Source organism: Saimiri boliviensis, chromosome 5 (genome assembly GCF_048565385.1).
Source record: "Saimiri boliviensis isolate mSaiBol1 chromosome 5, mSaiBol1.pri, whole genome shotgun sequence".
Lineage (NCBI taxonomy): Eukaryota > Metazoa > Chordata > Mammalia > Primates > Cebidae > Saimiri > Saimiri boliviensis.
The window spans coordinates 105629546-105701634 of NC_133453.1; the positions used below are offsets into that span (position 1 = coordinate 105629546).

General features: G+C 41.9%; 1 protein-coding gene, 2 non-coding genes and 1 pseudogene across 3 annotated transcripts; 3 read left to right on the forward strand and 1 right to left on the reverse strand.

The window, feature by feature from the left end:
* Window positions 1-20647: 20647 nt before the first annotated feature.
* LOC141584719 (U4 spliceosomal RNA) lies at window positions 20648-20787 on the forward strand. Its single transcript, XR_012517924.1, has one exon. It is a non-coding gene; the product is annotated as a U4 spliceosomal RNA (small nuclear RNA).
* Window positions 20788-23027: 2240 nt separating this feature from the next.
* Window positions 23028-40046, forward strand: LOC141584703 (mitogen-activated protein kinase kinase kinase 19-like). The gene is made up of 5 exons (XM_074400183.1): window positions 23028-23055; window positions 24064-24134; window positions 24501-24650; window positions 27066-27763; window positions 39618-40046. The coding sequence occupies exons 1-5, from the start codon at window positions 23028-23030 to the stop codon at window positions 39682-39684; spliced, it is 1014 nt and encodes a 337-aa protein (XP_074256284.1). The 3' UTR covers window positions 39685-40046.
* LOC120364398 (U6 spliceosomal RNA) lies at window positions 35743-35849 on the forward strand. The gene has a single exon (XR_005579660.2). It is a non-coding gene; the product is annotated as a U6 spliceosomal RNA (small nuclear RNA).
* A 10971-nt stretch (window positions 40047-51017) lies between the features above and the next one.
* Window positions 51018-52670, reverse strand: LOC141584704 (cyclin-T2-like; annotated as a pseudogene).
* Between the last annotated feature and the right edge of the window lie 19419 nt (window positions 52671-72089).

Here is a 72089-nt window from a genome sequence, read left to right on the forward strand (position 1 = left end):
AAAGCTGTAAGGAACATGGAAGAGCCACTGGCCAGGTGGGCTGGGTGGTGGCAGGTGTGGGGGCTGGGGTCCCAGCTGTTGCCACTCCCTTTCCCAGGATGTACACAGGGTCTTATCTACCTATCCTGTTATCTCCTAGGTCAGTTCGTCGACACCGTCTGGGTGAAAAAAGGAGACCAGACCTTGTTTTCTTCCATGTTCAAAGCCAGTATCACCATCCACAACATTGCTGTCAGTACGTGCCTGACCCACCAGTAGCCTGGAAATATTTAGACCTCGTTTATTAACCATACACCTGCCAGACCCAACCCAGCCAAAACACGAAATCGACCGAACGCAGTGACCAACACCTGTAATCCCATCACTTTGGGAGGCTGAGGCGGGTGGATCTTCTGAGGTCAGGAGTTTGAGACCAGCCTGGCCAACATGGTGAAACCCCATCTCTACTAAAAATATAAAAATGAGCCAGGTGTGGTGGTGCACACTTGTAATCCCAGCTACTTGGGAGGCTGGGGTGGGAGAATCATTTGAACACAGGAGGTGGAGGTTGCAGTGAGCTGAGATTGAACCACTGCACTCTAGCCTGGGCAGAGCATGAGACTCCATCTCAAAAAAAAAAACAGTAACGAGGCTGGGCGTGGTGGCTCACGCCTGTAATCCCAGCACTTTGGGAGGCCAAGGCAGGTGGATCATGAGGTTAAGAGATTGAGACCATCCTGGTCAACATGGTGAAACCCCGTCTCTACGAAAAAATACAAAAAACTACCTGGGCATGGTGGCACATGCCTGTAATCCCAGCTACTCGGGACGCTGAGGCAGGAGAATTGCCTGAACCCAGGAGGCAGAGGTTGCGGTGAGCCAAGATCGCGCCATTGCACTACAGCCTGGGTAACGAGAGCGAAACTCCGTCTCAAAAACAACAACAACAACAACAACAACAACAGTAACAACAACAAAAACACAAACTCAAACTCCAGCCCTTTTTTTTTTTAAGAGATAGATAGGGACTTCCTGTGTTGTTCAGGCTACAGTGCACTGGTATAATCATAGCCCACTGCAGCCTCTTACTCCCAGGCTCAAGCAGTCCTCCCACCTCAGCCTCCTGAGTAGCTGGGATTACAGGTGAATGCTACCATGCCCAACTAATATTTGTGTGTGTGTGGAGATGGGGTCTCACCATGTTGGCCAGGCTGGCCTCGAACTCTGAGCTTCAAGTGATCCTCCCATCTCAGCCTTCCAAAGTGCTGGGATTACAGGTATGAGCCTCTGCTCCTGGCCAAAACCTAATTACACATTCGTGAATGACAGAGAGCATGAGCTTCTGTGTCCTTTAACAATGAAATGCAAAACCCATCGGTATGCTGCATCCAGACCCATCTCACATGCAAGGATACACAAAGACTCAAAATAACGGGATGGAGAAAGATTTACCAACCAACTTGAGAGCAAAAATAAATTAATTAATAAAAAGCAGGAGTTGCAATTCTCGCCTCTGATAAAATAGACTTTAAAGCAACAAAGATCAAAAGAGGCAAAGAAGGACATTACATAATGGTCAAAGGATCAATGCAACGAGAAGAGCTAACGATCCTAAATATATACGCACCCAATACAGGAACACCCAGATTACGTAAGACTTATAAAGAGACTTAGACTCCCACACAATAATAGGGGGAGACTTCAACATCAATATTAGACAGATCAACGAGACAGAAAATTAACAAGGATATCCAGGACTTGAACTCAGATCCGGAACAAGTAAACTTAATAAACATTTATAGAACTCTCCATTTTAAATACACAAAATATACACTCTTATCAGTACCACATCATACCTACTTACAGGTTTAAATGAAATGTTGGTTGGCTGCCTGTTTGTTATTTTTTTCCTCATTTTTTTCCTGTCTCCATTATTAAGCACAATTACTGGCATAAAAGAGGTTTTCAATACCCGTTTTTAGACTGCATTCTAGCCTGGGCAATAAAGCAACACTCCCGTTCTCTCTCCCTCTTCCTCTTTCTTCCTCTCCTTCATTCTTTTTTTATTATTCTTTTTTCTTTCTTTCTTTCCTTTTTTTTTCCTTAAAAACAACAACAACAACAACAACAATAATGAAATGGATTATTCCTTGGATATAACTGTGCTGGGGATGCTGTAACAAAGTGCCACAAACTAAGTGGCTTAGAATAAGACAAATTTGTTGTCTCAGGCCAGATGCCGTGGCTCATGTCTGTAATCCCTGTACTTTGGGAGCATGAGTGAGAGGATAACTTCAGGTCAGGAGTTCAATACCAGCCAGGCCAACAGGATGAAACCCCACCTCTACTAAAAACAATAAGCCAGGAGTGGCGGCTCACACCTATAATCCTAGCACTTTGGGAGGCTGAGGTAGGCAGATCAAGAGGTCAGGAGTTTGAGACCAGCATAGCCAACATGGTGAAACCCATCTCTACTAAAAATATAAAAATTAGCTGGCTGTGGTGGCGCACGCCTGTAATCCTAGCTACTCAGGAGGCTGAGACAGGAGAACTGCTTGAACCCAGAGGTGGAAGTTGCAGTGAGCTGAGATTGCACCACTGCACTCCAGACTGGAGGAAAGAGCAAGAATCCATTTCAGAAAAAAAAAAAAAAAAAAAAAGCCAGGTATGGTTGCATGTACCTGTGTTTCCAAGCTACTCAGGAGGCTGAGGTGGGAGGATTGCTTAAGTCAGGGAGGATGAGGCTGCAGTGAGCTGAGATCACACCACTGCACTCCAGCCTGGGTGACAGAACATGACCCTGTCTCAAGGAAAAAATATTTTATTCTTTCTTTTTCTTTCACAGGCAACAAATTTTCCTATTAGTAAGGACACCAGTCATATCCCCACCTTCATGACCCATTTTAACTTGATGACCTCTGTAATGACCCAGTCTCCAAATAAGGTCATGCCTGTAATCCCAGCACTTTGGAAGGCTGAAGTGGGAGGATTACTTGAGGCCAGAGTTCGAGACCAGCCTGGGCAACATAGTGAGACTTCACCTCTACAAAAACAATTAAAAAAAAAAAATTAGCTGGGTGTAGGAATATGCACCTGTAGTCCCAGCTCCTTGGGAGGCAGGAGCACAGAGCCAGTCCAGGAGGTTGAGGCTGCAGTCATCTGTGATTGTGTCACTGTACACCAGCTTGGGCAGCAGCAAGACCTAGTCTGTCTCAAGAAAGAAAAAAAAAAAGTTTGCTGATCCAATTTGGGGTAATTTTAAAAAACTTTAACTCTGTATTTTTTCATATTGCTTAGCTTTTCTACATGAACTCTGTGATTATAACCAGAAAATAGCAGTCACATTACTTTTTTTTGTTTGTTTTTTGAGATGGAGTTCTGATCTTGTTGCCCAAGCTGGACTGCAGTGGCATGATCTCTGCTCACTGCAACCTCTGCCTCCTGGGTTAAGCGATTCTCCTGCCTCAGCCTCCTGAGTAACTGGGACTCCAGGCACATGCCAGCCCACCTGCCTCATTTTTGTAGTTTTAGTAGAGAGGCTGATTCACCATGTTGGTCAGGCTGGTCTCGAACTCCTGGCTTCAAGTGATCTTCCTGCCTCAGCCTCTCAAAGTGCTGGAAATTCAGGCATGAGCCACTACACCTGGCCACTACACTTATCTTTTTGTCCACAGAAATGACCAGCATTTCAATTTTTGTTTTGTCTTGTTTTTCTTAGATGAAAAAAAAACTGGCAGTTATAATTGGGGAGGACAATTTGCATTATGGGAATCTGGGCATCGTGCCAAGTTCCATAATCCAAGTTGGTAAAAAGAAACTGGGGTTATGGGCTGGTGGGGTGGCACACGCCTATAATCCCAGCACTTTGGGAGGCCGAGGTGGATGGATTACGTGAGGTCAGGAGTTTGAGATCAGCCTGGCCAACATGGTGAAACCCCATCTCTGCTAAAAATACAAAAATTAGCTGGGCCTAGTTGTGGGTACCTGTAATCCCAGTTACTCATGAGACTGAGCAGGAGAATCGCTTGAGCCTGGGAGTGGGAGTGAGACTCTGTTTCAAAAAAAAAAGAAAAAAAAGAAAAAAGAAAGAAAAAGAAAAAATGGGGTTATGAATCAGTTGGTAAGGAATAATGGTCTTGTTCACAAACTTGTGATCCTTTTTTTGCAGGCTACAAATCAACCCAGTTAGTAAAATAGTAGCAACAGCAGCCAAAAGGGAAGAGTATTTAAAATGCAGGAGGTGCTCGTCCAGGCACGTTCATGGGTTACATTATTTAGCCTTGAGCATCATCTTATGAGTACATCCTCATATGGTTCCTATTTGACAGATGGAAAAACTGAGGCACGGAGACCTATGTCATCTGTCCGGACTCAAAGTGGTACTAAGTGGTAGTGCAGGTGTCACCTGACATTATCTTGTGCACTATGCCTATCTAATTATTGTTTTTGAGACAGAGTTTCCTTCTTCTTGTCCATGCAGGAGTGCAATCTTGGCTCACTGCAACCTCGGCTTCCCAGATTCAAGCGATTCTCCTGCCTCAGCCTCCCAAGTAGTTGGGATTACAGGCATGTGCCACCATGCTTGGCTAATTTTATATTTTTATTAGAGATGGGGTTTCTGCATGTTGGTCAGGCTGGTCTTGAACTCCTGACCTCAGGTGATCCACCTTCCTCGGCCTCCCAAAGTGCTGGGTTTACAGGCGTGAGCCACCACATCTGGCATTTTTTTTTTTTTTTTTGAGATGGAGTCTCGCTCTGTCGTCCAGACTGGAGTGCCATGGGATGATCTCTGCTCACTACAACCTCCACCTCCCCGGTTCAAGCAATTCTCCTGCCTCAGCTTCCTGAGTAGCTGCGATTGTAGACACGTGCCACCATGCTAGGCTAATTTTGTAGTTTTAGTGGACTCAGAGTTTCACCATGGTGGCCGAGATGGTCTTGAACTCCTGACCTCAGGTGATCCACCTGCCTCAGGCTCCCAAAGTGCTGGGATTACAGGCATGAGCCACCTCACCTGGCCACTATGCCTATCTAATTGTATTTCTAAAAGGAGAGGGGGAAAAATTGTATTTCCATCCTCACAGTAACTCCATGAAGGAGATAATATCATCCACCTTTAACAAATGAGAAAACAAAAGCTCCAGTTTTTTTTTTTTTTTTTTTTTTTCCTGAGACAGTGTCTCACTTTAAAGCCCAAGCTTGAGGGCAGTGGCGTGATCTTGGCTCACTGCAGTCTTGACCTCTGGTACTCAAGTGATCCTCCCACTTTAGCCTCCTGAATAGCTGGGACCACAGGGTGACACCACCACACCTGGATAATTTTTTGATTTTTTTTTTTTTGTAGAGATGGAGTCTTGCTATGTTGCCCAGGCTGCTCTCAAACTCCTGGGCTCAAGCAATCCTCCCACCTCGACCTCCAAAAGTGCTGGGTCTACTTCAGCGTTTTTCCAGCTAGACTACAGCCACTGTAATACCTGGAAGCTGTCTGACAGTGAACTAAGATGGATTATTTGGGTGTGGAGCACAAACAGAGGAACCATCTCTTAGAAACCTTAACCCTGACATTCTGTTGCGGCCAGGATGTTTTCTAGGAAGAGATTCCATAGCTTCCATCCACGACCAGTGAATAGGAATTAGGTACAAGGCGTAGTGGCTCATGCCTGCAATCCCAGCACTGTCAGAGGCCAAGGTGGGCAGATCACTAGGTCAGTTCAAGACCAGCCTGGCCAATATGGTGAAACCCCATCTCTGGGCCGGGTGTGGTGGCTCAAGCCTGTAATCCCAGCCCTTCGGGAGGCCGAGGCGGGCGGATCACAAAGTCAAGAGATCGAGACCATCCTGGTCAACATGGTAAAACCCCGTCTCTACTAAAAATACAAAAAATTAGCTGGGCATGGTGGCGCTGCCTGTAATCCCAGCTAATTGGGAGGCTGAGGCAGGACAATTGCCTGAACCCAGGAGGCGGAGGTTGTGGTGAGCTGAGATCATGCCATTGCACTCCAGCCTGGGTAACAAGAGAGAAACTCTGTCTCAAAGAAAAAAAAGAAAAAAAGAAACCCCATCTCTACTAAAAATGCAAAAATTAGCTGGTTGTGGTGGCAGGTGCTTGTAATCCCAGATACTTGGGAGGCTGAGGCAGAAGAATTGCTTGAGCCCAGTAGGCGGAGGTTGCAATGAGCCCAGATTGAGCCACTGCACTCCAGCCTGGACATCAGAGAAAGACTCTGTCTAAAAACAACAACAACAACAAAAAAGAAACCCATTAGCTGACTGTGGTGGTGCATACCTGTAGTTCCACCTACTTGACAGGCTGAGGCAGGAAGATCACTTGAGCCCCAGAGGCTGAGGTTTCAATGAGCTATGGTTGCAGCACTGTGCTCCAGCGTGGGTGACAGCATGAAGCTCTGTCTCTTAAAATAATCATAATTTTTAAAACTAACAAAAATGTTAATAAAAGAATTATTTTGGCCAGGCACAGTGGCTCCTTCCTGCAAATCCCAGCACTTTGGTTCCAGGAGATTATCACCAGCCTGGGCAACACAGTAAGACCCCATCTCTACTAAAAATGTGAAAATTAGCTGGGCATGGTGGTGTGCACCTGTAATCCCAGCTACTTGTGAGGCAGGAGAATGGCTTGAAGCTGGGAGGCAGAGGTTGCAGTGTGCTGAGATTGTACCACTACACTCCAGCCTGGGCCACAGAGACTCCATCTCAAAAACAGAAAATAATAATTACCAAAGGATGAATGAAGCTGAAGAGTAGTTAGATTACAAGTTGTTGTCCTTTTGACTGTGTTTCCTCCTTCCCCCAGCCCTCTCTCCTTCCCTTAATCTCTTCCTGCCCGACCCCACCCCCAAGTTGAAGTCTTGCTCTGTCACCCAGGCTGGAGTGCAGTGGCGCAATCTTGGCTCACTGCAACCTTCACCTCCCAGGTTCTCCTGCCTCAGCCTCCTGAGTAGCTGGGATTACAGGCACCCACCACTACATGCAACTAACTTTTCTATTTTTAATAGAGATGGGGTTTTACCATGTTGACCAGGCTGGTCTCAAACTCCTGACCTCATAATTTCACCCGCCTTGGCCTCCCAAAGTGTTGAGATTACAGGCGTGAGGCAGGCTCCTGGCCCTTTCTCTTTCTTTCTTTCTTCTCTCTACCTTCTTTAAGTCTGCATCATGAAACAAAATTTAAATCTCCAGAAAAAAAAAATACAATTAGAATGACTGGATCTCAGAAATCAGTTAGTTTGCAGACCAACCCATGTGGTGGGAGGTGGCCCTGATGCTCAGGAGCCCAGGGATTGTGGAAATACCCATTGCAGGGGGCAGCCTTTCAGCTTTTGATTCCAGAAGTGCCTTGTGAATATCCAGGCACTTCTCATGTATCCCGAATTCCACATTGGGAGGTGCAATGTATGTGATCCTAACTGTTTACACCAATGTTCAATGCACACTTTTCTAAAAAGACAAATTCAAGCTGGGCATGGTACCACCCTCAGGAGGCTAAGGCTTCTCTCTCAGGAGGCTAAGGCTGGAGGGTTGCTTGAGGCCAAGAGTTCAAGACTAGCCTGGCAACATAGAACCATTTCTAAAATTAAAAAAAAAAAAATGTTGACTGCCTGGCTGTGGTGGCTCATGCCTGCAATCCCAGTGCTTTGTGAGGCTGAGGTGGGCAAATCCCCTGAGGCGAGGAATTCAAGTCTAGCCTGGTCAACAGGGTGAAACCCCGTCTCTACTAAAAAAAATATAAAAATTATCCAGGCATGTTGGTGGGTGCCTGTAATTCCAGCTACTCAAGAGGCTGAGGCAGCAGAGTCACTTGAACTCAGGAGGTAGAGATTGCAGCGAGCTGAGATCACACCACTACACATTAGCCTGGGTGACCAAACAACAGTTAGTCTAAAAAAAAAAAAAAAAAACAATGCTAGCATTGGCCAGGTGTGGTGCCATGGCTCACAACTGTAATCCCAGCACTTGCGGAGGCTGTGGCAGGCAGATTACTAGAGGTCAGGAGTTTCAGACCAGCCTAACCAACATGGTGAAAGCCCATTTCTACTAAAAATATGAAAATTAGCTGGGTATGGTGGCAGGCGTCTATAATTTCACCTACTTGGAGTGCTGAGGCAAGAGAATTGCATTAACCTGGGAGGCGGAGATTGCAACTAGCTGAGATCACGCCAAGGCACTCCAGCCTGGGTGACAGAGTGAGACTTCATCTTAAAAAAGAAAAAAAAAAAGTTGCGTGTGGTGGTGTGTGGTCTCAGCTACTCAGGAGGCTGAAGTGTGCAGATCGCTTGAGCCCAGGAGTTTGAGGCTTTAGGGAGCTACGGTGGAGTCACTGCACTCTAGCCTGGGTGACAAAATGAGACCCCTATTTCTAAAAAACGAATTTAAAAAATTAACAAAGTAAGAAAGACAATAGGATAGTATCCATCACCAATAAGAGATCAACCACATCACCCACTGAATCTTGCCAACACGATCAAACTCTAATCTGATGGGGTAAGTATTAATCCAGCTGCAAATATGCCACAAATACAAAAGACAGAGAATGGGTTCACCTGCACCAGGGAAATCCAGACTTTAAGAAATGCTACAGGCCCAACAGTGTGGAGTCTTCCAAAATCCATAGAAAGGAAAAGGGATAGGCCAGGAAAGGAGGCTCACGCCTGTAATCCCAACACATTGGGAGGCTAAGGTGGGTGGATCACGAGGTCAGAAGTTTGAGATCAGCCTGACCAACATGGAGAAATCCTATCTCTACCAAAAATACAAAAATCAGCCAGGTGTGGTAGCACGTGCCTGTAATTCTAGCTACTCAGGAGGCTGAAACAAGAGAATCACTTGAACCTGGGAGACGGAGGTTGCAGTGGGCTGAGATTGTGACATTGCACTCCAGCCTGGGTGACAGAGCAAGACTGTCTCTAAATAAATAAATAAAATAATAAGGAAAAGGGATAGAGGAGAAACTTGTAGATTGTGTCTTTTTAAAAATTTTAGTTTTTGGCCGGGCACGGTTGTTCACACCTGTGATCCCAATCTTTGCACATTGGGAGACTGACGTGGGCAGATCACCTGAAGTCAGGAGTTTGAGACCAGCCTGGCCAACATGGCAAAACCCCGGCTCTACTAAAATTACAAAAATTAGCTCGGCATGGTCCCATGTGCCTGTAATCCCAGCTACTTGGGAGGATGAGGCAGAAGAATGGCTTGAACCCAGGAGGCGAAAGTTGCAGTGAGCCGAGATTGCACCACTGCATTGCAGCCTGAGTGGAGTAAAAAAAAAAAAAGTTTTTGTAGAGACAAGAGTCTCCTGTGTTGTACAGGTTGGTCTCAAACCTCTGAATTTAAATGATCCTCTCACATCAGGATTACAGGGATTACAGGTGTGAGCACTCACCCAGCCAACAAACTTGGAGATTGAAAGAGGCTTAAAAGACAAAACAATGCTGGGTAACAGTTATAGGTTAGAGATGCATACTAGGGCAGCTCTACTCTAAAGAAACAGAAAGAGGCCAGGTGTGGTGGCTCACACCTGTAACACCCAACACTTTGGGAGGCTGAGAAGGGAGATCGCTTGTGCCCAGAAGTTTGGGACCAGCCAGGCAACATAGTAAGACCCTGTCTCTGGGGGAAAAAAAGAAAAAAAAAAGGTTTTTTTTTTTTTTTTAATTAGTTTTTTTTTTTTTTTTTTTTTTTTTTTTTTTTTTTTTTTTTTTTTTTTGAGACGGAGTTTCGCTCTTGTTACCCAGGCTGGAGTGCAATGGCACAATCTCGGCTCACCGCAACCTCCGCCTCCTGTGTTCAGGCAATTCTCCTGCCTCAGCCTCCTGAGTAGCTGGGATTACAGGCACGCGCCACCATGCCCAGCTAATTTTTTGTATTTTTAGTAGAGACGGGGTTTCACCATGTTGACCAGGTTGGTCTCGATCTCTCGACCTTGTGATCCACCCGCCTCGGCCTCCCAAAGTGCTGGGATTACAGGCTTGAGCCACCGCGCCCGGCCTTTAATTAGTTTCTAATGGTGATGCAAGCCTATTGGCCTGCTTACTCAGCAGGCTGAGGGGAGAAGATCACTTGAGCTCAAGAAGTCAAGGCTACAGTGAGCCGTGATTGCACCACTGCTCTCCAGCCTGGGTGACCGAGCAAGAACCTGCCTCAAAAAAAGAGAAAGGAACAGAAAGAAGCAACTACTGTGAATGTCAGGGTTGGGGAATACTTCTGGAGAGAAGAGAGGGGCTGGCATTGTGCCCGTCTCCAGCCCCTTCTGGAAGTACAGAGTCTAGTGGGGAAGACAGCAGCACAAGTGGAGATTCAGGCCGCAGCACCAGGAAGTTCCCTTCCACCTTCCCACCTCCTTGCCCTCTCCTTTGGGAAACATGATTTTATTTCTTCTTTGCCTTTCTAACTAGATCGAGTTTCTGATGGGATAATTCATATACAGGATGTATAGCATCAACATGAACAGCCAGCTGGAATTGACGGCTTTGTTGATACCCCAGCCAGGCACATCCTTGATTCCTCTGCTAAGTACATCTGGATGTTTCTGCTGTCCAGGATTCTCAGCCACATGCTTGGTGTCCACTCCCAGATCCTGGAAATCCCCTGGCATCCCCCCCCAAAAGGAGAGACGCTCACTCACAATTCTGCGTAGAAATTGTCTCTATGTGTCTTTTTCTTTCTTTTTTTTTTTTTTTTTTTTTGAGACAGTCACTCTGTCGATCAGACAGTAGTTCAATGGTGTGATCTCGGCTCACTGCAACCTCCGCCTCCCAGGTGCAAGCAGTTCTCTTGCCTCAGCCTCCCAAATAGCTGGAGTTACAGGCACCTGCAACCATGCCTGGCTAATTTTGTATTTTTAGTGGAGACAGGGTTACGCCATATTGGTCAGGCTAGTCTTGAACTCCTGGTCTCAAGTGATCCGCTCACCTAGGCCTCCTAAATTGCTGGGATTACCGGTGTGAGCCACTGCACCTGCCATTTCTGTGTCATCCCCCTAGGCCAGCCTCTGCATGTTTGGGCTTGATGAGGCTGTGACTGTCCAGCTGGCTGCCTGTCATCTTTAGTGCTGTCTCTGTGCCTCCTCCATCCTTCTCAGCTGCCCATACATTCATTTTCTTTTCTTTTTTTTTTTTTTTCTTTGAGATGGAATTTTGCTCTGTCACCCAGGCGGGAGTGCAGTGGCATGATTTTGGATCATTGCAACCTCTGCCTCCCATGTTCAAGCAATTTTCCTGCCTCAGCCTCCCAACTAGCTGGGATTACAGACATGTGACACCCCACCTGGCTAATTTTTGTATTTTTAGTAAGATAGGGTTTCACCATGTTGGTCAGGCTGGTTCGAAGTCCTGATCTCAAGTGATCCACCCCCTGCTTCGACCTCCCAAAGTGCTGAGATTACAGGTATAAACCATAGTGCCCGGCCTCAGTTTTTAAACTCAGCTTGAGTGGGCTTTTCTTGCTAGCAGCTAAGAGCTCTGACCCCTATGACCTTCCTCCATGCAGTAGGAAGTGTTTGGACATTTCCGGATCTAAAATCCAAGTGTCTAAGCCTAGCATTAGTCGCAAGTACAGATGGTCACACAATTTTTTGACTTTACAATGGCACAAAAATGATCACATTCAGTAGAAACAGTGCTTCCAGTACTAATACAACCTTTCCATTTTTACTGTTGGTATAATATTCAATAAATTGCATGATGGCCAGTTGCAGTGGCTCGTGCCTTTAATCCCAGTACTTCAGGAGGCTCAGGTGGGAGGATCACTTGAACCCAAGAGTTAGAGACCAGCCTGGGAAACATAGTGAGACCCTGTCTCTATGAAGATAAAAATTAGCCACATGCAGTCCTGTGCACCTGTAATCCCATCTACTTGGGAGGCTGAGGCAGGAGGGATCACTTAAGCCCAGGAGGCTGAAGCTGCAGTGAACTATAATCATGCCACTGCACTCCAGCCTGGGTAACAGAGCAGGACCTCATCTCTTAAAAAATAAAAAATTGGCCGGGTGCAGTGGCTCAAGCCTGTAATCCCAGCACTTTGGGAGGCCAAGGCGGGTGGATCACGATGTCAAGAGATTGAGACCATCCTGGTCAACATGGTGAAACCCCATCTCTACTAAAAATACAAAAAATTAGCTGGGCGTGGTGGCGTGTGCCTGTAATCCCAGCTACTCAGGAGGCTGAGGCAGGAGAATTGCCTGAACCCAGGAGGCAGAGGTTGCGGTGAGCCGAGATCGCGCCATTGCACTCCAGCCTGCGCAAAAAGAGCAAAACTCCGTCTCAAAAAATAATAATAATAATAATAATAAAATAAATAAAAAATAAAAAAATAAAAAATTTTGGCCAGATGTAGTGGCTTACACCTGTAATCCCAGAACTTTGGGAGGCTGAGATGGGTATATCATGGCAAAGTCAAGAGTTCAAGACCAGCATGACCAACATGGTGAAACCCTGTCTCTACTAAAAATACAAAATTTAGCCAGTGCTCATGCCTGTAATCCCAGCTACTCGGGAGGCTGAGGCAGGAGAATCACTTGAACCTGATAGGCAGAGGTTGCAGTGAGCCAAGATAGCCCCACCGCACTCCAGCCTGGATGACACTGTGAGACTGTCTCAAAAAATAATAAATGCATTTTCAACTTAGTATATTTCAACTTTTCTTTTTTTTTTTTTTTTTTTTTTTTGAGAGACAGGATCACGCTGTGTTGCTCAGACTGGTCTTGAACTTCTGGGATCAAGCAATCTTCCCAACTTGACCTCCCAAAGTATTGGGATTATGGACCTGAGATACTCCACTTGGCTGCTATTACCAATTTATGATAGATTTTTGGGGATATGACCCCGTCATGAGTCAAGGAGCATCTGTAATCATGCTGAAAATGGGGGTGGCTTGTGTGAGGAAAGGAGGAACAAAAAACAAAAGAGAAATAGGCCAGGCACACTGACTCACTACTAAAAATACAAAAAAAAAATTAGCCAGGTACACCTCTAATCCCAGCTACTTGGGAGGCTGAGGCAAGAGAATCGCCTGAATCTGGGAGACAGAGATTGCAGTGAGCCGAGATCACGTCACTGTGCTCCAGCCTGGGCAACAGGGCAAGACTGCCTCAAAAGGAAAAAAAAAGAACAAAAATGGTGTAAGTTAGAAATTTTATTGAACTGTAAGTGAACTAAACACTCCAAATTAAAGTGAGATAGTGAGATTGAATTTTAAGAAACACAAACAAAAACATGACCCATCTATCGAATGTGTAGAAGAGGCACCCTTTAAATACAAAAACACAGCTAAGATGAAAACAACAGGATGAAAAAAGCTATCTATGTAAACATTAGTTATAAGAAAGCTCTATGAACATTAGATAAATAGATAAGTAATATGCGGGCTTCCTACTTCTTTCACGGAACAATTAAAAACAGAATATGAGGCTGGTGCAGTGGCTCAGGCCTGTAATCCCAGCACTTTGGGAGGCTAAGGTGGGCAGATCACCTGAGGTCAGGAGTTCAAGACCAGTTCTTTTTTAATTCCCAAGTGTGACAATTGGGTTCCACACTCAAACCTGCATGTGAACCTTTCTACAACATCAGCACATTACCAGTCTGACATTTAAAAATAAAGGTCAATTTCAACTGTCCTATCAATTTTACAAGATGCCAAATCTTTTTCCTTAAACCTTTTTACGTCAGTACATTACCTGTCTGATGTTTAAAAGTAAATTCAAACTGTCCTATTAATTTGACAAGTCTTCAAATTATGCTTCTAAAACACTGAAAAATTCAACTACTGGCCTGCCTCACTATGAGATTTCTATTTGATATAATATCAACTTATCAATTTACATGAATGTTGTTGATTTTGAGATTGCATGCCCTGTCACTATAATAGTACACTTTTTGATAAGGATAAGGTCAATATTGAAAGTATTTACTTTTAATGATTAAATTGGAATCTCTAATATCTTACTTTTGGGATACTTACTTTTGGGATAATATCTTACTTTTGGGATGTAAGTGTATTAGTCACTTACATAATACACTATCTAAATGCACCAATTTAAACGTTTCTAATTCCTTTATTTTCTTTTTTAGAATTTCAAAGCTTTCAGACACTGCTACCAAAAAAATCACAATAGATTTTTAACCTGGTTGTTACACATTATAAATGATCTTATAGTAAATCATTAATCACTGGGATGTACATTTTATAAGGACAGAGATATTTATCCAGTTTGTTCATTGTACCCCCCAGCACCTACTCCCGGCATATTATCAGCTTAAAATAATATGTGTTGTCAAACACCTGCAAGCTCCTGTTTTATCTTATGGAGATCAGCATATTACTTCCACATTTAGAGCATACTGCTGATACGTGTAATCTCTTCTTGCTATTGCTTGATGCCATGAAAATATTAAGGATGATCTGAACAGCAATTCTAAATCAAAAGTTCTTGACTTTCAAGTTATGCAGCGATGTGTGGCAAATGGGTGGCAAGAGATCAACATAGATTTTCACATCAGGTGTGATCAACATAGATTCTCTTACGTTGTGCTGAGGAGGCAAGACTCAATATGGAGTCTGGATACAGAGACCGCTCCAGGGCTAGGGAGAAAGCCACCGATAGAAGACCGTCTGTCTGTGCATGAGAGTATCAACTTTTATACTGATGCCAAGGTGAATGTTAAATAGCGCGACAGGGCTGATAATGAACGTTGCCATAATAAAGTAGTTAGAAGCAACCATTGTGAATCATAAAAAAGCAGCTCAGTTTTTGGTGTGCTGCAAGGAATTTATACTAATGAAAATTAAAATAGTCAAGTTCATGAACAATCATTCATGAATAATCAAGATTATTCCTAAGACATTACTCTTGCCCTTACATTTCTAAGGAAAAGGCAGCAGAGATACAACCAGTTTGCTGGGAACTACACATAACACAGTGAACACGAGTGGGAATGTGTGTCACATGAATGCCACCTATCACGTTGAAGTAGGCTGACACCGCAGATCTGAAGCAAGCAGCTCTCTATCACCTAATAAATCCTAAATACATATCCCTGTTCCATCTTCAACCAGGTAACCTCTGTCATTTATAACCTGTTTCTTTTTTTTTTTTTTTTTTGAGACGGAGTTTCGCTCTTGTCACCCAGGCTGGAGTGCAATGGCGCGATCTCAGCTCACCGCAACCTCCGCCTCCTGGGTTCAGGCAATTCTCTTGCCTCAGCCTCCTGAGTAGCTGGGATTACAGGCACGCGCCACCACGCCCAGCTAATTTTTTGTATTTTTGGTAGACGGGGTTTCACCTTGTTGACCAGGATGGTTTCGATCTCTTGACCTCGTGATCCACCTGCCTCGGCCTCCCAAAGTGCTGGGATTTTGAGGGATTCTAAGAGTATCAGGGTGGCAGCTGCTGCTGTGCTGTCCTGAGGGCCTGCCCAGGGCTGTGAGGTTAAGTTGTTTGGATGAAAAGGCTGCAGGCCATGGGCCTGGCTCCTATGTGAGAATCCTAACCACACAGCCCTGGACTTCAGAAGTATAGAATGAAAAAGTGTTGAGACACGTTGGGGAGAGCTAGGGAGGGAGCTGCTTTTAGAGCTGTTTTTTAAGGAGCAAAAGGAGGAGTGAGGAAAGGATTTAGGATTAATAGGGTTGGATAAGTTTTCTTTAGTGAGTTTTTACAACAGCTTAGTTAGAATAGCCAAACCTGGTATCCTGAGGTGAAGTAGCAACCACATCCAGGAAGGAGATGAGCTGTTGTTTGATGGAGGGGGTTGGGGTTTGGGAAATTTCCTGGATGTGGTTGGCAGGGGGAGAGTGTGTATGCTGGCGAAAGATTATGAAAGATGGGAAGAAATTTGGGCTTCGGAAGGGGATACATGATGCCCCTTTGAGTACAGACGCTGAAGAAGCAGGAGGGTGAATTAAAAGGCCATGTTTCAATAGACGGGTGATAACAAGCTTTACTTTTAAAGGCTGCTGTGGGATGGGGTACAGGGCTGGGCAGGGTTAGGGTGGTTAGGTTCTAAGGGGATGAGGAGGGGTGAGTGACTTGTAGCAACGGATGGGAAGGTGGTGTTTTATACCCTAGGCTTAAGGTTGGGGGACATAGGGGAGCTGCTGAGGGAGGTGCGGGTTTGGGGAGCAGGGCAGCAATGAGGCATGGCCATAGCCCAGGAACAGTCAAGGAGGCAGACAATTTCCCTAGGATATCCCGGCCTAACAGGGCAACCGGACAGGTGGGGATGATCAGGAAACAACGTGGAAGGGAGCGCTGGCCTGATTGACACCAGGCGTGGGGAGTTATGAGAGGCCTGGAGGCCTGGCCGTCAATTCCCACAACAGCATGGCGGCCAAGGAGCCAGGTCCTTGAAAAGAAGGCAGCGTAGGGTGGGTGCCTCTGTGCTGATTAAGAAGGGGGTGGACTTGCCCTCCACGTAAGAGTTACCCTAAGTGTGGCATCTGTGAAGGTCCAGGGGGCTTCTGAGATGGTCGGGCAGCATCCGTCTTTAGCCGCCAAGCCGAGGGTTGGAGCTTCAGGAGCCCTGGGAGCAGCGACCTGGGTCGGACAGTTGACTTTCTGTGGGGGCCCCGCACAGACGGGGCAAGGCTCAGGAGCAGTCCCAGGCTGAGGGCATTCCTTGGCCCAGTGGCCAGGTTTCCGACACGTGAAGCAAGGTCCGGGGGGTCGGCTGGACGCGCTGCAGTCTGGGTGCTCTGAAGTCTCTGTGGGCCGGTGGCGTGGCTGAGGTTTGTCTTACGGAGGAGGCAGTGTCTGCAGTTCTGAGATGTGCAGCCGGGCAGATTTGTCCCTGTTATTGAACACCTTGAAGGTAGGGTTGCCTAATTCCCTGGGTGGGGTTTGAGGGCCAGATTTTAATTTTGTACCTTTTTGTAATGTTGGGGTTGACTGGGTGATAAAATGCATATTAAGCATTTTTTAGGGGTGAGAGTGGAAGTAAGGGTGACGTTTAATTCACTCCGGGTGAGATTACTGGACTGGGTGAAGAGTATTGGAGGATCTGATGAAAAGGAGCCTAACCGGTGGTCGATTTGGGAAAGGTCAGATAAAGGGAAGGAACGTCACCCTAACTGTGCCTTTGGCTCCAGCCACCTCTGGAAGGGGGATTGTCAGGCAGGGGTGCAGGAGGCAGCCACAGGATTAACTGTAAGTCGGGCCGCATACGAGGTGGGGAGGTGACAGGAGGGGCATGAGGAGGGGGGTTGTGGGCAGAGGAAGAGGAGGAAGGATCTGGGGTGGGTTTAGGTCCTGGATGAGGGCCTGGTTCACAGGTGGGAAGGAGAAAGGTCAGAAGGTTGATGAGCAGGGAGGAGTCTGGCTAACCCGCAGAGGAAGGAGAGGCAGACGGAAGCAAAGAGGAGTAGAGATTATGGAGGGATTGATGTGTAAAAAAAAATGCCTGGACGTAGGGAATTTCAGACCATTTGCCCATGTTGTGACAAAAATTGTCTTAATTTCATAAAATAGAGGTGAAAGGTGCCAATTTTTGGCCAATTGGAACCATTGTTTAACTTGTATTGTGACCATGCAGTGGCCCAGTAAAGAGAACGCAGTGTTTACAGAGACGTTTGGGTTTTAGGTTAGGGGACAGTTGGAGAGGTTTGAGGTTCTTTAGAACACAGGCCAGCGGGGAGGAGGGAGGGATAGAGGATGGGCGATTGCCCAGGGTTCTGGAAAGACAGCAGAGACAAGGAGAATAGGCACGCAACCCAGCCGCTCAACAGGCATCCCTCAGTGAGCCTGGGTTGAACCTCGTCGTTGGTGAGCAGTCAAAGAGAGTGTCCTGTATGTTGACCTGCCACCAATATCGGCCCTGAGCCTGGTGGGCAAGTGACTAGGGTGAACGTCTCCACGATAGCCCAACCCCTGGGAACCTGGGTCCCAGGATCCATGACCTACATAGGGTTTTTCGGGTCCCGAATCTCACGGAAGAACCTGGTTTACCTGATTTTCCTTGTGTTTGTGGTGGAAAAATGATGACACTGGAAGGGGGAGGAAGTGGAAAGGAAAAGATAAAAGAATGGGAAAGCAAAAAAGAGAGACTGCTTACCAAAACAGCCGGTGGTGTGTGTGTGGGCTGGTCTAATGACCCGGGTCGGTAGGTCGATCTCTTCATGGAGGGAGCACAAGAGCAGGGATGGGGGTTTGGTCTCCTGTAGGAGTTCCCCCATCCCGGGTTTTGGTACCAAAATGTTGAAAATTCACGCTTTGAATGAAGATACCCCCCAAACAGACTTTGGTTGGGCAACGTGGCTGTTTATTCACCTGGGTGCAGGTTGGCTAAGGCCGAAAAGGGCGTTAGCAAAGGGTAGTGGGATGGGAATTGGTTTTACAGGTTTGGGGTGGGCAGTGGAAAGTCACAGGTAAGATCAGTTACAGTGGTGGTTAGGGGCAAGGAGGGTACATGACCCCCAGTTCAGTTATAGTGGCGGCTGGGGTGAGGTAGAAGAGCAGTTAAGATGACAGGATGGGTGAGGGCTATTCACATTCAGAAGAAGAGTTGAGATGGCAGGGTTGGGTGAGGGGCTTGTCCAGGGAAGCTCTGCTGGGTGCTCAGGGACAATGGTGAATTTAGGGAGTCAGGTGGGGGTCGGTGGGTGGGAGACAATCAGGAGGCAAGCAGGAGTTCAGACTTTCAGGTTCCAGGTTTGCATATGGAGACCTGACACCGGGTTCAAGCAATTTCCTGCCTCAGTCTCCCCAATAGCTGGGATTATAGGTGCCCGCCACCATGCCTGGCTAATTTTTGTGTTTTCAATAGAGACGGGGTTTCTCCATCTTGGCCAGGCTGGTCTGGAACTCCTGACCTCATGATCCACTGCCTTGGTCTCCCAAAGTGCTGGGATTACAGGCGTGAGCCACCGTGCCTGACCGCCTCATAGTCTTTGTCTGAAATACAGGGGCAGAAGTATTCTTCCCAGGGTGGTCCAGGGTCCAGTGAGACGAGTTATCTGGTCTCTCAGCAGAGTGACTTGGACAAGGGAGAGGCTCCACAGCTGTCCTCTTTCCACAGTTTCTCAGAGCGATTCTGAGTGAGACTGGAAAGTAGCCCAGGTGGGAGAGTGGCTGTGTGCAGGGAGGAGGTGACCTGGTGAGAGACCCAAGCATCTAAGATCACCGCCCCCTCGACTTCCACACTGCATTTCAATAGAAGTAAAGGCTGGCCGACCGGGCACCACCTTACAGATCGCAGGCATGGCATGGGGCAATCTTTCCGGAAGGTGTTGTTTTAACTTACACGAGTTCAAGCCCCCACCCCACACCTACTCCATGGACCAAGACCCTTTCCCATGTAATTTCTAGAACTGTAACCCCAAGACCCTTTCACGTGTCGTATCTGGAGTTGTCAGCCTATGTAAAGCCGGGCTTCTGATTGTTAGAGGAGCCTGGCCATCAGGCAGTTACGCCGCCTTGCTCCAGCGCGCCCTCTGCTGGCGGCCGGGGCACTGCAGGGCCCTCGCGCTCACAGCGCTGGCCGAGGCCGTGCGCCCTCTTGTGGCCGTGCGCCCTCTTGTGGCCGTGCGCCCTCTTGTGGCCGTCCTTCTGCACCACTTGAAGTCGGAGCGCAGAGTGTTCAGCGTCATCGTTCTGGAAATGGAAACTGACACGAAGCCCTCTAGCCCATGTGTTTATAAAAAGGAAGAAGGGACAATTAATTGAAAACCATAGGAATGAAATAAACATGGATGCACGTTTTACAACTGATGGAAAAATTCACTCAACATCGTCTTTTCACTTAAAATGCAAAACTGCCAGAGGCATCTTAACCACAGTGACTTTATTTTAAATAAAAGCTTTAGAAAAAGCTAAATCTGGGCAGGGTGCAGGGCTCACGAGTGTCATCCCAGCACTCTGGAAAGCCAAGGCGAGAGGATCACTTGAGATCAGGAGTTCAAGACCAGTCTGGGAAAATAGCAAGATCCCCATGTCTACAGAAAATATAAAAATTAGCTGGCGTGGTGGCTCGTGCCTGTGGTCCCAGCTACCCAGGAGGCTGAGGTTGGAGGATCGCTTGAGCCTAGGACTTTGAGGCTGCAGTGAGCCAGCCATGATTGCACCACTGCACTCAATCATGGGAGACAGAGTCAGACCCTGTCTCTCTCTCTCTCTCTCTCTCTCTCTCTCTCTCTCTCTCCCTCTCTCCCTCTCCCTCCTCTCTCTCTCTCTCTCACACACACACACACACACACACACGTTAAATTTGTTGGATTATATATTTAGGGATTGAGCACCTTTGGTTATAAAATATTTATGGTTGCAGGAACAAGTTAATAACTAAATAAAGACCCCAAACTTATAAATATATACCAATACTTTAAGCAAAAAACATTCTTAATTTAAAAATAAGTTTTACTTTAAAGATAACAGTACACTCATAAATTATTGTTAAAATCAGTAGTGACATAGAAAACTAACAATACTAATAGCCTGACACAAACTGATCACAATCCTTTATAAGAGACAACACTGTTCTTAATAACCCATATAAACAAATGTTAAGTAATGCTATTTGTACGTTAATGTGCTGGCATCACAGGTGTGATTACTTAATCCCAGCACACTGGGAGGACAAGGAGGGCAGATCACTTGAGGCCAGGAGTTGGACAGCAGCATGGCCAACATGGTGAAACCCAGTCTCTACTAAAAATACAAAAATATAGCTTTGCACAGTGGCAGTATCGTAGCCAATGAGGTTTATCCAGGGCGCGATTATTGCTAATTGAAAATTTTCCTAATATCCCACCATGATGACTGGAAATATAGTCAGCATTGGCAATTTTTGGCAGTCTCTATGGGGATGGAATAAAATAAATAACAAAAATAAATTAAAATGGAATGGAAATACAAAAAAAAAATTAGCCGGGTGTGGTGGTGCACACCTGTAATCCCAGCTACTTGGGAGGTTGAGGCAGAAGAGTTCTTAAACCCAAGAAGCAGAGGTTGTAGGGAGCTGAGGTCGTGTCACTGTGACTAGAGTAAAACTCCATCTCAAGAAAAAATGTTTTTCTTTGAAACAGGTGCTTTCCTCCTCTTGCTTTCTGAGGACTCCCTGCTCTGTCACTTAGTAGTGGCTAATAAACTCTTAATGTCACTAGACTCTGTGAGTCACCATAAATTCCATTTCATGTGAGATTCAAAATCCTGTTGTTGGGGTCTGGAACAAGACCCCTTTGCTGGTGACAAAACTATACTAATTTTTGTGTTTTCTTTCTTTTTTTTTTTTTTTTTTTTTTTTGATACAGAGTCTTGTTCTGTTGCCCAGGCTGGAGGGAAGTGGTGTGATCTCGAATCACTGCCTCCTGTGACTCCCAGATTCAAGTGATTCTCCTGCCTCAGCCTCCCAAGTAGCTGGGATTACAAGCACCTGCCACCATGCCTTGCTGATTTTTGAATTTCTAGTACAGATGGTGTTTTCCAATGTTGGCCAGAACAGTCTCGAACTCTTGACCTCAGGTGATCCACATGCCTCAGCTGCCTGAAGTACTGGGCTTACAGGTGTGAGCTACCTTGCTTGGCCGGCTTGTATCCTTGGTGATCGCTTGGATATGGAGGGTGGAGGAGGAGGGGTGTCACGCAGATATCGCTCTTGGATTACCACCTGGGATTTTAGGCTCAAGGCTCTATTATTGGTTCGAACCCTGAGAGCGCCAGCAAACAGCTCAAGGTGATGTGGGGCAACATGCTGTTTTCATGAGCGCCTGGCTGCAGACAGGCTGAGGCCTAAAACGGTGTCAGCCCCAGGTGAGGGTGAGGCTGGGGTTTCCTAGTCTCCTGTAAATGGGACATGTTCCAGTCTGATGTAACTGCTCCATGGTACCTAGACGGCCTCTCTCCTGATCTTCAGGGGGTCCTTGCCTTCCAGCCTGCCCTTTTCTGGCTTCTGCTCACTTGCTGACCCATGCTGCTGGTGCACGTGGTCTTGTACCTTGGGACCAAGCCTGAGGAAGGAGGAGTTACCACCAAGTTGTCAGGCCCTGGGGAGAATCTTTCATTAGGGAGAGTAGGCTGGCTGATTCTTCTTTGATAGGCACAATTTGGTTTTGCAGGTGCAGTGGGGTGCCTCAAGCTGAAAGCCTGACTCCTTGTATGGGCCAGATCCCACGTGGCCGTTCCTGTGACTGCCAGGCCACTTTAAGGCTGAGAGACAGTTTTATCTGGCCTCTGTCCTGCACATGTTTATGATGCCTTCTCTGTGTTGGCAGATCTGGGGGTCCACCAGATAGGATCCCGAGAAGAGATCTCAAAGGTCGTTAGTCCACTGTGTTTATCACATCACTTCCACAATCAAAGATGAATAAAATATAGAGGCGTATTTACTGATAAGGCTGATGGTGCACCTGTGCTAGGCAGTGTTTTAGTTCCTTGAGACACCAAGGAGTTGAGACAATCCTTTGCCTTAGAGTTTTGCCTCTGTAAGTCCTGCTATCGAGAGTTGTGTGTGTTAAAATTTCTGATTTATCAGGCGGGATCTGGGCTGTCTGTAAGCTTAGGTGAGGGGAGGCTGGTGTCCAGCAAGTATCCAGTACCCCCTCAACATCCCAGTTCTTCTCCACCAATCTTCCAATTCTAGGACTGATGCGGAGGCCCTCAGAGCGACTTAAGAGGGGAAGTAGTCAGTGTGCTCTGTGGCTAGCTTGTATGGGAGCGTACATTGTAAATCCTCTGCTGACAAAACGTTGGAAACAAGTAGTGTTTCAGCTTGAGTTTCTCGTAAATAGCTTGCAGTCGTATAAACCAGAGCATGTATATCACAGGGCAACATGAGGTTCCTTCTACCACCCTTTCTCCCAGTGGCCTAAGTGGGCATCTACACAGAATAATGTGTGCAGCCTCACTGTGTGAAAGTCCAGTGCTTTGTGCTTTGAGCATCATCAGGGAAGGGCCCCTGACTTGGAAGGTTGCCGAGCTGCCGCGGAGGGAAGGAGGGGGCATGCAGTGCTGCTGCATCTGCGTCTTGCTCTGTGACAGGAGGCATGAGATAGCCTTGGTTTCATGAAGACCTTGGGTGTCCCAGCTCACTTCAGCCCTGAGCAGCCTGATGCAGGCGCTGGGCCCTGGTTCTGGAGGTGAGAATATAGCGCGGGCTTCCACTGCATGGCTGGCACAGTGGGCATTCAGGTGCCTATTTGGGGACTGCTTTGGAGTCCTGTGCCAGATGCAGTGGTGCACAGCTGGGAGCCAAGGGTCCCTGCTTCTGCTGGAGAATCTGGGCAGATGTAAAGGGTTAAGGTTAAGTTTAGGGTTGGAGTTGGGGTTTGGGGGTTTGGGTCAAGGGTCAAGGGTCAGGGCTAAAGAGTAGGTCTTCAGGTTTCATTGTTTAATCACAAGGTTGGAATTCAGGTCCTCTGACTTTCAGGCTAAGATATTTTCATTATGCTGACCAGCTTTTGGAATTTAGCTAGCTTGACGTTGTAATGAAATAACTTTGATTAAATCAATGCAACAAAACCACTCAAATAAGTCAGTATTTTATTCAATGATGACATTTTCTTTCTTTCTTTCTTTTTTTGAGACAGTTTTGCTCTTGTTACCCAGGCTGGAGTACAATGGCGCGATCTCAGCTCACCCAGCCTCCACCACATTTTCTTTCTTTCTTTCTTTCTTTTTTTTTTTTTTTTTTTTTTTTTTGAGACAGTTTTGCTCTTGTTACCCAGGCTGGAGTGCAATGGTGCGATCTCAGCTCACCGCAGCCTCCACCTCCTGGGTTCAGGCAATTCTCCTGCCTCAGCCTCCTGAGTAGCTGGGATTACAGGCACATGCCACCATGCCCAGCTAATTTTTTGTATTTTTAGTAGAGAGGGGTTTCACCATGTTGACCAGGATGGTCTCAATCTCTTGACCTCGTGATCCACCCGCCTTGGCCTCCCAAAGTGCTGGGATTACAGGCATGAGCCACTGCGCCCAGCCACAATGATGACATTTTCAATCAACAGCGTATCATTTCCAACTATCAGCAGAAAGATAATTATAGGCAAGACATTGCTCTAGGTATGTGGGATGGAAAGAAATGAACATAGCTCCCAAAGTAGCTCACCATTTTGTTCATATGAAGACATGAAGTGTGCATTTCCCAGAGTCCCTACACCTGAGCATTTGCTCTCAGATTGTTCACTACTTTAATGGGAATTTTAAGGAGAGAGTTGAGGTGAGGGGGCTGAGATGACATACACTAACACATTCCATCATGATAGGGAGCTTGTGAAAGGTCATTCTCAAAAGACAGTGGTCAGTAGCTGCAGGCCCATGTGGGCCTAGAGATGAACAGGCCTAAGACTTCTTCCTATAAAATATGCAGAGCAAGATGTGATATTAAAATGTGTATAATTAACAAGGCTGAAGTACACAGCTAAAATACATTATGTGGTCATTTGGGGGAGCCGTGTGTCTCTAGAAGTTACCTATTAGAGTGGGCACAGCCAGGAACATTTGAGAAGACTCTACACTCACCCCTTTCTCTCCATCCCAATGACTTGGTTTAATGGTCACTTTTCCTTCTGTCTTATTCTTCCAGAGGCATAGTAATGGGTTCAGGATGCATGACACAGAGGAGAAATTTCTCAACTCAAATGAAAAGAAGACATTTTCTGAAAACAGTTTCAAGTCTGAAGAACCTATCCTATGGACCAAGGGTGAGATTCTTGGAAAGGGAGCCTACGGCACAGTAAGTAAAACTGGAAACTTGAAGCCAGCATTCCCCACCCCTCCACAGTCCCTCCCTCTGCCCCTCTGGCTCCCCTAATCAACCTCCCTGCTTCCTCTGGCAGGCACTCTTTTAATTAGAACTTGTTGGAAGTAACAGAAAATCCAGCCATTGATGGAAAAGACAGTTATTGCTTTATGTGACTGAAAGTTCTGGAATAGGTCTGGCTCTGGGCCTGGGTGGCTTCAGGGGTCAGACGATGTCATCAGGATCTGGCCTGTCTCCCTGTGTGTGGCTGTTTCTCAGGCACCATATAGTGATACAGTGACCATTGCATTCCTAGCCTCTCCTTCTCCCAGGTTCAAGTCCAATGGGAAAGAAATATCTTCCTTCAACAGCTCAATATGTTACTGGAAGTTGGGAGAATCATTGCTGGATGGCAAAAACAAAAGATGTCCCTTACATTTTGTGAATTGCATAAGATATCTTGCAGGTGGGGGACGAAGAGAGGTGGGTACAAACATACAGTCAGATAGAAGAAATAAGTTCTAGTGTTTGATAACACAGTAGGGTGACTATCATTAACAACAATATATTGTGAATTTCCAATTAGCTAGAAGATTAGAAATGCTCCCAACACACAAAAAATGACAAATATCTGAGGTGATGGATGTCCTGAACATACTGTCTTGATCATTACACATTCTATGCGTGTATTAATATATCATATAAGGCTGGGCGCGGTGGCTCAAGCCTGTAATCCCAGCACTTTGGGAGGCCGAGGCGGGTGGATCACGAGGTCAAGAGATCGAGACCATCCTGGTCAACATGGTGAAACCCCGTCTCTACTAAAAGTACAAAAAATTAGCTGGGCATGGTGGCACATGCCTGTAATCCCAGCTACTCAGGAGGCTGAGGCAGGAGAATTGACTGAACCCAGGAGGCGGAGGTTGCGGCGAGCCGAGATCGCGCCATTGCACTCCAGCCTGGGTAACAAAAGTGAAACTCCATCTCAAAAAAAAAAAAAGTCATATATACCTCATAAATATGTACACACATTATATATCTAAGTCCTAGCAATTGAGATAGTTATTTACATAGATGAGTAAAGAAAAGGCTGGTTCCCAAATAAGACTTGTGCTGTCTCCAGCTGGGGACATTTCAGGAATCAATGAGAAGATGAGAAGACACAAAACCACTGAGATTACATCATAAGGGTGATTTCCAGGGCCTGTCTCCTTCTTGCTCCAGAGAGCTTGGGAGCTAAACTACCTCTATTTTACATATTTTGTGAGGGGCCTTTCCAAACCACCATCTCATGTGGTCATCATAGAAATCTGTGAGGCAGGCTGGGCACAGTGGCTCACACCTGTAATCCCAGCACTTTGGGAGGCCAAGGCATCTGGATCACTTGAGGTCAGGAGTTCAAGACCAGCCTAGCCACATGGTGAAACCCCGTCTCTACTAAAAATACAAAAATTAGCCAGGTGTGGTGGCACACGCCTGTAATCCCAGCTACTGAAGAGTCTGAGGCATGAGAATTGCTTGAACTTGGGAGGCAGAAGTTGCAGTCAGCTCAGATCACACCACTGCACTCCAGCCTGTCTCAAAAAAAAAATAAAATAAATAGATAAATAAAATCTATGAGGCAGCCTGGGCAACGTAGCAAGACCTTACTAAAAATTTAAAAATTAACCTACTCTGGTGGCACATGCCTGTAGTCCCAGCTACTCGGGATGCTGACGCAGGAGAATTGGCTGATTCCAGGAGTTTGAGGCTGCAGTGATATATGATTGGGGCCACTGCACTGCAGCATGGGTGACAGAGAGAGACCTTGTCTCCAAAAAAAAGTAAAAGACAAAGAAAAAAAGGCCAGACACGGTGGCACTACAAAAAGTATACAGACACACACAGAATTAACCAAGTGTGGTAGCACACACCTATGATCCTAGCTATTCAGGAGGCTGAGGCAGGAGGATTGCTTGAGCCAGGAGATTGAAGCTGCAGCGAGCTGTGATTATGCCAGTGCATGCCAGCCTGAGCAACAGAGTAAGACCCTGTCTGAAAAGAAAAAAAAAAAAAGAAATCTGTGAGTCAAGTATTGTTACCTCAGCTTTACAGAAGAGAAAAACTGAAGTCAAAAGATTACTCATTTATCCCAAATTATGCAGCTGGGGAAAGATGAAGACAGGATTCTAGCCAATCCAAGCCACTTGATTTTAAGTCAATGTGACATCCATTTACCATATTTCTCATACCCATCTTGGCTCCACTGAAACATTGAATTTGCTTAAATACTTTGCATTTAGGAAGGGAGGTAACAACTTAGGGAGAGACAAGGGTTTTGGAGGAGAAGGGAAAGTCAAGTGTCACCTGAGACATTTTGTGAATAAGTTATGTCATTAATTTAATAACAAGATATTGGTTTGCTTCTAGGTATACTGTGGTCTCACTAGCCAAGGACAGCTAATAGCCGTAAAACAGGTGGTTTTGGATACCTCTGATAAATTAGCTACTGAAAAGGAATACCGGAAACTACAGGAAGAACTAGATTTGCTCAAAGCACTGAAACATGTCAACATTGTGGCCTATTTGGGGACATGCTTGCAAGAGAATACTGTGAGCATTTTCATGGAGTTTGTTCCTGGTGGCTCAATCTCTAGTATTATAAACCGTTTTGGGCCATTGCCTGAGATGGTGTTCTGTAAATATACAAAACAAATTCTGCAAGGTGTTGCTTATCTCCATGAGAACTGTGTGGTACATCGTGATATCAAAGGAAGTAATGTTATGCTCATGCCAACTGGAATAATAAAGCTGATTGAGTTTGGCTGTGCCAAGCGTTTGGCCTGGGCAGGTGTAAATGGCACCCACAGTGACATGCTGAAGTCCATGCATGGGACTCCATATTGGCTGGCCCCAGAAGTCATTAATGAATCTGGCTATGGAAGGAAATCAGATATCTGGAGCATTGGTTGTACTGTGTTTGAGATGGCTACAGGGAAGCCTCCACTGGCTTCCATGGAAAGGATGGCCACCATGTTTTACATTGGAGCGCACCGAGGGCTGATGCCTTCTTTACCAGACCACTTTTCAGAAAACGCAGCAGACTTTGTGCGCATGTGTCTGACCAGGTAAGAAACTAAAAACAAGATGAGGAGGATAAATTCCCAGAGATTCCAAGTGGCTGACATTTCACCTGAAAGTTATGGCCCATTAAAAGCTCTGTTTTGGGGAGAAATCAAGTAGAGAGTGATTTTGTACTGAAAGTCATCATAATTAGTCACATTGGGTAATTGTGTTCATTGTTGTATCAGGGTATAGGAGGCAATGCTTCAAGTAGAAAGTGCCTCCATTAAATGTCTTCTCAAGTTCTATCAATACTTGCCCAAAGCAATGGGTTTGCAAAGTTTGTTAAAGATGTACTTATTTACCAATAAGACATCTTCCTAGGAACTGGCTAGGGTGAAATGATATCTCCTTGAATTTAAAGTGTGGGGAAACATTTTGAACCAATGTCTAATTGGAGATTTCAAGCATCAAGTGGGGGAGTGTTTGGTGAATCAAAAAGCCTTAGAAAATTGCCTGTATTCCCCTTCCTTCTTTTCTCTCATATCTATGAAATTAAATTCTGGGCAAAATGTTAGAACTGTAACTGTAATGTAATGTAATGGAGGTTAATGCTGTGCTTTTCAAATTTTTAGCCAGGTACTCTCTGCTCATATGAAATCGTAAATCAAAGAATAAAATAAAAGCAGAGAGATGGCTCTAGTTAAAGTGTGTACCCATGGGTGGGTTAAGCAGTAGGGCTGCGGGTGCTGGAGCCCACTCTAGGCTACCGCACCAGCAGTCCCAGACCTACCTACCTGGCGAGACCCAACATTTAGTTGGAGGACAAGAAAGGCCTGAGACTCAAAGTCAATTTCCTGTCTTTCAAGGAAGCGTGCCTTCTTATCCCTAGATAAAAAGTTCCAGTGTCCCATCTTTCAAGAAGCACATATGTCAACCCCCACCTCCCAGGGGGTTCATTTTGCCTTTCTGAATGAATCTTAGAATCTGCAGGTCACCCTCTCTGTCAATGAAGGTGCCCCTCTTTCAGGGTCTGTCTGCTTCTCCCAGCACATGTGTATCAGCCTGTCCTGGCTGATTTCAGGATCACATGGGCCAGGGCAGGAATGCCAGTCCAGGGCTACAGTTCTGGGCATTGCTACATGCAGAGACACCTTAGGTTTCCCAGCGTGGATTTTGTGGACAGCTTCCCTAGTCACTGAGCTGCCCATCCTCTCCAAAAAAAAAAAAAAAACAAACTGACAAAAAGGGCATAAATGTGTTGGAATATCTTATAGATCAGTACTACTTTTAGAGATTGGTGTTAACTCTTAAAACTATTGTAGTTGCTTTGTTCTGAATTTAATAATCACCAGTATTATTGACTCACAGCTAGAAATCGTTATTCTGATTTTCTTTCAAGTTGTGATTAAATACACACACACACACACATACACACACACATACACACACACACCCCCTACATGATTAAAGAGAAAGGGTGGAATCTTTTATGGCTCTCCTTTTGAACCATTGCTCCATAAATTAAGCAATATACAATTCACATCACTAACAATAAGTTAACAGGGTTAATGTGAAGGTTAAGTGAAACAGTGCACATAAATTGCTTAGCAGAGTGTAGGGCACAAAATTAGAAGTTTACAGTTAATAATCATTAGGAAGAATACTAACATACTTACCTAATTAGAGTCATATATGAGTATATAATTACCTCCTAAATTCTATGGTGAAGACCCTGAGGACCCTAGCATTTCACCTGGTATCAATACTCCTTGGAGATATGGATAGCCAGAAAATAAAGGGCGAGGCACTCTTAAAGATTCAGAAATAGAGGTAATCAGGCACAGACTAGGAAAAGTCCAAATAAAACAGGAATGAACTTGGATAAGCTGAGTCAAATAAGCATGAAGGGGGTACTCCTGTGGACAGGCTAAGTTCTGGGAAGTCAGGCCAAGGAGTTTAGCTTCGTTGCAATAGGCAGCAAGGAGGAGGGGGCTGCAAAAGATTTTTGGGTAGAGAAGGCCATAAAGAAAGGGTCTTTGGGAAGGCAGGTCAGATGGCAACGTATCGATGGGCCTGGAATGGATGCTGCTTGAGACTAGAAAGTTCTGCAGAAATCTGGAGCTTGGATGCTGATGGTGGTAGAAGCAGTGAGATTGTAAAGGATTCCAGAAAATTTCAGAGAAAGGTGAGTCAAGACTTGGTAATGGAGTAGGATGATAGGATTTCACAGTTTTGAGTCTGGATAATGGGAAAAATCACAGTTATGAGAGAAGAACAGGGGAGGTAGCTAAACCCTCCCCATCCCATGTAAGGAGACATTTGAAACTGTGGAATTGGAGCTCAGAAAAGCAATTAAGATTAGAAGTACACATTTAAAAAATATTATAACAGTCAGGTGTGGTGGCTTATGCCTGTAATCCCAGCACTTGTAAGGCTGAAGTGGATGGATTGCTTGAGTCCTGGAGTTCAAGATGGAGACCAACCTGGACCATATGGCAAAACCCCATCTCTACAAAAAATACAAAAATTACCCAGGCATGGTGGTGCATGCCTGTAGTCCCAGCTACTCAGGAGGCTGGAGTGAGAGGATGAGAGGACTGCTTGACCCCGGAAGTTGAGGCTGCAGTGGGCCAAGATGGCGCCATTGTACTCCAGCCTGAGGGACACAGCGAGACCCTGTCTCCAAAACAATGGTCATTATAAGGTTGATAGCTAGAGTCATAAAAAATTATAGGGCTAAGGAAAATATTTTTGAAAATGCTCACAATGGAAGCTAACAGAAATGTACCTGGTGTAGTGGCTCATGCCTGTAATCCCAGCACTTTTGGAGGCCGAGGTAGGTGGATCACCTGAGGTCAGGAGTTCGAGACTAGCCTGACCAACATGGAGAAACCCCGTCTCTACTAAAAATACAAAAAATAGCCAGGTATGGTGGCACATGCCTGTAATCTCAGCTACTTGGAAGGCTGAGGCAGGAAAATCGCTTGAACCTGGGAGGCAGAGGTTGCAGTGAGCTGAGATTGTGCCATTGCACTCCAGCCTGGGCAACAAGAGTGAAACTCTGTCTCAAAAAAAAAAAAAAAAAAGAGAAAAGAAAGAAAGAAAGAAAAGGAAGCTAACAGAAATGCATGGCATCAAGTCTAGCTCATAACTGGAGAAGGGAAGGGAAAAACGGAGGTAGAGAGGGAGGGAGGGCGGGGAGTTGCCCCAAGGTGTAAGAAGAAACAAGGGGACAGAGTTTCCCATAAATCTAAGCAGACGGAGTTTCAGGTAGGAGGGAGTAGTGAATATTTCAAGTGCTACAGAAGTGACAAAAAGGATGAGCTCATTAAATTTGGTTAATTTCAAGAGAGGACAATTTCTATAGAGGAATGGGCCAAATGGTTAAGAATACTGGGAGAAAGTCACTGAGCTTAGTCCTGTTAGCGACATTTGGCAGCAATTTTTAAAATGGGATGGGCCAGGCACAGTGTCCCGCTCTTGTAATCCCAGCACTTTGGGAAGCTGAGGCAGGATAACATTGAGCTCAGTAGTTTAAGATCAGCCTGGGCAACAAACATTTTGTAGAGACTTTGTCCCTACAAAAATTTTAAAAATTAGCAAGGCGTGGTGGTGTACACCTGTAGTCCCAGCTACTAAGAAGGCTGAGGGGGAGGATTACTGAAGCCTGGGAGGTTGAGACCACAGTGAGCCGTGACCATGCCACTGCACTCTAGCCTGGGCAACAGAATGAGATCCTGTCTCAAAAAAAAAAAAAAAAAAAAAAAGTCGGGGGGTGCGACAGTGGTAGCTAGAAATGATATCCAGTTCAAGGACAGAATTTTTTTTTTAAGGGAGAGATTTATGCATATTTTGAAAGCAGGAGAAAGGGCCTCCAGATGGTGAAATAATCTTTTTTTTTTTTTTTTTTTTTTTTTTTTTTTTTTTGAGATAGAGTCTTGCTCTGTCACCCAGGCTGGAGTACAGTGGCACGATCTCACCTCACTGCAACCTCTGCCTCTCGGATTCAAGCAATTCTCCTGCCTCAGCCTCCAGAGCAGCTGGAACTACAGGCACCTGCCACTGCTCCCAGCTGAATTTTTTGTATTTTTCAGTAGAGACAGGGTTTCACCATGTTGGCCAGGCTGGTCTCCAACTCTGGACTTAGTGATTCGCCCACCTCGGCGTCCCAAAGTGCTGGGATTACAGGTGTGAGTCACCGCACCCTGTGGATTTTTGTTTTCGTTTTTACTTTTGAAATGACACAAAATATATTTTATGACACAAAATATAATATTTTTACACAAACTGAAATACTTTTAAAAGTATTTATTTTCCACTTTCACCTGGAAAATGATCTGGTGGCCCTCTTGCTTTCAAAATTATCAAAAAAGGAGGGGCTTCAAGATGGCTGACCAGAGGCATCTGGGACTTGCTTCCTCCACAAAGAACTAAAATGGCAAGTAGATAACCACATTTCAAATACAGCATCTAAGAGAGAACACTAGATATCAACAGAGAAGTGACAGGAAACACCTGAGACATGGAAGAAAAGGGAAGCAAGACAGCCAGTTTGTTTGAGATTGGCTGAGAGGCCAGAGAGGCTCCCCAGTGTGGGGAAACGGTGAGAGATCCCCAGTGGTCCACATTCTCACAGTGAACTCCTGCAGTCCTAGCCACGGGAGAATGCTTTAGTCCTTGCAGACACTGAGACTAGAATGTGGATTTCCTGGAAACCATGTGGCCATGCATTGCTCCAGAGAGGGAGCTCAAACCAGGTCCCACACACCCCTGAGTCATAAGCAGCTAACGCCTGGCACCATTTTGAGAGTCCAGCCCACACCAGACTCCAACCTGCCCTGGGGCTCAACAGCCACTGCAACTCCACATCCCTGGAACCTGGCCCACCTGGCATGCCAGTCTCCAGCAAAACCTCACCACATATTCCACTAACAATCATAGACTAGGCCACTGAGGAAATTACAGACAGCACTGGCATTGCTTACAGTTGAAGAAATCATACCAAGACCACTCTACTGCCTACACCCAGAATCAAAGCCAAAGCATCCTATCCAATCAACACCATAGATACATCTTCAAGAAAAAGTCTTCCCCTATGAAAGCCAATCCAAAAAATTAAAAGAAGTGACTGTTACACCACATGTGCAAATTCATTCAAGAGCTTCAACAATAGACTACATCAAGCAGGAGAAAGAATCTCAGAACTTGAATACAGATCTTTTGAAATAACCCATTCAGACGAAAATAAAGAAAAAAAAAGTGAACCAAGCCTACATGACATGTGGAAAACTATAAGTGGACCAAATACACAATTTTGGTTGTTCCAGAAGGTGAAGAGAAGACCAACAGTATAGAAGGTCTACTTAAAGAAATAATAGGCTGGGTGCAGTGGCTCACGCTTGTAATCCCAGCACTTTGGAAGGCCAAGGTGGGTGAATCACATGAGGTCGGGAGTTCGAGACTAGCCTGGCCAAGATAGTGAAATTCCATCTCTACTTAAAAAAATATATATATATATAAAATAAAAATTTAATAATAAAATAAAGAAATAATTGCTGAAACCTTCCCAGGCCTAGCAAGAGATTTAGACATTTAGATACAGGAAGCTAAGAGATCCACAAATAGATAAAACCTAGAAGGTCTTCTCTATGTACATTACAGTCAAACTGTCAAAAGTCAAAGACAAAGAGAAAATTCTAAAAACAACAAAAGAAAAGCATCTAACAACGTGTAAAAGAACCCCCATCAGACTAATGTGGATTTATCAGCAGAAACCTTACAGGCCAGGAGAGAATGGGATAATATGTTAAAAGTTTTGAAAGGGATAAAAGCAAAAACAAAGCTGTCAGCCAAAAATACCCAGCACAAAGTTATCTTTTAAAAATGAAGAAGAAAGTCTTTCACAGACATGTAAAAACTGAGAGACTTCATCACCGTTAGTGGCCCTACAAGAAATGCTTAAGAGAGTCCTAAACCTGGAAGTGAAAGGTCATATCCTTTTTTTTTTTTTTTATGAAAGGTCATATCTCTCATGAAAACATATGAAAGTGTAAAACTCACTGGCTCACTAGTAGAGCAAACCACTCAAAAGAGGCAGAGAAAGGACGTAAATGTTAACACTCCAGAAAACCAGCAAACCACAACGATAACAAGAGAGAAAGAAACAAACAAAAACAACCAGAAACAGTTAACAAAATGATGGGAATAAGTCATCACATATCAATAATAACCTTGAACATAAATGGATTAGAAATTTCCAATTAAAATGGCTGAACAGATTTTTTTTAAAAAACCCAAAAATATGCTGCCTTCAAGAAACTCACTTTACTTGTAAAGACACACATAGACTAAAAGTGAAAGGATGGAACAAGATAGTTCATGCAACTAGAAATCAATAGAGAGCACGAGTAGCTATATTCATATCAGATAAAATATATTTCATGTCAAAAACCATAAAAAGGGACAAAGTCACTATATAATGATAAAGAGATAAATTCACCCAGAGGATGTAGCACTTCTGATGTTACATCAGAGGATGTAACACTTCTAAATATATATGTACCATACACCAGAGCACCCAGATATATAAAGCAGATATTATTAGGTCTAAAGAGAGAGATAGACTCTAATTCAATCATAGATAGGGACTTCAACACCCCACTCTCAACATTGAAGAGATTATCTAGACAAAAAATCAACAGAGAAACACTAGATTTAAACTGCACATTAAACCAAGCAGACACAACAGTTACCTACAGAATATTTTATCCAACAACTGCAGAATAAATGTTCCCATTAACACATGGGACATTTTCCAGGATAGGCCATATATTAGGCTGCCAAAAAAGTTTCAACAATTTTTTAAAAATCAAAATTATACCAAGTATTTTTTCAGCCACGATGGAATAAAACTAGAAATCAATAACAAGAGGAACTTTGGAAACTGTACAAATACATGGAAACTAAACAACATATTACTGAATGGCCATCAGGTCAAGGAAGAAATTAAGAAGAAAATTTAAAAATTTCTCAAAACAAAGGAAAATCAAAACACAACATACCCAAATCTATGTGACATAGCAAAGTAATGCTTAGAGGGAAGTTTACAGCAATAAAAGCCTACATCAAAAGTGTATGAAGATTAGCTTGACACGGTGCCTCACACTTGTAATTCCTACACTGTAAGAGGCCAAGGTGAGAGGATCATTTGAACCCAAGGGTTCAAGACCATCCTGAGCAGCACTTAGTGAGACCTTGTCTTTTAAAAAAAATTAGCTGGGTTACTTGGGAGGCTGAGGTGGGAGGATTGCTTGAACCCAAGAGTTCAAGGCTGCAGTGAGCCATGATCACACCACTGCATTGCAGCTGGGATGACAGAGTAAGACACTGTCTTTAGAAAGAGTATAAAAATTTAAATAAATAATCGAGGAAATAGAAGAAAAAGAGAACAAACCAAACCCCAAATTAGAAGAATAAAAGAAATAAAGATCAGATTATGTTAAGTGAAATAAGCCAGGCTCCAAAAGACAAACATTGCATGTCCTCACTTATGTGTGGGATCTAAAAATGAAAACAATTAAATTTATGAACATAGAGTAGAAGGATGATTACCAGAGGCTGGGAATGATAGTAGGAGGGTAGGGGTGGAGCAGGTAGGGAAGGAATGAAAAAAAAAAAAGTTAGATTGAATAAGACCTACTATTTAATAGCACATCAGGGAGACAATAGTCATTAATAACTTAATTGTACAGTTTTAAATAACTAAAAGAGTATAATTGGATTGTTCATGACACAAAGGATTAGTTCTTGAGAGAATGGATGTCCTATTCTTCATGGTGTGATTATTTGACATTGGATGCCTGTATCAAAACATCTCACGTGGCCCATAAATATATACACTTACTATGTACCCACAACAAATAAAAATAAAATTAAAAAAATTAATAGAAAAATAATAAAGATCAGAGTAGTACTAAATGAAATAGAGAAAAAAATATGAAGGATCAGTGAAATGAGAAGTTGGTTTAAAAAAAGCAAAATTGTGCTTGCTTCAGCAGCACATATAAAAAAATGGGAACGATACAGAGAAGATTAGCATGGCCCTTGAGCAAGGATGACACGCAAATTCATGAAGCGTTCCATATTTTTTAGAAAAAAAAATTAATAAACTGCTAGCCAGACTAACCTAGGAAAAAAAAGAGAGATGACCCAAATAAAAATCAGAAACAAAAAAGGAGACATAACAACTAATACCACAGAAATGAAAAACCCATCAGAGACCATTATGAACAACTATAAGCTAACAAACTGGAAAACCAAGAGGAAATGGATACATTCCTGGACACATACAAGATTGAATCAGGAAGAAATAGAGAACCTGAACAGACCAATAATGAGCAATGAGATTGAATCAGTAATAAAATGTCTCCTAACAGAAAAACCCAGGACTGGATGGCTTCACTGCCATATTCTATCAAACTCATAAAGAAGAACTAACACCAGTTATCCTCCAATTATTTCAAAAAATTGAGAAGGAAGGTTCCCTAACTAATTCTATGAAGCCAGAATTACCCTGATACCAAAACCAGACAAGGATGCAAAAACCACACACACACACACACACAAAGAAAACTATAGGCCAATATCCTTGATGAAAACAGATACAAAATTCCTGAATAAAATACTAGCAAATCTAACCCAACAGCACATCAAAAAGTTAATATGCCACAATCAAGTGAGTTTTATGCTAGTGATGCAACGATGGTTCAACACACACAAATCGATAAGCATGATACATCATATTAACAGAATGAAGGACAAAAACAATATGACCATCTCAATAAAAACAGAAAAGGCATTTTCTAAAATTCAACATTCCTTCATGATAAAAAGTATCAACAAACTAGGCATAGAAAGAACATACCTCAATATAATAGACTATACATGACAAACCCACAGCTAATATTATATAGAATATGGAAAAGGTGAAAGCCTTTCTTCTTAGAACTGGAACAAGACAAGGATGCCCACTTTCACCACACCTATTCAACGCAGTATTGGAAATCCTAGCCAGAGTGACTAGGCAAGAGAAAGAATAAAAGGCATTCAAACTGGAAAAGAGAAAGTCAAACTGTGCTTCTTTGCAGATAACGTGATCTTATATTTAAAAAAACCTGAAGACTCCACCAAAACCCTTAGATCGATTCAGTAAAGATTAAGCAAAGTTGCAGGATACAAAATTAACACACAAAAATCAGTAGTGTTTCTATATACCAACAATGAAGTAGCTGAGAAAGAAATCAAGAAGGCAATTCCATTTAAAATGGCTATGAAAATAAGATAAAATAACTGGGGATGTATGTAACCAAGGAAGTGAAAGACCTCTACAAGGAGAACTACAAAACACTGATGAAATAAACAAAACAGTGATGTAAAAAACTGAAGACACAAACAAATGCTCATGGGTCACAAGAATCAATAATGTTAAAATGATCATACTAACCAAAATCATCTATAGAATCAATGCAACCTCTGTCAAATGCCAATGTAATTTTCCACAGAAATATATAAGAAACAATCCTAAAATCTGTGTAGAACCAAAAAGGAGCTCAAAGAGCCAAGAATAGAGAATCCAGAAATAAATCTCCATATGTAAACCAACTTGTTTCTGACAAAGGGTCCAAGAACATATACTGGGGAACTGACACTCTCTTCAATATATGGTTCTGGGCAAACAGAATATTCATATGCACATGATGAAGTTAGACCCTTATCTCACCATATACAAAAATCAACTCAAAGTTGATTAAATACCTAAACATAAGACTCAAAACTATAAAACTACTAGAAGAAAACATAAGGGAAACACTCCAGGGCATCGGTTTGTGCAGAAGCTCTTAAATGTGTAGTTCCATTTGTCTAGGTTTGGTTTTGTTGCCTGTGCCTTTAAGGTAAGGGAAACAACAGAGTGAAGAGACAGCCTATTGAATGGGAGAAAATATTTGCAAAATGTTCATTCAACAAGAAACAGGTCTTTAAAGGAGACACAAATAGCCAACAGGTGTATGAAGAAACGCTCAACATCACTAACCAAGAAGGACATGCAAATTAGAACCACAAAGAGATACCATCTTATCCCATTTAAAATGGCTACTATTAAAAACACCCCCCCAAAAAAAAGCCTTCAGCCTGGAAAGCTGTCAGCCCCTGAGGCTTTCAGCTTGATAGGATGCTGGTCTTTAAAAAAAAAAAAAAAAAGAAAAATGAAAAAGAAAAAACACAAAAAAATAGCAGATGCTGGCAAGAATGTATAGATAAGGGAACTCATGTACTGTTGGATGTGAATGTAAATTAATACAGCCATTATGTAAAACAGTATGGAGACTTCTCAAAAAACTAAAAATAGAACTACCTGCTATATGATCCAGCAATCCTCCTACTATTTATCCAAAGGAAAGAAAAATCATTATTGTGTGTAAGGGATACCTGCGAACTCAAGCTTATTGCAGCTCTATTCACAATAGCAAAGGTATGGATCCACCTAAGTGTCCCTCAACAGATGAATGGATAAAGAAAACGTAGTATATATACACAACAGAATGCTACTCAGCCATTAAAAAAATGAAATCTTAGCATTTGCAGCAACATAGATGGATCTGGAGTTCATTATCTTAAGTAAAATAAGCCAGGTCCAATAAGACAAATATCACATCTTTTCACACTTATGTGGGAGCTACGAAAGTTGATCTCATGGAGGTAGAGAGTAGAAAGATAGTGATCAGAGGCTGGGAAGGGTGTGTATGTAGTGGGGCAGAGAGGATGAAGAGAGGTTGGTTAATGGGTATATAATTAGATAGAAGGAATAAGTTCCAATGTTTGATAACAGAGCAGGGTGACTGTCATTAACAACAATGTATTCTGTATTTCAAATAGCTAGAAGAGAGGACTTGAAATGTTCCTGATGCATAGAAATGATAAACTCATTATTATCAATAAAAAAAGTGGTTGCACAATATGACGGGTAGGGGAAGTTACTTGTTCGTTAAGGCCTTAATAAATATTTATGCATCTGAAAAAAAAATCAAAAGATAGCCAACTGAACCAAAACAATGCCTCTGGAATAGGCCATTGCAGCTAATTAGTGACTATTTCATTAGCTCATTTGTTCATTAACTGGCTCATTGACTGATACCTTTCTAAAATCTTTTGAATTTCTTGAAGAAAAAAGCTATGCCACAATAGTACTGAAGAACTGTTGCCCTTTATCTTATGTTAATCCAGGAGTGCCCAAAATGAAATTATTTAAATTAATCACCAAAGCATATTTGAAAATCTATTTTTAAAAGTCTTTTCATTTCTGGATTTTAATGCTTCTAAATTTTAAATGTGAGAATTTTGCCGTATGTAAATTACACTACAAACAAATTGAACAAAAGTACAATGGAAAATGGGGCATAGTTTTCAATCACAATAGCTATGACTTTTCGAACAAGTACCATGCTATTGTTTAAAAGTTGTATATATGTTATTTAATTCTCCCAATGAGTTAGGTATTATTGTTTCCATCTTACTGATGAGGAGAGTTTTAGTCACTTGCTTAAGGTTACACAGTTAAAAACTGGAGACTGGACTCAACCCAGGCCTGTTTGACTATCACAAGTTGTATCTTCCTTTTCTTCCTTTCTTTTTTTTTAAGAGACGGAGTTTCACCATATTGGTCAGACTGCTCTTGAACTCCCGACCTCAGGTGATCCGCCCACCTCAGCCTTCCAAAGTGCTGGGATTACAGGCGTGAGCCACGGCGCCTGGCCAGAAGTTGTATTTCCATCTTTAAAAGTTTGCATTTGAGTTAAGTAGATTTCATTAGCATTCTCATTACTGGATGCTACTGCTTCTAATGTGTTTTTGCCTTCTTAGGGACCAGCATGAGCGACCTTCTGCCCTTCAGCTCCTGAAGCACTCCTTCTTGGAGAGGAGCCACTGAATATATATCAAGACTTTCTTCCCAGTTCCGCCGCAGATGTTCCCTTATTGCCTAATTGGGAGGAAATGATGGCTAAGGGATCTTTGTTTCTCTACTGGAAATTCAGTCTCACTCAGTTTAACCAGATCCTATGGTGTCACTAACTAAAAGTTTTAGTTATAAATTAGCCTCCTCAAGTGTTAGGCATGATTACTCACAGTATCAGAAAACACTTTCTTAATAACAACAAAACATATTTCAGTGTTTACAGTTTTGATTGTCCAGGAACTACATATTCTGGTGCTTTGTATGGTATTTCCTTTTATTTTTCACTTGTCCTGTCAATTTTAATGTTGTTAGTTTAAAATAAATTGTAAAAGCCACTTATATTTTCTTGCTCGGTGAGTAAAGATGCTTAATTATTTCAAAGTAGACTAGAGGAAGGCAGGAAGGTAAGTTAAAGAGATTCTATATTCTGTTTACTTTGGCAGCAATCTAACCCTTAAAGATTCTTGGAGGCTCAAGGCCTGCCAGGAGGAGGTGAGGGCTTTGGCATTTCATTATCAGAGGGCCCCCGAACTCTTCAGATGGCTCTAAGAAATTGTGCTAGTTAAGATGGCATCATAAACCTTGGGCTGCTTTCCCTGTGGCTTATTTGTAGTGATTTGAATTCTTCATCTATTTACAGAGTGAATCAGGTCATTACCACATGCAGAACCAGTTGGTAGGACAAAAGCTAGGTCTGATAAGGGAAGGATGAATCAACACACAAACTTTTCCAGAGACCTTTGCTCACTTCATCTGAATAGTTACCCCTGATGAGGTCATCCTTTAAATACTTTCAAATACTGCCATACCTAGAACATTATTAGACCTCAGAAAAGTGAGCATGGATGAGATAATAGTATTACAAGCTATTTTAAGTTGGTGGATTAAGCAATTTTTTTTTTTTTGAGCCTTGCTCTATCACCCAGGCTAGAGTGCAATGGCATGATCTCAGCTCACTGCAACAATCTCCACCTCCCAGGTTCAAGCAATTCTCCTGCCTCAGCCTCCTGAGTAGCTGGGATTATAGGCACCCACCACCACACTTAGCTAATTTTTGTATTTTTAGTAGAGATGGGTTTTCACCATGTTGGCCAGGATGGTCTTGAACTCCTGACCTCAAGTGATCCACCTGCCTTAGCCTCCCAAAATGCTGGGATTACAGGCATGAGCCATGGTGCCCAGCCAGGCTTAAGCATTTTTGATAAGGTTTCCATTGCTGTTAATCTCACTCATTCACTAAACTTCACTGGCACCTATTGTTATTATTTTTATTTTTTTTTGAGATGGAGTCTCACTCTGTCACCCAGGCTGGAATGCAGTGACATGATCTTGGCTCACTGCAACCTCTGCTGCTGGGTTCAAGCGATTCTCCTGCCTCAGCCTCCTGAGTAGCTGGGATTACAGGCACCTGCCAGAACACTTGGCTAATTTTTGTAGTTTTAGTAGAGATGAGGTTTCACCATCTCGACCAGGTTGGTCTTGAACTCTTTTTTTTAGACAGAGTTTTGCTCTTGTTACCCAGGCTGGAGTGCAATGGCATGATCTCGGCTCACCGCAACCTCCGCCTCCTGGGTTCAGGCAATTCTCCTGCCTCAGCCTCCTGAGTAGCTGGGATTACAGGCACGTGCCACCATGCCCAGCTAATTTTTTGTATTTTTAGTAGAGATGGGGTTTCACCATGTTGACCAGGATGATCTCCATCTCTTGGCTTCCCAAAGTGCTGGGATTACAGGCTTGAGCCACCATGCCTGGCCGGTCTTGAACTCTTGACCTCATGATCCACCCACCTTGGCCTCCCAAAGTGTTAGGATTACAGGCATGAACCACCGCACCTGGCCATCATCCATTGTTGTAAGCTATAGCCACAGATATTCTTATTGGCTGCCATCATTTCAAGGTGGCACAACTACAAACTAGGAGTATTCTAGTACTAATATCAGGATTTGTCAAGACCAAGATGCTTTAGTTTTTATGAAATAAATGTGAAATGCAGCCCAGGTGAGGTAAAAACAGATTTTACTTTGAATATGTAACATTAGATGAGTCTTTGTAGGTATAACTTTTCTCAAATTTGTACACTTTTTTCATATTTAAAGAAATTAAGGAATGAATATGTCCTTTATTTTACTTACTTGCATGTCAACATGATCAGAAACAACATAATTTTGAAAGGGTAGGGCTTATTTCTTTTCCATTTTGGAAGGATCTTCAGCATTCTTTCAAATCTGAATTTGTATTGGATTTTAAAGCAACTTACTATTTACAATCAAGCCTGTTAAACCTTATGGGGAAATGGCAAAGAATAAGACCTGTTAATACTGTGAATAGAGGTCACAGTAATGGACACATGAAGTTGATGTTAACAAGTTTACTCCTATTCTACTGAGGTATAAGGATATTGAACACGATTTTGGAAAAGCTGAGTGTGGTGGCTCATGCCTATAATCCCAGCACTTTGGGAGGCCAAAGTGGGTGGATCACTTGAGGTCAGGAAATTGAGACCAGCCTCGACAGTATAATGAAACCTCATTTCTACTAAAAATACAGAAAATTAGCCAGATGTGATGGCATGTGCCTATAATCCCAGTTACTCGGGAGGCTGAGGCAGGAGAATCACTTGAACCTAGGAGTCAGAGGTTGAGCCATTGCACCCCAGACTGGGCAATAAAAGCAAAACTCTGCCTCAAAAAAAACAAAAAAGCAAAAACCCCAAAAAACTCAAAAAACTCCATCTCAAAAAAAAAGCTGAAGTTTTCAATAGGCAAGGCTTGGTACTCAAAGCTTCTGTGTTTTTGTTATTCACTGTGTTTAAGATATGATCAATTATTTGGAATTACACTCTACATGATCATTGTCCACATATGTGTTCTTACTGCTCCTTCCTTTTGAAGAGGGTCTGAAAGGAGGTTGGGAGTGGAGGTAGGTTGGGGCTGGGAGCATTTACTGAGCTCTTACCAGAAAAAGGCACATCATTTCATTCTGGCTGCTGATGGGGATGGTAGTATCTTTCTCCCTTTATTAAATAAAGAGCAGGCTTCAGAGCTAGTTTTTTCAAGGCTATCCAACTCAAGGTGGGAGTTGGGATTTACCACCCACAAAGCTCTTTCCTGATGTCTCCCACAAACTTATAGTTTATAAATGGTATCAGTCACATCTAGTTTTACTCAAAGTCCGGTGAAATACCACTGCGATGCCAATACACCGGTCCAGTTCTTGATTTTGAGTACTTGAATGGTGTGAAAAGCTTTTCATTGTTCACCTAGCAGTAATATAGTCCTTCCTTCCATGGACATCACTGTTTTCACCAGGCACAACAGCCTGAGTTTTCAATCACATTGAAAATTCATTTATGTACTAAATTCCTGTATGCTCTGGGCCCAAGCCCAAAGACATTTTAACTCCCAAGTTCTAAAAAGTAGATCTACAGCATCTCCTTAACTTTAACATACTTTAGTCGTACACTGTGTAATGAGTAGCTCCAAGATAATAACCTACTTAATCTGCTCAATGAACAGCTAAAGGCTATCTCCTGTCACGTACTAGGCCATCTTTATTCTTCATATGAACAGCACTTACAAGTTTAATTCAGTTTAAAGCAGCTATTTAAATTTAAAAAATCTTTCCATGTGATTCTGCTATTTAAAAATCCCTAGTGTAAGCAGCCTCTCTCTCTACTGGTAATAAAGGTTTTTTTGTTTTTTTTTTTTTTTGAGACGGAGTTTCGCTCTTGTTGCCCAGGCTGGAGTGCAATGGCGCGATCTCGGCTCACCGCAACCTCCGCCTCCTGGGTTCAGGCAATTCTTCTGCCTCAGCCTCCCAAGAAGCTGGGATTACAGGCACATGCCACCATGCCCAGCTAATTTTTTGTATTTTTAGTAGAGATGGGGTTTCACCATGTTGACCAGGATGGTCTCGATCTCTTGACCTCGTGATCCACCCACCTCGGCCTCCCAAAGTGCTGGGATTACAGGCTTGAGCCACCGTGCCCGGCCTTGGTAATATAGTTTAAAAAAAGTTTGTATATGTCATCACACTGTGAAGTTTATAGAGAATAAGCGCTTTTTCCTATTGACAGGACATCACAACATTGTGAAAATCTATGGCTGAATTCATCCATAAGGCAGTCACTAACAGGCTGACGTGAAAGATTAAAGAAAACAGACCTCCTCAACTGTGTCTGAACATTTGAAAGATCTAAGTAAGCCTCTTAATTTCATGTCCATATGATAGGACCCTTTTGTCAGTGATGCCCTACATTGTTTTGAGAGGTGGTCCTGAGGGGAAGAAATAGGCAGACCATATGCTACAGCTAAAACAAAAACATGCAATTTATTTTATGTTGAAAAGTGCAGGGGGTGAGGGTGAAGGAATAAACAATGGACATGGATGAGTTTGGTTAGAATTACTCACTTTGTAAAGTTAAAACCCAACCAATTTATGTTCATAGAACAAGCCCTTACTGGCAATCAGCACCAGTGTGACAAATCTCTTACTGTGATATAAAAAATATTTATGTTACATTTAGGCTGAAAATTTTTTTTTTTTTTTTTTTGAGAGGGAGTTTTGCTCTTGTTACCCGGGCTGGAGTTCAATGGCTCGATCTTGGCTTACTGCAACCTCTGTCTCCTGGGTTCAGGCAATTCTCCTGCCTCAGCCTCCCGAGTAGCCGGGATTACAGGCACGCACCACCATGCCCAGCTAATTTTTTGTATTTTTAGCAGAAACAGGGTTTCACCATATTGACCAGGATGGTCTCGATCTCTTGACCTCGTGATCTACCCGCCTCGGCCTCCCAAAGTGCTGGGATTACAGGCTTGAGCCATCGCGCCTGGCCAAATGTTTTATTTTTAATTTAATAAAAAAATTATTTTGAGACAGAGTCTTGCTCTGTTGCCCAGGCTAGAGTAAGGTGGTGTGATCTTGGCTCACTGCAATCCCCGTCTCCCAGTCTCAAGTGATTCTCCTGCCTCAACCTCCTGAGTAGCTGGGACTACAGGCACACACCACAATGCCCAGTTAAGTTTTTTCTATTTTTTAGTAGAGATGGGGTTTCACCATGTTGGCCAGGTTGGTTTCAAATCCTGACCTCAGGTCATCTGCCCGCCTTGGCCTCCCAGTGCTGGGATTACAGGTGTGAGCCACCATGCCTGGCCTGAAAATGTATTTTAAAATAAGTGACTTTTCTATCCTAATTCTACTTTATCAAAGTTACTGCTATTAGCTTTCATCTTCTTTCAAGTGGAAGGTGTAGGAAAATTGTTGGGATGGGGAGGGAAGTTGGCAAGCAATCTAAAGAACAGCTTATGATTAAACATTTTTGAAGGGGCTGGGTGTGGTGACTCGCACCTGTAATCCTAGCACTTTTGCAGGCTGAGGTGGGTGGATGGCTTGAGCCCACCCTGGGCAACATGTCAAAACCCTGTTCTACAGACAAAAAAAAGGAAAAAACGATGAGTTCACGTCCTTTGTAGGACACGGATGAACCTGGAAACCATCGTTCTCAGCAAACTGACACAAGAACAGAAAATCAAACACCGCATGGTTCTCATTCATAGGTGGGTGGTGAACAATGAGAACACATGGATACAGGAAGGGGAGTATCACACACTGGGGTCTGTGGGGGGGGGTGGAATAGGGGAATAGGACAGCAGGGGGTGGGGAGTTGGGGAGGGATAACATGGGGAGAAATGCCAGATATAGGTGATGGGGAGGAAGGCAGCAAACCACACTGCCATGTGTGTACCTACGCAACAATCTTACATGTTCTTCACATGTACCCCAAAACCTAAAATGCAATAAAAAAAAAAAAAGGTCGGGCGCGGTGGCTCACGCCTGTAATCCCAGCACTTTGGGAGGCCGAGGCGGGTGGATCACGAGGTCAGGAGATCGAGACCATCCTGGTCAACGTGGTGAAACCCCGTCTCTACTAAAAATACAAAAAATTAGCTGGGCGTGGTGGCGCGTGCCTGTAATCCCAGCTACTCAGGAGGCCGAGGTAGGATGACTGCGTGAGCCTGGGAAGTGGAGGCCACAAGCCAAAAATGACGCCACTGCACTCCAGCTTGGGTGAGAGTGAGACCTTGTCTCAAAAAATAAAAAAAATTTAAATGGATAGTTTCCCTCCCAGATAATAATTACTTTTGTGGTTTTTATGGGAGTCATGCAAGAGGTTAGACAAGAAAACCTCAAAATAGAAATTAGAATGAATAATTTAAAAGAATTCTGGACACAGTAGGGATGCAGTGTTTATGTTCCAGTTATACACCTGGATTGGGCTTCATCATTCCATCCAATATCCCAAATCTATCCCTCTATTAGGATTCTCTTTATTGCTATCTATTCTATCTAGGCTTCCTTGACCATCTAACTCTTACACAACTCTATGAACAGGTACTACTACTACTAACACTTTGTAGGGAAGAAAATCAAAGTATGAGGTCAAGTAATTCACCCAATGCCATTCTGTTATGAAGTGGTAGGGATGAGACTAGAACATGGACCATCTGATCCCAAAGCCTGCACTCCTTGATGATACATGAAATTACTTGGATAGAGTCAATTATAATAGAGATCTTCTCACATTTCCTGGGACTCAAAGTTAATTCCGTTTTGTTGTTGAGAAAGTCTCGCTCTGTCACCCAGGCTGGAGTACAGTGGTATGATCTCAGGCTCACTGCAACCTCTGCCTCCTGGGTTCAAGAGATTCTCCTGCCTCAGCTTCCCAAGTAGCTGGGATTGAACGCACCACCACACCCAGCTGTTTTTGTATTTTTAGTAGAGACAGGGTTTCTCCATGTTGGCCAGGCTAGTCTCCAACTCCTGACCTCAGGTGATCCATCCACTTCAGCCTCCCAAAGTGCTGGGATTACAGGTATGAGCCCCTGCACCCCGCCTGAAACTTACTTCTGATTCACATTAACTTAAGACATGTTAGAGTCTTGGATTTATGTTGTGAATAAACAAATTTTATTAGTTCCTTGTATAGATAAGATTAAAGTCAATGACTAATTCATGCCATATACACATATTCCTGTTTCAGATTTTCTATTAGCAAACATCCTATTCAATTGTTGTTTGGAGTTTTGAGTCCATTCAGAAAATGAAACCCCACAATCACTGTTTACAACAAATGAGTACATAGAAAGTTTTCTAATAAAATGAAATTGCTTGAAAAAAATGCATTAAAAATAAGAATGTACTCATAACTTAATAAGAATGTTCTCCTTATTAAGCAATAGACAAATCATATCAAACAAACTCCTCAAGTGGCAATGCTCGGGAGTTTTGAGTTTCCGCCCCTAACCTGAAAATAAAAGAAATCAAACGGCCTTCAACATTTTGAGATTAATAGATTCCACAGTGAATGTTAAGTTGCCAATATGAGAAAAGAATTACTCCTAGCCATTCAATCTTCGAGGTATCTTGCTTATCAACCTACTTAAGGAATCTTTCAGGTTGAATAGGTAAACAGTAAATTATAGAAAGAAGGTGGGGTAGAGTCAAAAACTGGCTGTTCCCAAATTGACACTGCAGGATAGAAAACGAATGTATAGTATTAGGCTGAAAACAGTTTGAGCTTTTCAGTCCCACTGGCAGGATTTAATAAAAAGAGATGTTCCAGGGAAACTTAAAAAACTTTTGATTTTGGCTTCCATATATGTCAGCTTACAGCAATTAGATGGCTCACTTATTTGTTATTATCAACATGTGATCCTCAAATTAAAGACATTAGTATCATAGCTTGGTATCCAAGGCCAGAGAATGTGCTGCTTTTCCAATGCAGAAATCCCTGTCTACATAAGCCCATCTTAGGGCACATGAGATTAGCACCTGTTATCCTGTGAACTCATTTAATTCAAGTGTGAGATTTGTTGACCCCTCATCTGGGTAGTCATTGAATCCTACTGCCTCCCCAGAATCTCTGAGGCAGAAATCAGGAGAAATAATCAATGATTCTTCCTAACAAGAGCCTCCAAATATTCTCAGCAAAGACATCCTAAAAATCACTTAGCAATTTAAGCAGGTATGCTTTTCATTTGGATAAAAACTGGAATTGGTGTAGTATCGTGAGAGAATTGTCTTCCTAAGATGTTACGTTAAAAAAAAAGGCCCCATGTCTACAGTAGATGCAAAATCTGGAATATCTAATCAACTAAGTGTACTCATGAAGTGCATAACATTCATGCAGATATAAGCAGTGGTTTATTTCTAAGGTTGCTTAAGGAATACAAGTCAGCAATTTAAATTCTCAAATATAAAAGAAAATGTGCTTGAAATCTTTTAAGGCAAGGGTATCTGATGCTACTGAAAACATTTCATATTGGTTCTCAGAAACAGACCTCAATTAGTCTTTTCTAGTTCAAAGAGGATACGCCAAAAAAGTTAGGTATTCTAAATAATACAATCTGTTACTACAAAGTAATATAAGCAGCCACTCATTAAAGAAACCATACATTATGTTAGAAATTTCCTTTAGGTGACTCTAAGAACCTTAACCAGGGCGAATCAGCACACATAGAGGAAGACGAAGATGCACACTGAACTGCTTTCAAAGATAAACCCAGGGTTGACAACAGGACTTTTTTTGGTATTTACATACCTGCAACTAAGAAACAGGTTTCACCACTAAAGGATGCTACTGCCTGTTTTGTTAAGTAGGCCTTTAAGATTAATGTTTCAGTGAACAAACACCCCTTTGCTTTGGTCTGAAAATACCATATTTTAAAATAGCTAAGGCAAATATTTAGGGGGGCACAGCTCAATACTGGAAAACTAGCTGGAAGAGGTAGAAGTAAAACCTTTGCAATGTGCTTTTGTGTAAAGGTAACATCTGTGATCTAGGGAAAACACAACTTAAAAATGACTCACTCTTACAGGACATTAAAAGATAATGCTTTTTAATATTTCAAATGTCTTTTTCTTTAAATCTCATCAAAAATGTTATCACTTTAACAGTACTTTGCACATGTGGAATTTCATACCTAAATTTGATGATACTACTTTGGTTTATTTATGGCCACTTATAAGAAGACTCCCAGTAATAATGTCCATTCATCAGAGTCTTTTTCTTTGGTAGAGCCTAATGGGACCAGGCAGATGAACTGTATGCAAATAAGATGGACAAAGCAAATCCATGATAGTATGTATTATAGGAGTTTTTGTTTAATGGAAATGAAACTTAAAATGGATTTCCATATTTATCGCCATCATTATTTTGGAAGCTTAATATCCTGTTCAGGGGTTAAAGAGTTTGAATAGCTCACACAATCCTGTAAAAATGACAACTGGCTGCCCTTTAATAAATAAAGTCATTGTAAAGAATTACATTTACAGAGTGAAAAGTGAATACATAGCATTTCAAATTCAATTTTGGAAGTACTAATAAGTACTGACCCATAACGATATATACTAGCTATCTTTTTAACTGTCCATCATTAGCACCAATGAAGATTCAACAAAATTACCTTTATTCCTACATCTCAAAACAATTCTGCAAATTCTTAGTGAAGTTTAACTATAGTCACAGACCTTAAATATTGACATTGTTTTCTATGTCTACTGAAAATAAGTTCACTACTTTTCTGGAGAGTCTTTACAAAATCTTATTAAAATTCCTGGTATTATCACCCTCAATTATACAGTAGCACAACCACCTTTCGTAGTTTTTACATGATAGCTCTGTAGAGGTTTCACATCTAAATTACCAAGAAAACCCTTCCCTCCCTCATCTTGCACTCGGCTTAATTCTACACTAGTCCTTGGATTATGTACCACTGTAAAAGTATAACTGTATTAGAATTGCCATGTTTATGGATATAATATTTTGCCATACAGAGCAATGAAGTTACATATAATGACAAAGATTACCAAAGTTATGCAAGACAAGAACAAATGTTAGGACATGCTACCTAGGCACAGTCCCTACACAAAGAGGCTCCTAAGTACCTCAAGTTCAAGTTCAAATAACATTGACAAAATAATGAACAATTATTTTTAAAAATTATAAAGCTACTGGCAAATTAGGTAATTGCTAAATAAAGGTAGGGCACAAGATTAAACTCTAATATTTACAACAGCAACATACTTGAGTAAAATTACAATTGTGCACATATTAGTGGCTTTGTAACAAAAATAATTCATACAGAGAAGAAATTAAGTTTTCAGTTCAACAGAGGTTGAATCCAACCTATCTCAAATGTACACAACAACTCAAAGATTTACCACAGAATAAATTTAAGATTAGCTGATAAACAAGAGCTGTATTACTGGTGTTTAAGACAAAATCTAAACAAGTTTTAAAATCTAATGTTTGATCAGAAGTCATATGACTGAGCCGGGTACGGTGGCTCAAGCCTGTAATCCCAGCACTTTGGGAGGCTGAGGCGGGTGGATCACGAGGTCAAGAGATCGAGACCATCCTGGTCAACATGGTGAAACCCCGTCTCTACTAAAAATACAAAAAATTAGCTGGGCATGGTGGTGCGTGCCTGTAATCCCAGCTACTCAGGAGGCTGAGGCAGGAGAATTGCCTGAACCCAGGAGGCGGAGGTTGCGGTGAGCCGAGATCGTGCCATTGCACTCCAGCCTGGGTAACAAGAGCAAAACTCCGTCTCAAAAAAAAAAAAAAAAAAAAAAGAAGTCAGATGACTGTGCAAACTTTACCTCAACAGAAATATACCGAGATGTGCAAACAAATGTAAAACCTCCGCTAGTGGTTTGCCTGGGAGGCTGACCTTTTCTTTTTTACAGAGCTTCCTGATAACCATAAACTATAAATACAGGTATAATGCACAGTCAGTGATCTTTTCTTTTTTATTTTATTTATTGTTAGAACATTAAAGAATCGAGAGACAATAGGTTTAATTTGTTTTATAAGGAAGACTACATTTACCTGAAAAAGAAATATGGCATCACACACAAACACACTTCAGAGAAGGGGTATATTTAAGAATATAGTGTCATTCTGAATGCTAAAGGAAAAGTGATCCCTGTTTAGTGTTAAAATATGTAGTGTAAAATTCTTTAAAAGAAACAACTCACTATATCTCTACTAGCTTAAGTTATTGTGAATTTTGTTTTCAAATCACAGTAATCCACATAACCATTATTAACAGCTCTGTTTCATAGAACTGCAACAAGCCAACAAACATTTAAATGCACTTCACATCAAGAGTATGTAAACTTTAATTTTTCCTCTTCAAGCCTTCAGAAAGTTTGGGGCTATTTTAGCAGCCAATCTGGTCAGAACCTCTGAAGGCAAAATTTCAGTGCCTCGCAGTATAAATGACCATCTGTGGCACTGCATATGCATCTGGTAGTGAAGTGTCCCCTATCAGTGTCTTCCAGTAAGGCCTAGAGTTTAAGGTTAACATAAAAAAGTGCCACCTTTGTTTTAGATTAGTGATGGACTCTGACAAGATAAAATAAAGTTATTCTGTATATTGTTATACTTACAAGCAGCTCCAATCCTGAGTATTTATGGTAATATCTAAACATACAAAAATGTATGTACATTTTTCTCCACTATCTTGTAAACAGTTGTCAGCTCTTCCCACTGCCTTCATCAGAAGAGCTGTGTCTTTCTGAAGAGGAAACTTTTATTTTTTCAGTTCTTCTTTACTGGCGCTTTTATCAGTGGGTGGTATTGGAATCCGTAATTTCAGTGACCCACTCTTTTCCTTTTTATCTGCCATGTATTTTTCAGTATTTGCGATGGATATTTTCTTTTTAATGGGAGAAGTTACAGAACTGCTGCTGGCTGCCTTTGACTGCCCTTGTTTGTGCTGCTGTTCTACCTGGGCAGCTATATAATGATCCCTTACATCAAGATCAAGAGTTTCTAGTTTACGCTTTTCTCTATATTTATCTAAAGACATTTTCTGAGGAATTATTCCCAGAGTAGCAGAAATTGGCCCATGGTGTTTACTGCTCCCTGCTTTATGAGTATATTATTGCTTAGAAGAATGATCTGAAATTTTGTCAGGTCTGTGATGTAATCCTGAATGCAGTGATACAGAAGGTCCCTGCTGAAAGTTGATGTTGTACTGGCTACCAGATAAAGATGTCTCCTGTTTCTGTGAATACATCTGTTCTGTCCTTGCTGAGTCTTGATGTTGAGGCCATTCCTGGTGTGATGACAAACTGTATGAAGTACTTGGCATTCCTGTTGCTAGCACTGACAAATTATCAGATGTATGGCTGTCTTGAACGAAATATTTCCTGAATTTAGAGGTACTGGCGCAGGGAATGCTGATGTAGATGGTTTCTGAAAACTTGGGTTTGTAGGCACACCAGTGACACTATCTACTAAAATGGAATTCTGGACCAAAGTTGAACCAAGAAGTGATGTCTCTGATACCTGCCCATCTACTTTTGGTTTCTTAGCTGCTGCCTGACTAGCCTATTAAAATAAAACACAGAAGAAGCAGTGATATAGCAAAATAATTTAATGCAAATTGCTTGTCCTATAAAAGTTATATACTAAAAACATTATAGATTTAACATATGGAAATAAAATGATCTGGGTTTCACGGTTTTAGGTCACCAGTAAATAAATGCCTTATTTAGAGGTATAGAAGGAAAACTATAAAAAATTGAAAACACCAACTTTAGAATTAGATAAAAGTGAAATTCTAGCCTAGCACTTGAGAAAGTAATTTAACTTGTCTAGGCTTCAGTTTCCCCATTTGTAAAATTAAGAGGATATTTCCATCATAATCACTGCAAAAAAGTTTTTAAAAATATAACATGCTTTTTAGCAAAGTCCACTGGACTCTGTAGTTGAATATGTAAGATGTAACTTGAGATACGCTGAATTATTCAGCAATACTGTAAAGATGATTTAATCACAACAATTCAAACTGGTTAGCTAGGTACATGTTATGTAAATGACAGACTGACATTCTGCCTGTCAGTTCTCTTACCCTCCATTTTCGAATCTTCTTCAGCCTACTAGGCATTTTCTCCAATATTTGTAGAAACTCATGTGTTAGCTCTAAAAAGAAAATTTAAATTTAAAACTTAGAAGATGTCTTTAGGATATAAATTTCTCTCAAGTGGGCAGTATTAAAAAGGAATGCTAGGAGTTCATCTACTTCACTTTTACCCTCCTACTCAACCCTCAGCATATAGAGAAGTACACACAACTCTCAACTTGCATTTTCAAAGCTGAATCCTTTGTAACAATTACCTTCCCCCATGATTTTACTTGCTTAATTAGAATCTCTAGAAAATTTAGCAGCATTAAAAATAATCCCTCCCTCCAATAAAAAAATCTTTATTAAGCAAACAACATAGTAATTTTTGTTGCAGGCAAGATCAATGGATTCTTTAAAATTAGTGAACAAAAGTTTAAGGAAAAAGTTATTTGTATAATCCCAACATATCTTCCCCAAGAAATGTATTAATTACATAAAGAAAAAAATAGTTAACTTTGAAGTACAGAAACCACCTTAAGGATACCATTGTAACCAAGTGATCATGGTTGTCATTACCAGTTACAAGACCTATCAACATATTATACCCCTTGATATGATGCACCAAGCAAGACCCAACCTACTTCTATGGTATTCTTGCTCAAAATGTGTAACTTCAATCTAATAATGAGAAATCATCAGACCCCAACTAAGGAACAGTATATAAAATGACCATTATTTTTCTAAGTGTCAGTGTTATGAAAGACAAGGAAATAATGAAGAACTGTCACAGACTGGAGGAGACTTAAAGAGACATGTCAACTAAATGGAACATGGGATCCTAGAACAGGGACAAATACAGAATACCAAATAAAATCTGTGGTTTAGCTAACAGTACTGTACCAATGCTAATTTCCTAGTTTTGACAATCATATATTGTTATGTAAGATGTTAGTACAAGGACAAGCTAAATGGTATACAGGGAACTCTGCATGAAATTGTATTTTTTTGGTTTTCTTTTTTTTTGTTAAATAATAGAGATGGGGTCTCACTATGTTGACCAGGTTGGGCTCAAACTCCTGGCCTCAAGTGATCCTCCCATCTCAGGCCTCCCAAAGTGCTGGGATTACATGTGTGAGCCACCATGCCTAGGCTTTTTTTTTTTTAATAAAAAAAGGAAAATTTCTTCAACTATATTAATACTTCCTAACAATAACACTACTAATACATTAGCAAACTATCTTGATTGTAATTTTCTATCAATTTTCTGAAAATTCTGATCACAATGAAATAACCCACCTTTCCAAAGTAGTGTGGTTTTGATGAATTATAGTTTTATCCCCCAAAATATTGTCATTAATAGTTACTGGCCACTCTCAAATATTCATCATTCAAATAAATTAGACTACTATATAATAATGCCAATTCAATCTCAATACTGGGGGAACCTGTATTAGTAAAGACTACAGATTCATTTTTTATCACTTATGTTTGTTCTGGTATTGATAGTGCAGTGGCACGATTTCGGCTCACTGCAACCTCTGCCTCCTGAGCTCAAGCAATTCTGCCTCAGCCTCTGGAGTAGCTGGGATCACAGGTGCCCGTCACCATGACCAGCTAATTTTTTGTATTTTTAGTAGAAACGGGGTTTCACCATGTCGGCCAGGCTGATCTTGAACTCCTGACCTTGTGATCCACCCGCCTCAGCCTCCCAAAGGACTGGGATTACAGGCGTGAGCCACTGCGCCCAGCAGATTCATTTTTTAATACCAAGTTTCTTTGTAAACTATTCTAATCCAATGCTAAGATCAGACAAACTATAATTAATCTTTCAAGATGTAATTTCCTTGATAATGTCATGACTATTCCCTGCTAAAGTCTCATGAGCTTTTCCATCCAGTTTGGCTGAAAAGAAAGCCTAATGCCCAGACCTCCACTTCCTCATTTGAAAAAAAAAAAAAAAAAAAAAAAAAGACTACTTTTCTACGTTTGGGTCGAACATTAATAAAACTGTTTTGACAGCTTGGTTGTAAAACATTAAATACACTTAAAGTTCCTGTTCCAAAATCTGGTACACAAAATATAAGTTTTGTTTTTCTTAAGTATCCTATGTATTAAATTTTATAGCAAAACAAAATAATCTGTTCAATAATCCGTTAAACTAATTAGCTATATGCACAAAAATCATGGTATGTGCCTAACACAGAGGCCCTTCTCTCTCAAAGCTACTGTCTAAGCCAATGTTCTTTTGTGAAGCATAGTTATTAAGTGAATTATTTTAGTAAATAAGAATACTTATATCACTTTAGACATCACTCTACAATTCAGATAAATCTTCATGTCCTTTTTTTTAAGACAGGGTTTCCTCTGTTGCCCAGGCTGCAGTGCAGCGGCATTATCACAGTCTTAGGTGATCCTCCCAGCTTAGCCTCCACAGTAGCTGGGTTTATAGGAGTGTGCCACCACACCCAGTTTGTGGGGTGTGTTTGTGTGTGTGTGTGTGTGTATTTAGTAAAAACGAGGTTTTGCCATGTTGCTCAGGCTGGGCTCAAACTCCTGTGTTCAAGAGACATGCATGACTACACCCGGCCACATCTTCGTATCTTAAATTTTGAGCTACCTTTTTGTGATCTACAAAGAAAAAAAGACACAGTGGCTTACGCCTACAATCCCAGCACTTTGGGAGGCTGAGGCGGGTAGATCACGAGGTCAGGAATTTAAGACTAGCCTGGCTAACATGGTGAAACCCTGTGTCTACTAAAATATAAAAATTATCCAGGTGTGGTGGTGAACACCTGTAATCCCAGCTATTTGGGAGGCTGAGGCAGAGAACTGCTTGAACCCAGGAGGCAAAGGTTGCAGTGAGCTGAGATTGCACCACTGCACTCCAGCCCAGGCAACAGAGTAAGACTCTGTCTCTTAAAAAAAAAAAAAAAAAAAAAAAAAGCTGCTGCAAAACATGCTGAAAGTTTTAATATATCAGGTCTCCAAGATTCCTATTCAACTGCTCTCCAAATTAATAATAAACTTTAGGTTTTTTAAAATGGAAGTGAGGTAGATCCTGCTGTGTCAAAAAACCCCACATAAACCACAACCTAAACTCTGACCTAAAGACAGGATAAAAGGCAGATTACTTTTTTGTAATCTTTTTACTTTAGCACCAGGTGCTAAAGCAGGCGTCCCCAAACTACAGGCCGCATGCGGCCCCCTGAGGCCATTTATCTGGCCCCTGCCGCACTTCAGGAAGGGGCATCTCTTTCATTGGTGGTCAGTGAGAGGAGCACAGTATGTGGTGGCTCTCCAACCGTCTGACGGACAGTGAACTGGCACCCTGTGTAAAAAGTTTGGGGACGCCTGTGCTAAAGTATAATACTAAGCTATTTTTAGCAAAATTTTTATTAGAAATAAAAAATAAAGTTTTAATTTTTTTAATAAAAACTATTTTTATTAAGATTATGCCTACTGACCAGGCACAATAACTCATGCCTGTAATCCCAGCACTTTGGGAGGCTGAAGCAGGTGGATCACGAGATCAGGAGTTCAAAACTAGTCTGGCCAAGATGGTGAAACCCCGCCTCTACTAAAAATACAAAAATTAGCTAGGCATGGTGGCAGGCACCTGTATTGACAGCTACTCAGGAGGCCAAGGCAGAGCATTGCTTGAACTTGGGAGACAGAGGTTGTAGTGAGCTGAGATGGCATTACTGCACTCCAGCCTAGGCAAGAGAGCAGGACTCAGTCTCAAAATAAAATAAAATAAAATAATAAAGATTATGCCTACCTAATCTTAATCTGGTGACTATTAAGCTACAACAATGACCTAGATAACCTGATTTTCAAGCTACAGAACAGATACAAACAATTAAAAAGAAGGCCCATTGAGTTTTAGATGTCATTTCAACTCACTGAAGATTTCCTTCTCTCTGGATAAATTCTGAAAAAGCCTCAAACAATTAAAAAAAAAAAAACATTATAATCATTCAGCAATAACACAGCATGAGAAGTATATTCTGGAATATTTTTTTCCAGGTGGAGAACAAAATAGAAAATAAAGGGGTGTAACAAAGAAGGATTTCACAAATAAGAATAGGCAAACCATGAATAACTGGCCAAATATGGTTGGTCACCTATTTTTGTCAACAAAGTTTTACTGTAACACGGCCACACCCATTCATTTACAAATTGCCTATGGCTGCTTTCCAGCAGCAATGGTATAGTTGTGCAGTTGTAACAGAGACCTTACAGCCCACAAACTCTAAAATACTGTTACTCTTTGCAGACCCCTATGTTAAAGAAACATCAAGTGGGCATGGAGGCTAAAACCTGAAATCCCAGCACTTTGGGAGGCTAAGGCAGGTGGACTGTGAAACTCTGTCTACTAAAAATACCAAAATTAGCTGGACGTGGTTGTACACGCCTGTGGTCTCAGTTCCTCAGGAGGGTGAGAGGCACAAGAATTGCTTGAATCCAGGAGGAAGAGGTTGCAGTGAGCCCAGATTGCACCACTGTGCTCCAGCCCGTGGGGGAGTGCAAGCATCCATCTCACAAAACAAAAAAATAAAGAACAAAAACAAAAAAAGGCCAGGTACAATGGCTCAAGCCTGTAATCCCAGCACTTTGGGAGGAAAAGGTGGGCAGGTCATGTGAGGTATGGACTTCAAGACCAGGCTGGCCAACATGGCCAAACCACATCTCTACTAAAAATATATAAATTAGTTGGTTGTGGTGGCTCGTGCCTGTAATCCCAGCGACTTGGGAGGCTGAGGCAAGAGAATCACTTGAACTCGGGAAGTGGAGGTTGCAGTGAGCCAAGATCACACCACTGCACTCCAGCCTCAGCCTTAGCAAAAGAGTGAGACTGTCTCAAACACACACAAACACCCACCCATCCAGAGTTTAAAAAAAAAAAAAAAAAAAAAAAAAAAAAAGAAGTGTTATCTATTTTCTTTCTGAAATCTACAGTAGGTGGTTAAAATGCCCTAATCCCAAGAATCTCCCAATTCTGGCCAGCTTCTTTTGTAATATGGCCAGCCTAAAAGTTAGAACCTGAGAAATGCCATTTTATAAAAGACAAAGCTGTTCTTAAAATAAGTTGTAACGGCTTTCCCATTCTCTTTGCAATAACTGCTGACCTTGGCTTCTATGAAAAGTGCTTGCTTCTGCTTATCAATAAGTGCTGAAAAGTTACTTGCCCTGCATCCCCTCACCCTGAAACCAGGATGTGGTTTTTCAGCTTAAAAACTCTGCTCCCCCTGAACTTAGGGCCACGGGTGGGAGAGACGCGAGTCCTCCGTGGTTGCTGGCAATAAATGACCCTGCAATTTGACATACTTTTGTCTTGGTGTTGACTTTCTATGCTCAGTTCTGTACAACATTTGGAGGTTCCACCGAGATCTTTTATTTTCATCATCAGACAAAAGCCATCTCAGAGTCTCACCCAGGCGGCTGCTCCCACCTCAGAAGCCTCTAGGGGAGGTGCCCCCTGACTGTCCCAGGGCCCCAGAGTGCCACCGCAGAGGATAAGCGACCACCCGACCGACATTCACCCAAAATTCCTCAGGGTCCTAAAGACCTCCGGAGGTAGGTAAGTTTGGTCTGGAAACTGGGAACTAGTTCAAAGGAAAGGGGCTGAGTCGGGGAACTGACGAGTCATTGCAACTCTGACCTGGCAAGCCTCACTGAGAGGTCGCTTGAGGGTTCTGGTGGCTGTCATAGTGGGTGGCAGCCTCCTGGTGGCTGTTTGCAGTGGGCAACAGGCTTCTGGTGTGGCATAATGGATGCCAGCCTTCTGGTAGATGGCATAGGGGGTGTCAGCATTTGATTGTTTTCCGTAATCTCTGTGTGAGTGAGAGAGTGAGTGTGTATATATGTAGTCCCACGGCTGAAAGGCTACGGGGCTTGTGTGTGCCTTCACCCACAGTTCCATGGGAGCATCATAGGGCATAACGGTGATTCACCTCAGAGCTGTCCTACTTGGACTTCCATCCTGAGGTGACCAGGCCTGGGGTTTATACACACCTCAGTCAAGATAAAGCACACCTTAGCCAAGATGCACCCTAAATTTTCCTTCAGGAAAGTGGCCAGAAAGGCACCTAAATGGTCTCCCATCTGGGGGGCACCCACCCTTTGTCTGTCACTCTTGTATATGGTCCTGTCTTGTCTGTAAATTTGTCAGTTTTGTTAGACTCCTGCTAGCAGACATACACTGGTTCAGGCCATCTTCCCTTGAGGTAGGGGATATTTTACAGTGGTTGATGAACCACTGGATGAGGAAACTTTTATTGATTATACCCCTGCAGAGATTACTTCTCCTTCTTTCTCATTTTTTCCTATATCACTGAGGCCTCACTCTTTCTTCCTTCGCCATGTGGCAGATAGTCTCAACTTTAGTTGTCTTTATTTTCTTCCTTGTTATGATTATTGTGGCTTGTAAATTCTCCCAGCCACCTCCACCAGGAAAGGAGTACTTTTTGCCCGTGCTGGGTCTGATTCCATGTCAGGGAGGCAGTTGTGCCCTTGACACCTTGGAAGTAGTTTATTTGGGGTCGTAGGAGACAGAGTCCTATATCAGGGTCTACGAGTACCCTTTTTCAGGCTGGGATGGAAAATTGCTAACTGCCTATTCTGCCAGAAAAGTGTCCAATGTTGTTATGGGCAGTGCCCGGTGGTGCATCACAGAGAGAAAAAAAAAAAAAAAGAGACAGAGAGGAGAGAGGAGAGGGACAGAGAGGAGAGAGGAGAGAGGAGAGACAAAGAACAGAGAGCAAGAAAGAAAGTGGACAGAAGAGAGGAGAGAGGACAAGAAAGTATAAGAGGAGAGAGAAAGAGAGAGAGAGAGGAGAGAGAGAAAAAGACAGAAAAGGAGGGAAAAAAGTAGGAAAAAAGAGGCAAAGAGAGGGAAAAAAAAGAGAAAGAGATACGGAGAAAGTGGTTTAACTCTTTTTTAGGGTCCCTGTGTCAAGGTGACCAAAAGCTGCAGGGGTGGGAAACTTGCAGCCCGCCCAGCAGCTGGGAGCTCAGTTTTTTTGTTTGTTTGTTTTTTGTTTTTTGTTTGTTTGTTTGTTTGTTTGTTTTGAGATGGAGTTTCGCCCTTGTTACCCAGGCTGGAGTGCAATGGCGCGATCTCTCGGCTCACCGCAACCTCCGCCTCCTGGGTTCAGGCAATTCTCCTGCCTCAGCCTCCTAAGTAGCTGGGATTACAGGCACGCACCACCACACCCAGCTAGTTTTATTGTATTTTTAGTAGAGACGGGGTTTCACCATGTTGACCAGGATGGTCTCGATCTTTCGACCTCGTGATCCACCCGCCTCGGCCTCCCAAAATGCTGGGATTACAGGCTTGAGCCACCGCGCCCTGCCTTGGAGCTCAGTTTTTAAACGGACACAAAAAACATTTTTTTCCTTCCTTCCTCTGCCAGCCGGGGCCGCCCCTTCTTTGTTCATATCCCTTTTTTTTTTTTTCTTCTAGTGATTTGTATAACTGAAAGGTAATAGAAATCAAAGAAAGGGCCCCTGGGGAGGTATTACTAGACTCTCCATTTTACAGAAGGGGAAGGAAGCTGAGGCTCTGAGAAGTGGCGATAGCAGCCCGAGGTCACACAGCAAGGGCAGAGCAGGGATTGGAGCCTAGATCTTGACTTATGGTTCCTAGAGTGTTTCTTGTGCACTAAGGACCCCCAACCCCACCATAATAATAATAATAAAGGAAGCATAACAAAAATCTCCTTGTGAGCTCAGGTGGCAAGACCCTCCAGGCCATGGTCTCTGTCCCTCATTGCTGGCCTGATCTGGTGTTTGGTTTGGCATCTATGGAGGGTTGTGGCTCAGCTCTGTTACTGAGTGAGCATGGCCTGCTGCTCACAGGTACTTTGGCATTTGGGTCTCAAAGCCAAGAAGATGCCCCTTCCATGCAGAGAGCATCCATGACCACCCTTCCTATCTGACCCCACCATTTTATTCATTGCCTTCACAGCCTTGTCCATGGTGCCAACTCTCTCTTGGTCTTGCTAGAAGCCCAAGTGGGTAGACTTTGCCTGAGTTTTCTACCAAGACGTCCTTAGTACCGAGTCCAGCTCCTGCACACAGTAGGAGCTCAATAAACACTTGTCAAATGAATGGGAAAAGCAGACTGAGTGATATGTGTAAAAGGTCCTAACAAGAATGCCCAGTACATACTGTTACAGACATTTACAGAAGGAAGGATGGAGCCTGGATGGGTGGACAGGACTTGGCTTTGGAGCCAGGAGACTGTGGTTCCAATACCTGCTCTGTCTCCTCTCCTCTGAGCCTTAGTGTTTCCATCTGTAAAATGGGGTCAGGGAAGAGTTGACTGGGAAGTTTTCTTTCTGGCTGGAGATTTTTCTCTGTTCTGTTCTAGCTGTTTGCTCAAGGAGTCACTGTGTTCTGCCTGCAGGCTCCACAGCAGGCATTTTCCTCTTCTGGAGGTCTCATCTCCCATCAAGGAAGAGGTCCAGATTGCTGTCTGATGTCTGGTCTCTGGACTGAAGGCCATTTGGTGCAGGACTCACAAATGACCATGGGGAAAGGCAAGGGGGATGCATGAGTGGCATGGGCAAGGTGTGAGTTGGGGGATACAAAAGGGACTGGTGAGGGCCGGGTGTGGTGGCTCACACCTGTAATCCCAACACTTTGGGAGGCCGAGGTGGGCAGATAACCTTAGGACAGGAGTTCAAGACCAGACTGATAACCTGAGCAACATGGAGAAACTCAGCCTCTAATAAAAAATACAAAACTTAGCTGGATCTAGTGGCAGGTGCTTGTGGTCCCAGCTACTTGGGAGGCCAAGGAGAATCATTTGAACCTGGGAGGTAGAGCTTGCAATGAGGCAAGATGGTGCCACTACACTCCAGCCTGGGTGACAGAAGCAGAGAGAAGGAGGGAGGGAGGGAGGGAAGGATGGAAGGAAGGAGGGAGGAAGGGAGGGAGGGAGGAAGAAAAAAAAGAGAAAGAGAAAGAGAAAGAAAGAAAATGAAAGAAAAGAGAAAGGGAGGAAGATAAGAGAGAAAGGAAGGAAGGAAAGAAAGAAAGAGAGAGAAAAAGGAAGAGAGAAAGAGAGGAAGGAAGGAGGGAGGAAAGGAAGGAAGGAGAGAGGGAGGGATGGGGAGGAAGAAAAAAGAAAGAAAGATAAGAGTGAAAGAGAAAAAGGAAGGAAGATAGGAGAGAAAGAAAGGAAAGAAAGAAAGAGAGAAAGAAAGAGGAAGGAAGGAAGGAGGGGAAGGAAGACAAGAGAGAAAAGAAAAATATACATGCACGCATATGCTCACTGCAGCCTGATTCCCAATAGCAAAGAAGTAAAACCAACTTAAATGCCCATCGATGGTAGACTGATAAAGAAAATGTGGTACATATAAACCATGGAACATAATGGAGCCATAAAACAGAATGAGGTCATGTCCTCTGCAGCAACATCGATGAAGGTAGAAGCCATTATCTTACATGAACTAACAGAGGAACAGAAAACCACATTCTACATGTTCTTACAAGTAGAAGCGCAACATTGAGTATTCATGGACACAACAGACACTGGGACTTATTTGAGGATAGAGGGAAGGAGGAGGATCAGGAATGAAAAACTACCTAGCAGGTACTGTGCCTACCACATAGGTGAATAAATAATCTGTACACAAATCCCCAGTGACACCTATATAATAAACCTGCAAAGATACCTTTGGACCTAAAATAAAATTTAAAAAATAACTTATAAAAAGGCCAGGTGTGGTGGCTCAAGCCTGTAATCCCAGCACTTTGGGAGGCCGAGGCGGGTGGATCATGAGGTCAAGAGATCGAGACCATCCTGGTCAACAAGGTGGAACCCTGCCTCTACTAAAAATACAAAAAGTTAGCTGGGCATGGTGGTGTGTGCCTGTAATCCCAGCTACTCAGGAGGCTGAGACAGGAGAATTGCTTGAACCCAGGAGGCGGAGGTTGTGGTGAGCCAAGATCACGCCATTGCACTCCAGCCTGGGTAACAAGAGCGAAACTCCGTCTCAAAAAAAAACAAAAAACAAACAAACTGATAAAATAAATCAAAAGAAAGCATAAGGAAAGGAAAACATGAGATAAAAACAGAAAAACTATAAATAATAAATATTTGGTATTTGTAATAATTTATAATAATAAATACCTTGAAAAAAAGGAAATAGACAAATTAGTAAGGAAGGAAATAAGCATAAAAGCAAAAAAAAAAGAAGAAAAAAATTATGTTAACTCTAATTATAAGGAAATATTTTGCACAATTCTATGCAAATATGTTTGAAATCTGCATTGATTACTATCTAATACAACTTCTAAATCATAAAAGTTTCCTACATTTACACTGTTCAATATGTAGCCACTAGCTACGTGTGTTGAGTGAATACTTGTACACTTAAATGTGGCTCATATGACAGAGAAATTGACTTTTTTCTAATTGTTTATTTAATTTCTACTTACAGTTTCAGTATAATTAGTTTAAATTTGAATAGTCTCATGCAACTAGTGGGTATTGTATCAGAAAGCATAGAAGAAGATGAAATTGAAATTTTCTTAAGACAGTGTTATTTACCAAATTTAAATCCAAAAGAGTATTTATTTAAAAAAAAAAAAAAAGATTAAACAGACCAACTCTATAAAAGAAATAAAGTTGTTAAAGAATCTCATTCTCTCCTTCTGACACACACACACACACACACACACGTACGTTACAAGGAAAAGGAAAGCTCTTCTTTATAACATAGAACAGGATTTTGACAAACTACTACTCATGGCCCAAATCCTGCTGCAGACTATTTTTCTGCAGTACATGAGCTAATAATTTTTACACAGCTAAAGAAGAAATAGAATATGTAACAGAGACCATACGTGGCCCACAAAGTCTAAAATACTTAGAATGTGGCTCTTTACTGGAAAAATCTACTGGCCCCTGATCTAGAAAAATGCCTGAAATTTAAAATCACCATTTTGCAAATACCATCAACGTAATATGAGATTCTGGCATGACATTACTCCTAACACTATACACTAACATATTGTTAGGAAAAGGACATTGATTTGTCTCTATTATCCATCAAATGTTAAGTACAGAATTTAAAATGAAGAGATGTAACTTAGCTTCACAAATATTGAGATACAGTGAGATTATAAACTTCCTGATGTAATGCAATGGGAAACATAATATTTGCCTAAACATTTTATCTAATCCAGAAGAACAGTTAGATGAATCCAGTTTGAGAAATATTCTATGAGACAATTAGTCTGGACTCTTCAAAATGTCAAGGTTGTGAAAGATGAGGGAAAAGGGTGGAGGGGAAGTGATATTCTAGAGTGATGAAAATAAGAAACATGACCAAAAAAAAAAAATTAAATATAAGATCCCTGACTAATATAAAGAATGTTTGAGAGCAAGCGGAGACATTTAATTTAGACTGTATATTACATAATATTAATTATCAGTAGCCAATGTCTTGTGATTGTTATTGCAGTAATATAAAAGAATGTGCTAGTTTTGGGAAAAATACCTTAAGTACTTTTGTGTAATCTTGATGCTTTCAAGCAGTTCAGAGCTCCCCAAAATGTGAGTGTGTGCATGTATATGTATGTGTGTATAAGAGAGAGAAAATGAGTGTGTATGTGAAGAGGAAAAGAGACATAGAGACACACAAAGCCAATCCCAGAAAATGTTAAGAATTTGTGAATCTAAATAAAGGGCACATGTGTCTTTACGGTACTTCTTTTTCAACTTTTCTGTGTTTGAAGTTAAAAGTTGGAAGCAATTTTTTAAAAGCACTTATTTATTCAGGGTGAACATGATCTTCAAATTTCTTTGCTATATCTTGGTTTCCTGTAGTTTTTAATACTTTTGTGCCACCTGATTGCCTTATGACTAAAATAAACTTAGCTATGAAAGAAAAACTGTCTATGTAGCCAAACAATTGCTTCACTGAATAGGAAAATAAAGTATGGAGTTTATTGGCAAGTAATATTGTTATAAACTGTTATTCTCCTAATGCAGTATAACCAATTATTACCTAGTAATGTTAGTCAGCATCTAATAAGGAGAGACCAACAGGCAGTATTTATACACAATTACACTGAGGCCAATTCCTTACAGCCTGAAAAACAATATATCAAACATTAATAGAAGATACAGGAGGTGTTTTTTCATTATTTACAGGACAAGATATTACACTACCTTCTTCTATTTGATGATTAACTATTCTGGGAAATATATATTCAGGTTTATAGTTATAATAGACAAGAATACAAGTACGTAAGCAACCCTGTCATCTTTCATTATTACAAACTTCCCAATCTGGAATGCAGCAAAAAATGAAACAAGTAGATGGGGCACTGGCCTAAGAGGAGGAAGACCAGAGTTACGGCTTCAGCTCTGCTTCTATATAGCCCCCGTATTTTTTTGGTAAATCACTTCCCTTCTCTGAGCTTTAGCTTCCTCATTTATCAAATGTGGCAGCTGAAATGAATTAAGATTGTTGGACCTGCAAGATCAAGGGCTATTTATTATTCAAGGACTGGGAGACAAGATGGCAATTTAGAACAATTTCATAAGAAATAAAAATTAATGTGATGTGAATATTATTCATTAGAATTCAATAGGACACAGGGAGAGGAGGCCAAGAGATAGCTAAAAATTATCATCAGCTTCAGGGAATCACTCCCTTTTAAGACCTAGGGACTGCACTCGGTGGGGAAAGACACTTCACCAGAGGCCCAGAATGTTTTGGATGAAGAAGGGCCAAAAGAGGAAGGGTGGAAATTACACTGGGCCAAGAAGATTTCCCTCGACTCCTTGTGTGATACGACTTTTCTTTCCAAAACCACAAAAATCTTTATATTTTTGCTGAATTATACTTTTTAAATGAATTCTGGAAAGAAGTAATATTTGGCAGCCAGGTAGCAACAGAAATTGAAAAGTCCCCCAGAAATAGGAGAGGAAACTCTGAGGAAGTAAATACAGAAATATCCCAAAACTATGAAATTGGGTGTATAGAGCACCCCTTCATTAAACTCCATCTTAGAAAAATACTGCATTTTATATTTCATATGGGACTTTGTCAACAAGGATATTTTGCTTAACAAATAAAAATGTGAAGACTGCATCCAACCAGGTAAGAACATAACAAGCACACTCTTCCACTGTAGCTTCTCACCAGAGGACTCTGTGATTATTTAAAAAAAAAAAAAAAAAAAAAAAAAAAAAAAGGCAGGCTTCAGCCTCTCCAAAGCACTGCCTTAATTAACCCAGTCTTGCAGTCACTCATGATAAGGGACTTGCTCATTTACCCTTTCTCCTATCTCTTTCTCCTCTTGATGTTAAGTGCTACCTTGTTTGTTGTGGAATTTTAACCTGTAATATTTATATATTGGTTAAATATACCATTATGTATGGTATGCAACATAGACTGACTTGTCGAATGGATTGAGTCTGTGTGCCCATGGCTCTGACTATGAAGTGAATGGGAAGTGCTAAGGACAACTGTCTCCTTGGGAATTCCATGTAGCTCATGGCTTTTGTGATTAGAAATTCTCTGAAAAACTCAGAGAATTAGGATGAATTTTTCTTCAATAGAAGTCCAACATGTGGAAAGATGCACACGTGTGAACCAGGACACCTCTAACCTTGCACTGCTGATGACATGGGGCTTTGAGAAAAAATTGCCTAAACTACTGAGGACATAGATGCCACCAAATGAGGTATGGGTTAAATCAAGCAGAGTAAGACTACAGGTGAGTAGAATGCTTTGGAAATTGATTATTTGATTAACTCTGAGTTAATTTGGAACACTTGTTAGTCTATTCAGTTGTGTGTGTGTGATTTTTTAAAGTACATAGGCAAATTTTCTTTCCTAAATAGGCACTTCTCCAGAACATTAATGAATCTTCCCTTGATCATTTTACATTTTGTAATATTTCTGAGTCATTATTTTAAACATCATTACCTCTGCATAGGGGTTGTAAACATGTGCTGTGAACATTGGATTGAATCTGTATAGGACTAATGCATCACTGAAAGGTGATTTTTGGAGGGACATAAATCTTGAATGTGAACTAGTTTCTACTCATAGCAATAACAAAAATTAAGTTAACTGAGGATTCAGGTTAGTTTGGGTTCATAAATTTATCAAATTCTTACTGTATTTTGCTTTAAATCAAAGTGAATGAAATTAAATCTATATCCCCTAGTCTAATTCCCTTTAGTGAGACTGCATTCTTTCAATAGCATTTAGAGGAACATTTTTTGCCCACACATTTTCAAAGAAGTTTCTGGAGCTTACAACACACAGGCCATTATTTAAACTATAAGAATTCAGAAGCAGAAATTCTACTCACAATTGAACTTCACTGAGTTGGCTGACATGGTGTTTCAAATTCTAATTTTACTGTAGAGCAAACCCAGATTGAAAAGTTGAGAACAAATCATAGAATTGTTTGTACTGGGAAACTACTTCATTAACAGAGTCTTTGATACACAATGGCAAGTTTTGTTTAAGATGTTAATGCTCTTGGGAGTTTTTCCTAGCGTTCTTCCATTAGATGATATGTACACAGAGCAGTGTTCACAAACTGAGTGACATTGACATTAATTAATTAATTAATTATTTTAGACAGAGTCTTGCTCTGTTGCCAGGTGCCAGGCTAGAGTGCATTGGCACAATCTCAGCTCACTGCAACCTCTGCCTCCCGGTTTCAAGTAATTCTCCTGCCTCAGGCTCCCGAGTAGCTGGGACCACAGGCACGCATCACCACGCCCAGCTAATTTTTGTATTTTTTAGTAGAGATGGGGTTTCACTATGGTCTCGATTTCTTGACCTTGTAATCCACTCACCTCAGCCTCCTAAAGTGCTGGGATTACAGGCGTGAGCCACCTAATTTCTAATCACATTTAGAAACATTTGTAAAATTTCTAGACATTATTAGAAATTAACAATGGGGCACCATCCTCCAGTATACAATGTGCATGCTAAATCAATGACCATTACTTGATGCACTATCCCCCAAAGAAAAAATATATGGGTCTCAGAATTAAGGCATGGATGCCACAATGGCTCCTGTTACTATCACCCCCAGTAACCCACTTCAGGAATGTGTGCTTCCCATTTCCACAATTCTGGGCACCACAGGTGTAGAGAACTCTCCTACCAGCAGATAGAAAATACAGCTGCCACTTCAACATTTTGGGCACCTTGTGTCCAGGGCCAACAACAACAACAACAACAAAAATGGATTAGGGATCATTGCCATCCTGGAAAAGGTACATGGCCTAGTCATCAGGAGGAAAGCTGCTATAACACATTAGAGAAGTGAGCAATCAGCTTACACCAAGGTGGTTGGCACATAAACCCATGGTTGCTATAGCCAGTGCCTTCAAGTAAACATGAACTTGGTCCCCACAGGAAGGAAGTTGTGGGCTACCCACAAAGTTAGCATCCTTCTATTATTATAAGAACTAAGGTAAAGGGTTCTAGAATTAATCAGAGAGTTTAGCCTAGAGCTGTGCCTCCCCAGTAATAGCTGCCATTGCAATTTGTCCTACTAACCTTTTTCCCTTATAACCTTATAAGTTTCTCCAAAGAGAAAGTCCCACTAGAGTCCTAAAGGAGCCACTCTGAAAACCTATATGAGACAAACAGCCACAGAAATATGGAGGAATTTCCATGAATACTGCAGTGCCCAGATCTCTCTGCCCTATTCCCTTCAAGACTCAAGGACATATACCCCGAGCTGGGTATGACCTCACTGAAACAGATTACCTCTTCTCCAGTGAATCCCTACTCAAGTACTGGAGATAAACAACCAGCTCCTCTCCCCAAAAAGGAACAACTCTGTGAGGCTACCCAAGCTTCAGGGCTCCCTTTGGAGTCAGCTGCGTCCCTGTTGTGATGCATCACAGCCCCAATTCTTCCTATGCCCAACCCTAATTCTTTCCTTTCCCCACACCCCAAGTGCTCAGCCCAAGTCCACTCCCTAAGAAACATCCTTCGCACTCATTTCCATCTGAGTGTTTTTTTGTGGTAGACAATCTACAACAAATTGTAAGCATCCCTGGCACACTAACAGCAAAAAGTTAATATTGCTATTTTACTTGGGCTATATTTTTTTCTATAGTTTTGCAGTATTTTTCCTCTTACTGTCTTCTAAGGGCAAGGAAAATTCTTCAATCAAATATGTTTATACCCTAACAAGAGCTGTACTATACAAAACTATTTTTAAATATATAAGACATCTTTGATTCCTCCAATATAAATATATGTTTAACATGGCCAAACAATGTTAAGACAAACAGAAAAAAAGAAAATTTGATTATGGAATAAAATATTTTGGTATTTGAAGCAAAGAAATGGCTAAAATGTTAATTGTACTTAATTGGCATATAATATGCGATTGATCCAATGTATCAGAAATCAAGTGACTTCTACACTCTGATCAGATTGCAATACCATTTACTTGCCTGCCTTTCTTGTTTTCTTCTCCCTTTATTTGCTCATCTCTTCATCTCTGGAATCTGTTTTTAAGGCTGAAATCCCAGTAGCTGTACTTTCCTACCCACAGTTATTTATCTCTGAAACCTGCCTACCACCCTGGATGTGCCTGCCTCTTTATTAGCTATCTGCTGACTCGAGGCAGCTGCTGCCTAGTCCTGAAGCATCTAGCAGTGTCCAGTATCTGCCTTAGACTCCTTGGCCTGGGTAAATTTTATTTCTTCTTAATAAAGAATGCAATAGAGTCATAGCTTACGCCTGGGTTAGGTTCTAACCTTAGTCTATTAGGTGAAGAAAAAAATATAGATCACTGATACTCTTGCAAATCTTAGCAGATCAGAAAAAAGAAAATGTATCTCAAAAATGCCTCATTGCTGGTTTTCTTCCCCAGCATTTGAATGAATCACTATGAAGTGTTTGGCTTTCATTTAAGGTATTATATTATTCAAATCAGTGCTGTGTTTAAATACAAAATTCCACTTAGCTTAGCAAGATGCTGACACTTTAAAAGGCATGAGGGAAAGGCCATTCCTGTTTATTGAAGGAACTCACTGAAAGACTCCCCTGCATGATTTAAAGGATTACTTTTCCTTGATCTTTTATTTTTGTTGGTCATTATGCATAATTCTTTGTAATTTTTTGACCAATAATATTTGTATATTTTTATGGCATAATGTACTTTGATACATTCATGGAATGTATAATGATCAAATCAGGTTACTGATTAGGTATTTAGGATATTCATCACCTCAAATATTTGTCATTTATTTGTGTTGGGTACATTTCAAATCTTCTAGCTATTTTGAAATACATATTGTTAATTATCATCACCCTACTGTGCTATCGAACATAGGTATTTATTTCTTCTAACTAATGTTTGCAACCATTAGACTAACCTCTTTTTATCCTCTCCCACACACAGAAACCCATTCCAGTCTCTAGTAACCATTATTCTACACTCTACTTTCATGAGGTCAGCATTTTTTAGCTCCAACATATGAGTGAGAACATGTGGTATCTGTCAGAGTCTACCTTATTTCTCTTACTTTAATGGCCTCCAGTTTCATCCATATTGCTGCAAATGAAAGGATTTTTATTCTCCCTTCTGGCTGAATAGAATTGCCTTGTGTATATATACCACATTTTCTTTATCATTCATCTGTTGATGGACACACAGGGTGACTCGATATTCTAGATATTATGAACAGTGCTGCAATAAACATGGGGTTGCAGGTCTCCCTTTGATATACTGATTCCCTTTTCTTTGGATAAATACCCAGAAGTGGGATTTCTGAATCATATGGTAGTTCCATTTTTAGTTGTTTGAGAAATCTTATTCTCTTTACCTTCATAGCTGTACTAAATTACACTCTCATCAACAGTATGTAAGAGTTCCCTTTCCTCTGCATCCTTGCAAGCATTTACTGTCTTTTTAATAATAGCTCTCCTAACTGGGAAAGATGACAACCTGATGATTAGTGATGCTGAGCAGTTTTCTCATAGACTTGTTGGCCATTTACACTTTAATTCTTATGAATTAAATAGATACATTATGCCAGCATACTTTTCCACCCTTATAAATTGTGTAAAGTTTATATGCAATTTCAAGGGATCTCAACTGGCCAAAGCAATCTTGAAAAAGAATAACAAATTTGGAAGGCTTTTACTTCCAAATTTCAAAATGTATTATTAAATGCTACAGTGGTCAAGAGTGTGGTATGGATCCTCTCTTATTTCGTTGAGCAATGGCTTGTAGTTCTCCTTGAAGAGGTCCTTTACGTTCCTTGTTAGTTGTATTCCTAGGTACTTTATTCTCTTTGTAGCAATTGTGAATGGCAGTTCGTTCTTGATTTGGCTCTCTTGAAGTCTATTACTGGTGTATAGGAATGCTTGTGATTTTTGCACGTTGATTTTGTATCCTGAGACTTTGCTGAAGTTGTTTATCAGTTTCAGGAGATTTTGGGCTGAGATGATGGGGTCTTCCAGATATATGCAGTCTACCCATCTGACAAGGGGCTGATATCCAGAATTTATAAAGAACTAAAGCAGATCTACAAGAAAAAAACAAACAAGCCCATTCAAAAATGGGCAAAGGATATGAACAGATACTTTACAAAAGAAGACATACAGGAGGCCAACAAACATATGAAAAAATGCTCATCATCACTGGTCATCAGAGAAATGCAAATCAAAACCACATTGAGATACCATCTCACACCAGTTAGAATGGCGATCATTAAAAAATCGGGAAACAACAGATGCTGGAGAGGATGTGGAGAAATAGGAACACTTTTACACTGTTGGTGGGAATGTAAATTTATTCAACCATTGTGGAAGACAGTGTGGCAATTCCTCAAGGACCTAAAAATAGAAATCCCATTTGACCCAGCAATCCCATTACTGGGTATATATCCAAAGGATTATAAATCATTCTACTACAAGGACACGTGCACACGAATGTTCATTGCAGCACTGTTTACAATAGCAAAGACCTGGAACCAACCCAAATGCCCAACGATGATAGACTGGATAGGGAAAATGTGGTACATATACACCATGGAATATTATGCAGCCATCAAAAACGATGAGTTCACGTCCTTTATAGGGACATGGATGAACCTGGAAACCATCATTCTCAGCAAACTGACACAAGAGCAGAAAATCAAACACCGTATATTCTCGCTCATAGGCGGGTGTTGAACAATGAGAACACATGGACACAGGGAGGGGAGCACTACACACTGGGGTCTGTTGGGGGGAAATGGGGGAGTGGCGGGGGGTGGGGAGGTGGGAAGAGATAGCATGGGGAGAAATGACAGATACAGGTGAGGGGACGGAAGGCAGCAAAGCACACTGCTATGTGTGTACCTATGCAACAATCTTGCATGTTCATCACATGTACCCCAAAACCTAAAATGCAATAAAAAAAAAAAAGAAAAAAAAAACAAAAACAAAAAAAACAAAA

Coding starts and splice junctions, on each gene's coding strand:
- LOC141584703 (XM_074400183.1), top strand. CDS start 23,028: ATGCAGGCGCTGGGCCCTGGTTCTGGAG. Junction 23,056..24,063: donor GCTGGGCCCTGGTTCTGGAG/GTGAGAATATAG, acceptor TGCATTTCCCAG/AGTCCCTACACCTGAGCATT. Junction 27,764..39,617: donor GTGCGCATGTGTCTGACCAG/GTAAGAAACTAA, acceptor TTGCCTTCTTAG/GGACCAGCATGAGCGACCTT.